The following is a 70546-nucleotide window of genomic DNA, read 5'->3' on the forward strand; positions in this document are numbered from 1 at the left end:
ATTCCACTCCAATTCTTTATTATTCATTGCTGTCAGCTGTTCTTGTAATATTTTAATGTCCTGGTAAATTTTCTTTTTCCCTGGTCTCTTCTTTAACTGTATTTCTTTGGCTTTTATTTTTTCCATAATCTCCTGTCTCTTCTCCTCTTTCTTTTTTCTGGCTCTTCCATTTAAATCCATTAGTATGCCCCTAATTACCGCCTTGTAGGTGTCCCAAACCTTGTTGGTTGGTACTTCTTTATTCATGTTGTATTGTATGAAGAATTTTGTCTCTCTTCTCAGCATCTCCATATTCTCTCCCTCTTGAAGTAAGTCCTCATTTATTCTCCATCCTTTCCTTTTGCTCCTTCTCCCCAATTTCCACATAATTGGATTATGATCCGAGCCTACCATCGGCATTATTTCCACTTCCTTAGTCCATAACGCTAAGTCTTTTGAGGCCCAGATCATATCAATTCTCGATAGTGTAAAGTGTCTTGCGGAGTAGAACGTAAATTGTCTGCTTTTCGGGTTTTGTCTTCTCCATACATCTTCTAAGGTTTCCTGTTGTATCAGTTCAAAAAACAACTTTGGTAGCAATCCTCTTTTCTTTTGTGCAGTTGATGATTTTTTGTCTAAATCCAGATTTGTCACTCCATTGAAGTCTCCAGCAAGTATTATCTGATCATATGAAAGTTCATCTAGTTGCTTCCTTAAGTCCTCAAAGAAGCTTTCTTTTGCTCCATTAGGTGCATAAATTCCAACTACCAGCACTCTCTTTAAATTCCATACGCATTCCACTGCTATAAATCTGGCTTCCACATCTTTCATTACAAACTTTGGCTGCAGCTCCTCTTTAATATAAAGCACTACTCCTCTTTTTTTCTTATTGGAGGCCGCTGCAAAATCATTGCCCATTTTTTTTTATTTTAAATACTTTACATCTTGTTTTCGAATATGGGTCTCTTGCAAACAAACAATATCACATTTTTGTTTTAATAGCCAGTGAAAGATGCTTTTTCTCTTATTCGGTGAGTTAAGTCCATTTACATTCCAAGATATAACTTTACACTCCATACTCATAATCTTGTTGCTGGTAAGTCCTTTTCATTGTCTCTTATAAATCGCTCCATCTCTCGTTCCGATCTGATGCGTCTTTTGGCCCCTCCAAATTCAAAGGACACTCCTTCTGGTAGTTCCCATCTGTACCTGATTTTCATGTCCTTCAAAATCTGAATTAGCGCCTTATATTTTTTCCGGTCCAATAACACCGATCTGGGTATTTCCTTCATAATGATAATCATCTTGCCGTCAATCTCCAATGGATCTTGAAACTGTTTAGTCACAATCTTCTCTTTCATATTTCGGGTAGTAAATTGCACAATCACATCTCTTGGTAGTTTCCTCTGGGTCGCAATTCTTGAATTTACACGATATACCACGTCCAGGATAGCCACAACTTCCTCCTCCTCCTTCCCCAGGTATTCAGCTAACACCTCCGTCATCTGTTCTTGCGCTGTTTTTCCTTCCACTTCCGGCAAACCACGAAATCTTAGCTGCTTCTCCATGTGTTTGCTTTCCGCAACCGCCATTCTCCCCCTCATCAGCCTCATCTCTGTTTGTTGCGTGTCAGCTAAATTCTCCACTGCGCCTTCTACTACTTTAACTCTCTGCTGTGTTCCTTGCAATTCATTTTGCATTATTTCCATACCTTTCTTTACTTCTGACAGCTCACTTTTCACTGTCTGTTTGACCTCTTTGATCAGCTCCGGTTTCATGTCCTTAAGTTCTTTAATCACTTCTAAGAGTTTTTTGTCTAGGTTCTCTATTGCCGATTGCCACTCTTTTTTCGACATCGTGGGGCTTGCCTTGGCTCGCTCCCACGAGTCCGCCCTCTTCCTTAACTCCGTGGCGTGAAATTAAGTGTCTTTTTAATTTTTAATTTAAATGTCCCAGTCTTTTTGCAAAGAAAAAACTTTTAGAAAATCCAAAATGTCGGGCGTCTTTTCTCTATGGTTCTTCTATGATTTTTGTAATCCAAGATGGCTTACTTCCTCTTCCGCTGAAGCCGCGGCTTTTCCCCTTTCAAAGATGGCGATTCCCTTCTTCCTGCCCTCCGGCAGGGGCCGCTTCTCTCCAGCAACTCTATTGTTATTACGTACTTCCTGTCTCCCGACTTCCCGCAGTAGCTCTCGCGATGGCAGGATTTTCTCACAGCTCCATAACCGCAAGTATTCAAAACAATAGTCCAAATTCTTTAATAACTTCTTTAAACTTAGCCTTTTTTCTGTTTCGACTCTTGCCGAGTCTTCTCCTCGTTATAATTAGCCTGTTGCAGTTTTAAAATCTACTTTTAATCTTCTTTACTTTTAACAATCTGTCCCGTATCAGAAGATAGTGATCTTTACCTTCCCATTCACTTTCCGTGGGTTGTAATCACTGTTTCAATCTTCGTTTCCCTCCACTCCTCTTTCCCCTATTGAAGCTTGGGTACGTAGGTCTTATGCCAACCGCATTGGCCCCGAAACTGCCGCAGAGATCTTTGCCGACCTGTCACAGGGTGGGACCTCAAGGGTCGTAAGGGGGCCCGTCGCATAGAGCCCCCCTTCGCCCGAGATCAACGCGCCCTGAGGTCTTGAGCGTTCTTTGCCTGCTCTCCGCCTGAGAGCAGTCGGCCGCGGGCTATTTTGCCCCCGCCGGCCGGTTAAAATGGCAGTCCGGTCAGCTCCGCAGTTGGAGCTGCGTCAGACCTCCATGAATCCCAAACCGGAAGTCGGAAGCTTTATTTTGTTGTTGATTGTTCAGGAGGATAAGATGTAGCATGAGGAAGTCAGCTTAAACTTGACGGCACATCACATACACACATTTATTACACAGACATTTAACTGATCCCCTGTTGTCAGTATGCAATTTTCATTGCAGGATATTAACTCAGATTTACCAGCACATCCTGGCCTTGGCATTCGCTGTTCAAGAGATCAATGAAAATCCCCAGATCTTACCCAACATCACTCTGGGATTTCAAATTTTGAATAGCCGTTTCAGTGCAAGATGGACATATGTTGCCTCAATGGAACTTCTTTCTACATGGGGCCAATTCATCCCTAACTACAGATGTGGCATCCAGAGCAATCCAGTAGCAGTGATAGGGGGACCAAACTCAAATGTCTGTCTCAACATGGCAACCATTCTGAGCATCTACAAGATTCCACAGGTAAGGTGGAACATGGAAAGGTGACAAGCCTCTTGCATCTCTCCAGCCTTTTAGAAGTGTGTCACTGAACAGCCTTCTTGCTAAGAACATCATAAGTCAAGTCCAAAGAATGAGAGAATTTCATGGTGTGCACAAACATTTAGCCTGCCATACCTTGGCCGTTTCCACACGGCTTACCTTTGCTCGGAACGACCTGGAACATTGCGCAAAAAACACGGAAGATCACATTTTCTCATGTGAGAAAATGCGATCTTCCGCATTTTTTGTGCCATGTTCCGGGTCGTTTCGAGCAAAGGTAAGCCATGTGGAAACGGCCCTTGTCAAGCACAGGTACAAAGAATGCAACCATGATGAACTTTATACATATGAAAATAATCATATCAAAATTTTATCTTGTCTATAAATAATGTGTATTGTATATAATCTTTCCTGGACGTATCGTATGTTTTGTTGTCTGAAGGAGCAATTGTGACTTTCTTATAATACATTTATGAATATATAAGATTTTTGTATCCATAATGATTTATATAGGATATCGTGACACATTATTTATAGACAAGTTTTGATATGATTTTTTCACATGTAGTAAGTTCATCATGGTTCTGTTCTTTGAACCTGAGGTTCTTTTACCATGATTATACCTATAATATGATTTACCTCATATTATACCTTGTCAAGCATCGAATAGTAGTGTATAAATCAATATATTTTCCCATGTCTTACACTGCAACCCCAGGCAAAGTTACACCCTTCTAAGTCTATTGATGTCAACAGGCTTAGAATGGAGTAACTCAGCTTAGGTTTCCAATGTAAGACTTGGAAATTCCATCATATTCACAGGAACAGAGAAAAAGATTTAACCTTTCATGCTTGTGCAAATGAGTGGAAGGCACAAATTATGCAGCATAGATCTTAGACGCCATTCATTGACAAGCATCACCCTCTGGCAAAGAGAACACTACTCACATACACACATCTGTTCTCCTCTTATTTTATAATTTTATTTAGTTCATGTATGGCTCGGCTCCAGTAATAAACCAGGAAACCCAAGGAGTTTTCTTTCACCGGATGCTCCCTGGAGGGTCCTATCAGAGTATGGCAATTCTCCGGTTACTGCTGCATTTTGGGTGGATGTGGATTGGGGTGATTTCTCAGGATGAAGACAATGCGGAGAACTATATAGACAATATGTTTTTCACACTTTCCCAAAATGGTATCTGCTTTGGCTTCATAGCGACATTCCCCAGGTCATCCTTTTCCAATGACATATCTGAAATGTGGACTGGGGGACTTGAAATGTTCAAAGTTGCCATGAAAAGTTCCGTTAATGTTTTGGTCATACACGGTGAAATCCAGACCATGATGATTTTGAGACTGTTGCTTAAGGTTTCAAAGTATGATGACAAATTAGTCAACACAAAGATATGGGTTATGACAGCGCAGATGGATTTCACATCATTTGCCTTTCAAGGAAGTTGGGATATTCACTTCATTCATGGTGCGCTATCCTTGGCAATTCACTCGAAGGACCCATTAGGATTCCAAAAATTTCTTCAGCTCAGAAACCCAGTTTCCACAAAAGAAGATGCTTTCATCCAGGGTTTCTGGGAACAGGCATTTAATTGCTTCTTTGATGAACCCACCAGAGATGAGTTTGGTAAAATCTGCACTGGACAGGAAAAGCTAGAGACTCTTTCTGGATCCATATTTGAAAAGAGCATGACTGGCCACAGTTACAGCATCTACAATGCCATTTATACTGTGGCACATGCATTACAAGCCATGCAGTCTTCCAAATTCCAAAATGGAGCAACAGAGCATAGAGGAAGACCAACATTTCTGAATCAGGAACTGTGGCAGGTAATGTCTTCAGGACACTAAGACAAGCGAGCTGCCATTTTCTGTGACTATAAGATGGACTGCTTAGAAAGGATCTTAGTAGCAAGATTATAATTCTAGCTTCTAAATGCTAGATCTGTTATTCCTTCTTGTGACAGGTAGAACTAAGAAAGGTGTCCCAGAGACAAAACAGCCAATGAGAGCATTTCTCTGGATGCACCAATGGGATATCCTGGGTGAAATAGGAGCTGAAGTGAGATGGGGAAGACAAAGATAGTTTAGGTTTTACAGACTAACAGTGCAATCCTATGGAGAGTTACTCCAGTCTAAGCCCATTGGGTTTAGACTGGAGTAACTCTCCATAGGATTGTACTGTGAGACTATGTAAGAGTTGAGGGGCTAGGCTTACAGGACAGAATGTAAAGCAAAGATCTGAGAGCCTTGCTACAAGTGACATTTTACATGTGAAGGACACGTGATCATTTTCGCAAGTCTTTCTGGGAACTGAAGTCCCTCTCCCCCACCCCTTTCCCTTCTGTTCCTTCCCCTCTCTGTTAGAATTGCTGCCTGAAGAGACAGAGAAAGCCTACGGCAACAGCAGCTTTTGCAAATTGTCTTGCTCAGGAGGGGGAATGCTCTGGAATGCTCTGGAGAAAGCTGACATGTCGGTGAAGTCCTAGTGTCCTTCCCCTCTCTGTTAGAATCGCTGCCTGAAAAGCCAGAGAAAGCCTGCGGCAAAAGCAGCTTTTGCAAATCGTTCCTCCAGTCACAAGCATGCTCTCAACGATCTTTGGGGGTGGGCATCTGCAACTTTCTCCCTTCCCTGGGTGTCCTGCTCAGCTTCACCGACATGTCAGCTTTCTCCAGAGCATTCCCCCCCCCCCACCCAGAGCAAGACGATTTGCAAAAGCTGCTGTTGCCGTAAGCTTTCTCTGGCTCTTCAGGCAGCGATTCTAACAGAGAGGGGAAGGAACAGAAGGAAAAGGGGTGGGGGAGAGGGACTTCAGTTCCCAGAAAGACTTGTGAAAATGATCAAGTGTCCTTCACGTGTAAAATGTCACTTGTAGCAAGGCTTTGAGGCAATATCAGATCTGTGGTTAAGTTTCCTTGTAACTGCACTAAATTTTACAGTAGGTCAGTGGATTTTTACATTTTCAACGGTCTCAGGCTAGATTAACTCCACATAATAATGCATTGTTGCACATGCCCTGGTTACATCAAGTTTAAATTACTGCAATGCATGGTAGTCGGGGATGCCCCTCAAAAAATGTTTGGAAACTTCAGTTGGCGCAGAATGTTGCAGCCAGGACATTGACTGGAGTGAGTCAGCGGGATCATCAGATCATGTTGGACTAGGATCAAATCTTCACTCTTTTGTGGAACTTAGGCCAGCAATACTCTCTCAGCCTAACCCACCTTACAGAGTTGTTGTGAGGATAAAAGGGAAGAGAAGAGAATGAAGTAATCCACTATGGGTCCCCACTAGGCAGAAGTAAAATAAATAAAATAAAAATGTACTGGGTTCCAGTCTATTTCTGGGCTCAGTTCTAGGTGATGGTACCTTTAAAGTTGCCATCTTCCTCCAGCGGGTGAAGACTTTTGGGTTTTGTCTGGCAATCCCAAAGTGTCCCCTCCTTCTCACCCTTTGTTTTAATTGTCATTTTTATGACTGAGTTGGCTTGCTGGCCCTAAATGAAGGCAGAAAGTCCAGGTATAATTTTGGTCAATAAATAATAAAATAAAATTGTTAAGCAGCAATCACATACTAGCCATGAATGAAGATGTGTTTTGTATTTCCTCTTTTTTCTTTTAACTCTGGATTTTCATATTCATTAATAATTCATTATATACTGCTCTTCTAGACAGATTAGTGCCCTACCCCGAGTGGTGAAGAAGTTAGTGTTATTATTATCCCCACAATACAGCTGGGGAGCTGGGGCTGAGAGGAGTGGCTTACCAAAGGCCACCTACTGAGCTCATGGCAGTATTGAGATTCAAAACAGAAGAGTGCTGATTCACAACCTAACCGCTTAACCACTGTGCTACAGCAGCTAGTATGCCTCTGGTCAAGGTCTTCATTTGCAGTGATCTGTTAAGTCTGGTGTTGCTATTCTGGAAAGTATGGGATGGATCCAAAGTTTAGGTTCTTTTAATGCTGCTGCCTTCCTTTGGAGTTAAGAAGCCTTCACCTTTAAGATCATACCTCATCTACTGTAGTAACAATCACTATTAGTGGAGTGGAATCTTACTATATACCTATTACTATATGCCTATTACTATATACCTATTACTATAAACCTATTACTATATAGGTTTGTCACTCCCTCAGTTGGAGTAGGATATCACTTACCCCCAGGTTTCAATACCCAGCACTGCTCCAAGCAGCTGGAATTGAGCCTGGATGTTTTTTTTTAAAGTGACATTGGATTAATCACTATGGCACTTCCACGGGAAAAAAGAATGTGACATAGGGTAGCTCTAGGAATCACCAGAAACTCTATGGTAGTTCCTGGTGATTCCTAGAGTTATTCTATGTTACTTCTGTGGTTTTCCTAGAAGTGATGTAGGGGCACAGTCAATGCCTCGCACACTCCCATTCACCTACCCCATCCTCCTACCAGTTACCAGGCAAACTCTGGCAACCCTATTATTATTCTTTATTAATATTAATAATACATAGTGTTTAAAGAAGCACCAAGTAAAGTCCTCAAATTATAATTTTGTGTGTGTGTGTGTGTAAAGAGACAGCAGCAGAGAAAGGGGGATACAGGGATACATCCTAATGGGTTTTTTTTATTTAGCTCCACCACTTTCTAAGAAATATCACATTTAACAATGGCGCTGCAGAAGAAGTTTCTTTTGATCAAAATGGAGACATAACAGCTGGATTTGATATCATAAACTGGATCACATTCCCAAACCAGTCCTTTCTTAGGGTAAAAATTGGAAGGATAGACCCGAAGGTTCCTCCAGATAAAATGTTCACCATCTATGAAGATGCCATTGCTTGGCCCAGCTGGTTTAACCAGGTACGATCTGTGCGAATTTTAGAATGCATCAGACCATTTCATCAGTCTTTAAAATGCAGTTCACTTTTGAGAAACTGACAGGGCAATTCTAGCCAGTGCTTCACTGGCAGAGTTGCAGCAGTATTGTGGGTTCTATGGAATCCGCACTGCTGAGATCCCTTCCCTTGCCTCCCCAAGCCCTGCCTTCCCTTGGCTCCACCTCCAAACCTTCAGGAACTTCCCAAACAAGAATTGGCCATCTAAGTAAATCCCTAGCTACCTTGTGCCACCATTTGAACATCTGCATTGTACTCTGTGGGGCTGTTGTTGATAGGCAATGTATCACTGCACATGTTTGGTGTGGGCAAGAAAAATTAAGGTATGACTTATGCTTCTCTTCATCTTGCAGTCAAGGTGGGATTGAGCAAATGTTAGCAAAAGGGCAGCTTTTTAGGGAACCTACACAATGTGTGTGTAGTAGTAGTAGTAGTAGTAGTAGTAGTAGTAGTAGTAGTAGTAGTAGTAGTAGTAAAGTAATAATATTCCATTTATGTACCATCCTTCAGGACAACCTAACACCCTCTCAGAGTATTTTACAAAGTGTGTTATTATAATCCTCCCAACAATCACCCTGTGAGGTGGGTGAGGCTGAGAGAGCTCTGAGAGAGCTGTGACTGACCCAAGGTCACCCTGCTGGCTTCAAGCAGAGGAGTGGGGAATTAAACCCAATTCTCCAGATTTGAGTCCTGCCACTCTTAACCACTGCACCATATATGATATACTGCTCAGAATTTCAACAAACCCTTGTTTAAACCATTTTTAGTTCTCATTTCTAGCTCAAGCTATCTCACTCTCAACATGTATTTTTGAATATTAAAACATTCTTCCCTCTCATTTGTGGACAGACACAACCACTTTCTCTATGCAATGCCAATTGGCATTCAGGTTATAGAAGAACAAGGAAGGAAGGAAAGCCATTTTGTTGCTATGATTGCCTCCCATGCCCACCAGGGAAGATATCACACCAAGAAGGTAAGCAGTATTTGTGATCCAGCATTTTGATTAGAGACATTCATTTCATTAATGTTTTAAAAAATATGATGGCTTATCAGAATATATTCTAATAGAAGCACTTACGTTGATGTACTCTTCTTATTACAAGATCTCTAGTTAAAATGGAGATAGTATGGTGACAAGGTTTTGAAATCAAGGGAGAGGAAACCACATAAGAAGAGTGGTCCATCTAGTCCAACATCCTGTCTCACACAATGGCAAGCAGTCACTCTAGAGAGTCATCAACAGGCCATAGAGGGTGAGGCCTTCACTTGAAGTTGCCTCTTGATACTGATATTCAGAGGTTCATGGTCCCTAAGTTTAGTCATCTGTGGTGGAACTGATAATCCTTGGTTCCTATAAAGCTTAAGTTGTGTCATTCCTAGGAATGATTTCTTGACAATATGATTGTTTCAGGTAGAAAGCCATGTTGGTCTGCAGTAGAAAAGCAGCATTTGAGGGCCGAGCTACACATGACGAATGACACTTGAATGGTAAGTGGATTGAGTGGAGGGCAAGTGAACAGGGAGAAATACACTTGCCGTTCAAGTGTCATTCATCATGTGTAGCTTGGCCTTGAGTCCAACGGCACCTTAGAGCCCAACGAGTGCAATGCTTTGCAGAAATATTCCGTCTTAAATCCATTGAAGTGCATGGACCTAGACTGGAGTAATTCTGCATAGGATTGCACTGTTATTGCAGAAGCTTTTGGAGGCAAAGGTCCCTTTTTATCTGAAGAAGAAGGTGCCACTGGACTTAAATCCTTGCCAATATGGTTGTATAAGAAAGCTGCTAAATTATCTTTTAAATTTTAACCAAGCAACTCTTTTTCAGACTTTTGTAACACTGAGGCTTGAGGAGTGCAACACCCTATACTTAGAACTGCAATTTACTGAATAACGTGGTTTCTTTTTTAGACATGAATGAGTGTATTCAATGCCCAGAAGGTCAGTATACAAATGAAGACCAGAATTCATGCCTTCCAAAACATGTAAGCTTCTTGTCCTATGAAGAGCCTTTGGGGGCCAGTTTGGCTATTTGTGCTCTTTCTCTTTCTTTTGTCACAGTTTGGGTACTTGGAACGTTCATTAAGCACAAGGACACTCCCATAGTCAAAGCCAACAATGAAAATCTCACCTTCATTCTTCTTCTCTCCCTCCTGTTCTCCTTTCTTTGTGTGTTCCTTTTCATTGGGCAACCTCATAAAGTGACATGTCTCTTGCGTCAAATAGCTTTTGGCATCATCTTTTCGGTGGCTGTTTCTTCCGTGCTGGCCAAAACCATCATTGTGGTTCTAGCATTCATGGCCACAAAGCCGGGATCCAGAATGAGAAAATGGGTGGGGAAAAGGCTGGCCAGCTCCATCATGATTGCCTGCGTCCTCATTCAAGCCACGATTTGTATTGTGTGGTTAGCAACCTCTCCTCCATTCCCAGATTTTGATATGCACTTGCTGACCAAAGAAATCATATTGGAATGCAATGAAGGCTCTCTCACAATGTTGTACTGCATCTTGAGCTTTCTAGGCTTCCTGGCCATGCTTAGCTTCCTTGTGGCTTTCTTAGCCAGGAGGTTACCCGGCAGCTTCAATGAAGCCAAGTTCATCACCTTCAGCATGCTGGTCTTTTGCAGTGTTTGGGCGTCCTTTATTCCAACCTATTTCAGCACAAGAGGAAAGTACCTGGTGGCTGTGGAAATATTTTCTATCTTGGCTTCCAGTGCTGGGATTCTGTGTTGCATCTTTTCTCCCAAATGCTACATTATTGTGCTCAGGCCTGATCTGAACAAAAGAGAGCAGCTAATAAAGAGGAAAAAATAAAATTAAAAATGTGTCTTGTGCTGTTGGCTGTGAATGAAACATTTTATCATGAAGTCCAATTTTGGCATTTAGGGACTTGCTGATAAAAACAGGGTACTAGTGTTCTTATGGCAATGGTGGCGTTACCCTAATAGGGGATCTCCTTGTGAGATGGGGGAATTAACATTAAAGGAGATGCAACAAGAGCGGGCAACCGGGAAATCTCCACCAAGATTGTTTTCTTAGAGAAATCTCAAATTAAAAGGCAGATGTTTTACAGGAAAGGTGGACAGCCCAACTATAGTGCAAAATGTACCCTGGAGCAAAACTGACATCTTTCCCCCCAAAACAGTGGCTTAATGGAGGTAAGACAATAAATTAGGAAAAGTATGATATGACCACCTGGGCTGGACTATAGGTAAAAATATAGCTTGATGACCTGGTAAGTATTGGATAGGAAGGATATAAGATGTGCTGAAAAGCCTGAATAGGTAAGTGGGAAAGGAAAGGTGAAGGAAGGCATTAATGAGATTAGGTGGGGAGGTGTCCTCCAGGAAACCTCATCATCTCTTCTGCTCTCCAGGGTGTGGGGGCTGTCAGTCATTCCTCTATGACTCGGGCTTGGCCACTTTCTACTTTCCTGGCCAGCTGGTATCCGCTCTGCCTGGGGACAGGCAGTGTCTGGGACTTCTGGCAAGAGGTTTATGATAGTTCATATCCATAAACTGTCCTTCTAGGGTGAGGGAGAGGTCTGACTGCTAACAGTGGTACTGAAGTGTCAGACATTGCAGGAGGTCATATTGTTCAGTGAAGCGATCTTTATCCAGTTCTTCAATAGAATCACCAGTCTGGAGAGCCCATCATTCATTGCTACTCAGATCCATGTGTTTTCAAAGCAATACCCTTTAAAAAAGTATTCCTCATTCCACTGAGGAAGATTTCCATATTTAATTGACTGGCTGTTCAGCAGGAAGATTCAGATAAAATGAGAAGTGTGTCTATATCACTTCTTTCTGGGGTTTGTGTGTGTGTTTCTATTGGGCTAATTTAGGAACAGAACTTGTAACACAACTAAGTTACATCTCTTTGTCAAAACCGTCCAATATTCAGACAATAAACAAGATTTGTTCCACTAAACACACCAGTGCGACATAACATGAACTTATAGCAGATAACGTCTTTGAATTCAGATGGTTGTTGCTTAACAGAACTTTGTGGGGATCTAAGTCCAACTTTTATGCTCCAGCTCTACCAAGTGCCATGTCTTTCAATGCAGTCCAAATAGGCACCAGAGAATCCACTCTTCAGCTGAGGCTTACAGAACACATTTGCTGAACTGCAGTAAACATGTTTTCTTCTGAAATGTCACGGAGAACTCATCAGTCTGAATTTCTGATCATCCCCTCTGCAATTATCTCTTTCGCCATGATTAATTCTGTAACTTCTCCAATTCCCTGGGAAGTTCCAGCAGCCCAAAACCATGTGATAGATGCTACTAATATTCATTGTGGCCCTCCGTACTGAGGCTGGTGGCTGATGAGTCTCTGTATGTCTGAATGCTGGCCACTGCTTGACTTTAAACCAACGGTCATTTATGTAAGCCTGTGCTTTCAATGGATACTCAAATAACAATGTGGCAGCAGGTGAACTGGTGTCCAGAAGAAAGATTGTCAAGCAAGATATTGGTATTTGTGGTGTTAGGATTAACGCTTCTTCCCCAGACAGTGTGTGGTGTCCCTATTCATCAGTGCACCACCCATGATCCTCTACCAATCCTTCACAAATATTATCAGCCGGGGGACTTCATCATAGCTGGCATTATTTCTCAGATCTACATCTCTTTTGATCAGTTAATGTTCAAGAATGATCCTTCTCTGAAAGCAGCTGGTGAGAACTTGTAAGTAGTAGGGTTTTAGGGTTGAATGAATGTCTGTCGTTGAGATCTGTTTTTTTTTCCCCATCGTTTTATTTCTCGTTCTTTTCACAACTCATTGTGAACTTTTGGTTACATGCATTTTAGATACACTTTATGCATATTTTGCATATGTTACTTTGTGCACAAACAAAATAGTTTGCCTTATAAACATCCAGTAAATAAATAGACAAACAATAACATATAGCAAATTTAATAAATAAAGTTTGTCAGAAGATGAGCATTCCTTCCTTTCCAACCCAAGATGACCAATGTTTAACAGATCAAATAGGCTTGTAAGCACTTGGCTGAGAGGGATGCCAGGATACAATCCAACATTTCTTCAATGCATTTATACAACACATAAAGACAAGAGAGATAAGTCCATCAAACAAAGCCAAGTCAAGCGAAAGAAATAAAACAATGCCTGTGTTGTGCATAATTCATGGGTGGTAGCTGATAGCTGGTACTAGACTAGTTTGGGGTGGAGGAATTTTAAAAATCTGGATGTGCTTTTCAGTGAAATTATCCACTTCTCTTTACTGGGGTAAAGGTATTATTATTTATTTAATTTATTAGAGTGCAATGTTGCATGCAGGCATACATTAAACAGAAAAGTAGCTATATTTTGAAGCTCATGTGTAATACATACAAATTGTGACACAATATATTACGTCCTTGCAGCGTAATGACTCAGAATTATCAACACATCCTAGCTTTGGTATTTGCTGTTCAGGAGATCAATGAAAACCCCCAGCTCTTACCCAACATCACCCTTGGCTTCAACATCTATAACAGCTATTTTAGTGCCAGCAGGACCTATCAAACATCAATGGAAGTTCTCTCCACACGGGGGAGATTCATCCCAAACTACAAGTGTGACACTCACAACAATCTGCTAGCTGTCATTGGGGGACCTAGTGAGAGTGTCTTTCACCACATGGCAACCATTCTGCTAACCTACAAGATTCCCCAGGTAGGATTTTTACATAGAGCTTGGGGTACTATTTCCCCTTCCTCTTGACTTTCAGACTAGACATAGCAATAGCAATAGATTTATATACTGCCCTTCAGGACAACTTAATGCCCACTCAGAGCAGCTTACAAAGTGTGTTATTATTATCCTCATGACGATCACCCTGTGAGCTGGGTGAGGTTGAGAGAGTTCTGAGAAGCTGGGAAGCTGTGACTGACCCAAGATTGCTCAGCCAGCTTCTCCAGTTCTCCAGATTGAAGTCCTGCCGCTCTTAACCACAACACCAAACTGGCTTCATGGCCTCTATGCCTTTTAGAGTTGGCTTTCCAAGTAGAAAGCAGCAAAATGTAAACAGAGGCATGCCTTTCATCTATTTAAAGGCCAACTGTAATTCTAGGAAAAGATTCCTTTTGAGCCATTTGAGACTATGAAATAAAACAATTAATATAATTGTTTAAATGCATGTAGCTTCCACAGAAGAATGAAAAACATGCAAGAAGCTTCTTTATACTGAGCATTGGCCTGTCAAGGTCAATATTGTCTACTTTGACTGGCAGTGGCTCTACAGTGTCCCTGTTCTTTTACTATCTGTTCCTTTTTAAGCAGAGATGCCAACTGTTAAACCTGGGAACTTCTACATTCAAGCAACTGTGCCATGAGTCCACTCCTACCATGTCCATATTCCTCTCAAGTCACCTTGATTTAAGGAATATTTCTATTAGTGATGCTGATGACATTCTAATTGGCTTCATGCCAATCAGTTGTGAGGCTCTGGATGACTGTAACGGGATTTCCCCACCATTGCTCTTTTTCTGCCACCTTTCTTCCAGAATAAACTGGCAGCTGGGCATCGGAAATGGCAGCAGAAAGGCCATCACACCCTGATGCTGTCTGGTGGAATACTTAGATAATGTTTTCATGCCCCTCAACAGAGCTTCAACAGAGAGCCAGTTTGGTGTGGTGGTTAAAAGTGGCAGGACTGTAATCCGGAGAGCCAGGTTTGATTCCCCACTCTGCAGCCAGCTGGGTGACAAGCTGTTAAACTAAAGCAGTCAGCTGATAATCAAGACAGTCCCAGCTGTGATGCTCTGAACTACACCCAGGTGGCTACATCTATATTTCTAGAAGAATACTGGAAGGGTGGTGTTTAATGCACCTCTGCCAAGGCTTCTAAAAGTTGGTCCATGGCATCACACTAAAAGATAAACCCATACTAGAAAAACAGGAATGAGATACACTACAAAAAATCACAATTGTTGTTTCACATTTGACTGGTATGCTTATCTCACGTTTTGCAAACTAACAGTGTAATCCTAAAATGAGTTACTCCAACCTAAGCCCATTGATTTTAATTTCAGTCTCAGAGCTCTCTCAGCCCCACCTGCCTCACAGGGTGATTGTCATGTCAGTTTACACACTTTGTAAACTGCTCCAAGTGGACAATAAGTTGTTCTGAATGCTATTATTAGATTCAAAGGAGGGAGCTAGGAAAGCTGTGCTGTCTCAGTAAGGTAATGAACAACTTGTTCATGGCTATGTGTGTGTGTGTGATGCCCTCAAGTCACAGCTGACTTATGGCAACCCCTGGTGGGGTTTTCATGGCAAGAGGCTAGCAGAGGTGGTTTGCCATTGCCTGCCTCTGCAGCCCTGGTCTTTGTTGAAGGTCTCCCATCCAATTACTAACCAAGGCCGACCCTGCTTAGTTTCTGAGATCAGGGCATTCACAGCCATAAGGGAGAACCATGTATTGGGTCCTCTGGCTTAGTTCTGTAGCATTGTGTTATGACATGGGAGTTATTAACCAGTCCTCTCTCAATACCAATGATCTTACATTTAGTTCAATAGGACTTGTAGCAAAGCCTTAAGACCTATGCAGGAGCTGGTGAATTTTTGTCCTTTCCAAGGCACAGATATTCTTCTTGGATTCACACCTACACGTCAAACATTTCATGCAAAGGGATCTTAGGAATAACATAATATATCTAAGTTTTCTAGATGGCCATTTGACAGCAATGTTTATTCTGTGAACCTAGGCAGATCATGAGAGGGAGGGCAGGAAGGGTTACACTAGTGCTTAGTTCTATGGCCCCTTCTTACACACCCAGGGTAAAGTTGATCACCACTTTGGGGACAGGAAGCAATTTTCTCCAGGCCAGTTTGGCCAAAGATCCTTTAGGTTTGTTGCCATCTTCTAGGCATGGAACAGAAGTCATTGGAGGTGTAGGAGGGGAGGTAGTTGTTAATTTCCAGCATTGTGCAGGGGGTTGGACTAGATGACCCCAGAAGTACCTTCCAACTCTATGATTCTATGATTCTATTCTATTAATATTCATTGTCCATGGTTTTCAGTTGTCCTGCAGTTAAATATTATCTATCAGGTTTAACAGAATTAATAATAATAATAAAGTATGAATCCCAACTTCTGTATAATTACTGATTGATGTCACAAACTTAAACCATAATTAGGCATTAAATACAATGAGCTGTTCTTTTGGGGAGAAAGAATGAAGAGTTCTCTTGTGTTACCAAAAAAAGTCTATTCTGAGGCAGGGTCATGTAAATTTGCATTTACAAAAGTTATATGGAATGGGGCTATAGTAAGGATGGAGTGAAATTAGGGGATATTGAGTGAAAAGGATGTTTGGATGATTCAACCCAGAGTCTGGAAACAACGTGTGAAATTTAGGAACTGTATCATAACTCTGTCTCTGTCTCTGTCTCTGTCTCTGTCTCTGTCTCTGTCTCTCTCTCTCTCTCTCTCACACACACACACACACTTTTAATTCAGTCATGATTATTTGAATCTCCTTTCTCCCTTTTTATTTTCTTAGGTTACATATGCTTGTGCTCCAGTTAAGAATGACCAAGCCCATGCTGTCTTCTTTCATCAGATGTTTCCAAATGGGGCTTATCAATATATGGGGATTCTCCAATTACTGCTCCATTTCAGGTGGACATGGATCGGGGTGATTTATGCTGATGATGACAATGGAGAGAGTTTTGTTCATGATGTACTTCCAATATTTTCCCAGAGAGATCTTTGTTTTGACTTCATAGAACGATTCCCCAGAATAACTTTTTTCAATGAGATTGATGAAATGCTGTCAGAAGGCTTAAAAATAACCAGTACTGCAACAAAAAGCTCTGCAGATGTGATACTCATACATGGTGGAAGTCATACCATGATGGTGATGAGAACTTTGCTGCACTTCTCAGCATTTGAGGATATACCTGTAAAGACAAAGGTTTGGATTATGACAGCCCAGATGGAGTTCACATCACTTGATTTTCAAAGAGGGTGGGACATAAACTTCATACATGGTGCAATCTCTTTCTCTGTTCCTTCCAAGAAATTACTAGGATTTCAGAAATTTATTCAGATGCGAAACCCTACACTGGAGAATGAAGACCACTTCATCAAGGACTTCTGGGAAAATGCATTTGCCTGTTCTTTTCCCAAATCCATAACAGATAAGAATAGTGTGCAATGTTGTACTGGAAAAGAGAAATTAGAGAATCTTCCCAAGTCTGTTTTTGAAATGAGCATGACCGGACACAGCAACAGTGTCTATAATGCTGCCTACGCCATAGCATATGCTTTACAGGCCATGCATTTAGTAAGATTCAAGCACCCATTAATGGGGAGCACACAGAGAGAGAAGCTTAGGAATCAAAAGCCATGGCAGGTAACATCTGAGTACACCAATGCCAGAAAGCACATCATAAATGCGGATGTATTAGCATGCCCATAGACTGCAGAGAAAGATGCATCTTGGAGAAGGCTGGAGTTTTGATTAGGTCTGCCTTAGTTTCAGTTTGACAGTTATCTGGTGCTCCTGAAAAAATGCATACTGTATGAGATTAGTTTGATCATAGTTGATGACTCCAACTTAGTATACCCAGTCATCTTGTTTTATATGCACCTTGGTAAGGGAGAATGAGCATTTATTTATTTAACGATGAATATGTCATTTTTTCCCCTCCAACATATATCCCAATGCAAAATACAATGCCTACTTGGTATTCATTTCTATACTTTCTATCTAAGAGCCCTGTAGCACAGAGTGGTAAGCTGCAGTACTGTAGCCCAAGCTCTGCTCATCATCTGAGTTTGATCCTGGTAGAAGCCAGGTTCAGGAAGCCAGCTCAAGACTGACTCAGCCTTCCATCCTTCCGAGGTCGGTAAAATGAGTACCCAGTTTCCTGGCCGTAAAGTGTAGATGACTGGGGAAGGCAATGGCAAACCATCCTGTAACAAAAAGTCTGCCAAGAAAACATTGTGATGCGACGTCCCCCCATGGGTCAGTAATGACCCAGGGTTTGCACAGGGAACTACCTTGACCTACCTTGACCTATCTTCTATCTATCTCTGTTTTTGCCCTGTTTTGTATGTACACCCTTTTCTACAGCCTTATGCTTGTTTTTTCTCTCCCTTATTTAGCTCCACAAGTTTGTCAAGAGTGTCTCATTTAATAACAGTGCTGGAGAAAAGATCACCTTCAACCAAGATGGGGAGTTAATAGCTGGATTTGATGTTATCAATTGGGTCACATTCCCAAACCAGTCCTTTCTTAGAGTCAAGGTTGGAAATATAGATCCCAAAGCTCCCTTAGACAAAGTGCTCACAATCAACGAAGTGGCTATCATATGGCCCAGCAGGTTCAACCAGGTGAGGCCCATGTTTTGAAGAAGTTTCCAAAGTTTTTTTCACTATTCAAAAAAGTGGTCCAATGTTCATATGCTGAACACATACATTCCTATGTATTGTTAATGATTTTAGTCCATGAAAGAGCCCAAAATCTTTATCTGACAAAACATTTTTGGATTTAGGGATGCTTTTGAATTCCTCACTTGTCTGTCAGTCCATCATCATCCCTCCCTTCCACCTGCCCACCCACCCGCCCGCCAGCTATAAAATCATAGAATATATGTACATAATACAGTCCTACCTACAAAAAAACCCCCAGACAGTTAAATTTGGTTAGAAATGAACATCATAAGTTTGTCATTCCGATTCATCATGATTCTGATCTCACAGATGAACCATTTAAAGAGAAATCTATTAAGAAACTGCCAAAGCCAAAGACCGGAATTGATAACATAGGGAAATTATATATTGCTTTAGACATATAGGGTATGGGCAAAAGACACCAGGAGTGGAAGTTCTGATTTATTTATTTATTTGCAATCAAGTCACTGCACCTAACGGAGACCTCTGCTGAGATTGTAAAGGCAAGATAGATTCAGAGATGGTTTGCCATTGCTCTGGCCTTCCTTGGAGGTCTCCCATCCAAATTCTGACCAGGGTTGAAACTGCTTAGCTTCTGACATCTGATGATCTGGCTACCTGGATATTTCAAGGCAAAAGTCCCAATATTCCAGTGATGAATATTAAGTACTAGATATATTCACCATTATACTACAGCAGAAGCAATACAACTCTAAAAATTGGAATGGCCGTTGAAATACAAACCTCAATGCATCTGAAAAAGAACACTTTGATTCTCAAAAGCTTATACCCTGGAAATCTTGTTGATCACTAAGGAGCCACTGGACTCAAATTCTGCTGTTCTACTGCACATCAAAATGGCTACCCACCTGAAGATCTCAATGCATATGTTTTGAACAATAAAATACTCTTCTCTTTCCTTTGTGGACAGATGCTGCCCCTTTCTGTGTGTAACGACCCTTGCCTTTTGGGTTATAGCAGGGCAAAGAAAGAAGGGAAGCCATTTTGCTGCTATGATTGTGTTCTTTGTCCAGAAGGGAAGATTTCAGACCAGATAGGTAAGAGATATTACATACAGAATGTATGGAAACTGTAACCTGGATCATGAACATTAAGGCATATAGACACTCATGTCCTTAATGTTTAAAAATGTTGTTCACAGTTCAATTATGATGGCAGTTGCTAATAAGAAGATAAACAGTGCAATCCTAAGAAGAGTTACTCCAATCTAAGCCCATGGAAATCAATGGACTTAGACTGGAGTAACCCTTCTTAGAATTGCACTGAAAGGCTGAATCCACACACCTGTGAAGCGTCCCGGCGTTGCACTAAATGTTTGCTAAACACCCAGAAGTGTAGCGTCTTTCTAGCGCTACACTTTCTAGCGTGATTCAGAAATCGCTACACTTTGGGGTGTTTAGTGAAAAGTTAGCACAACACCGGGACGCTCCGCGGGTGTGTGGATTCAGCCAAAGTTTGACATGGGCACTGAAGTAAGTGCAATGTGGTGCACAGCATTTCCTGTGATGGAAACAAATGAGCAGATTGGCCATTAAGGCTCACTGGGAAGTCCTGGAGTGGTGATGGATGACCCGAGGCAGCACCCCCCACATTGGATCCAGCTGAATCCCCAGGGGCCACCACACACCAGAGCCACTTAATCCAAAAGAGTCACTTTCACTGATTTAATTGAGATTCCCTGGTCAAACTGGCTAACTAGATTGCTTCTGCACACACATCGAGTGTGACTTTCTCCAAATATAATTGTATGAATAGACTGCAAATCCCCCCTTCAGATTTCAAACCTTCAGCCCCCATTCAAAGCTAAGGTTTAATTATTGAGCTGCACGTAACTCTGTCTTACCCAGCAACCTACATTTCATTTTCAGACATGGATTACTGTTTTCAGTGTCCAGAAGATCATTATCCAAACAATGACCAGAATGCATGCCTTCCAAAAGGCATAAGTTTCCTGTCCTACGAAGAGCCTTTAGGGGTCAGTTTGGCTATTTTTGCTCTTTCCTTTTCTTTCGTCACAGCTTTGGTGTTAGGAAATTTTGTGAAGTACCAGAACACACCTATAGTCAAGGCCAACAACCGGAGCCTCTCCTACATTCTCCTTGTTTCTCTCTTCCTATGCTTTCTTTGTGCTTTGATCTTCCTTGGGCGACCTGAGAAGGTGACGTGCCTCATCCGTCAAACTGCATTTGGCATCATTTTCTCCATGGCTGTTTCTTGTGTGTTGGCCAAAACCACCACTGTGATTCTAGCTTTCATGACAACCAATCCAGGATCCAAGATAAGGAAATGGATTAGGAGAAGACTGGCAAACTTTATCATCATTTCCTGCTCCCTCATTCAAGCTACTCTTTGTACTGTGTGGCTTGCAACTTTTCCTCCATTCCCAGATTTTGATATGGATTCAGTAACCAGAGAAATCATTGTGGAATGCAATGAAGGGTCGGTCGTCATGTTTTATTGTGTCCTGGGCTTTATGGGGTTCCTGGCAGTTGTGAGCTTCACTGTGGCTTTCCTAGCCAGGAAGTTACCAGATAGTTTCCATGAAACTAAACCAATCACTTTCAGCATGTTGGTTTTCTGCAGTGTTTGGATGACCTTTGTTCCAACCTATGTGAGTGCCAAGGGGAAATACACAGTGGCTGTAGAAGTCTTCTCCATCTTGGCTTCCAGCGCTGGCTTATTGGGATGTATCTTTTTCCCCAAATGCTACATCATTGTGCTGAGGCCTGATATGAACAAGAGGGAGCAACTAATAAGGAGGAAAAAATGAAGAATATGTTTGTTTACTGCTGCAGGAACACACATGCCAAGAACTGTTAAGGCCATAACTTAGAAACAACCAGAAATAAAGTGGAGCCAAAAGACTACTACCCCAACTTCCAGTCTTAAAATGTCTAAAAAATATTGCTCAGCCCCTTAAAAGACAACTAGTTAATGACATATTTTTCTATAGGGAGGGTTGGCAGGAAAACGTGCAGAAAAGCCTGCTGAGGGGAGTCCATACCTGCTTACATAGCTGTGCAAAGCACCCTCAACCACCAGGTGCCCTGCCACACAAGGCAAAATAATGGACCTATATCGATCCAGAATTTTTTGTCTCACAACTTGGTCAGGATGTTCTTTTTATTTTGGACACAAGATCCAGGTAGTAGGATGGGAGAAGGACCCACAAAAAAGGTATAAAAGAGCAAGAGGGCTGAGGGAAAAGCAGAGAAAGGTTCTAAGCTTCTCCCTCACTTGGTCTTTTTCAGATATACCCTCCTTCTGAAGGAATCAAGCTTGTTGGTGTGAGGTTTCCCAACTTGATTGACTTTAAGCAGAACTTGTTTATCTTGTTTTCTTCTTGGACTGGTGGAGTAACTGCTTGATGCTTTTAAATGTTTTAAATAGGAGTATGATGCTTTTAAATGTTTTAATATGGAATGTTTTAAATGTTCTTAATGTTGTTATCTGCCCTGAGCCTGCTCGTGGGGAGGGCAGAATACAAATACGATATAAATAAATTAAAAAAATGTACATAGAAGTATTTCCTAGTACCTTCGTGAAATATTTTTAAGACTCGTTTCCTTGAGAATCGGAAGAATCTTTGTTGGAATCTGGGATTTTCATATCAGACCAGTATTGCCACACATCACTGTAATATCTCTATTCAGAAAATATTTTCTTTCACATCTTGCTGACCCCAATGTCATAAAGAACATAATACCTTAGGGAAGTGTTTGTGTACCTGGCAATCATGCCTAATTACTGTGATCCAGGTTTCTTGCCAGAGTCCAGACTGATATTTTAAAAAATGTGTTCCTTACCTGAAGTATTTCCATCCTGTTTGGAGCAGATGTGAGGGACTTTTTGCAAGACAGGACTGTACCAGTCTGCTCTTTCTTCACGCTCTCTTCAAATTTAGAGATCAATACCCAGCAGCAGGACTGGTTATCTTTGAAGACCGGATGATCAAAAGGCAAGAACTGGATGGTAAATGATCCAAACACAAAGAAAAGATTTCATCTCAATACAAGATACTTTTGCATTCCAGATGACAGGATTCAGCGTTTTACTACAACTCCTGTTATTGTGGCTGCTGTTGCCACAAACTGAGTCTGAGATGAATCCTGCTGTATGTACCACGGATGATCCCCTCCAGACACCATACCAGTATTCTCAGCCAGGAGACCTCATCATTGGAGGGATCACTTCTCAGTTCTCCCTCGTTTCTGACCAAGTTGCTTTCATGGAACACCCCAAAGGAAATCTTGTTCATGAACCTTTGTATTAAAATTCTCTCTATATTTTTATCCATAGCATGAATTAAGTTATTTCATAACAATTACAAACAGATAATACAAGCAATAACATATTCTGAAAATAGGGTTGCCAGGTGCCCCGGGGCTCAAACCGGGGGATGGAAGATCTCGTGCACACAGTGCCTGTGCACACTCTAGAAGTCTTTCACATTGTGCCAGGCATGGCATGATTTCCGGAGCAAAATAGAAGTAATGGGTCATGCCAGGGGTCAATTTAGTAAAGATCACCCCCCAATCTAGTGTCAGCCCCCAATTAGCCCCTCTCCCATTGAAGCCCATACCATCAGCAAATTATTGCTTGCTTTTGTGCCACTCGGTGGGGGTGCTCTCCTTTGAGAAGTACTATCCTGTTTGAGTTCCTTTAGGAGGAAGGAACATAGGACATTTGATAGAGTTTTTTTAAGGTAGAATAAAGGGAAAGCAAGTCATTTCTATGAGGCAGAAGATTCAGAGAGAGAAATCTCCTGTATACCTTAATATTCCACCAATCCAGTCACCTCTACTACCTTTCTCTCTCTCTTTTCCCAGCTCAGATTTTTTTACAGTACACACACCTACCCCCTCCAAGGATCACATTTTCCATGTTCCTGGAGTAGTGGTGGGGAGACACAAATAAAGGGAATGTTATAACAGGAAAGTGTGGCTTTGAATCCTCCTGAGCTATTTTGATTTTCATCCCAAGCACAGAGAAATATGCAAACAAATAAATAGACAAACATACAACAAAGATCTTGAAAGTATAGTGGTCTTGTATGATATCTTTTTCTTTCACCTCATTTCCCTTCTTCTTCTCTTCCTTCTATTGTCAGCTGTGTCTTCTTTCTTATTTTTCACAATGAGTGGGTGCCATCCAACTTTTGAAATTCAATCTCATCCAATTAGCCTCCTTACTATACCCCCCATAGCATATGTCTTTTGTCTGAGGGCCAAGCTACACATGACGAATGACACTTGAACAGCAAGTGGATTGAGTGGAGGGCAAGTGAACAGGGAGAAATACACTTGCTGTTCAAGTGTCATTCGTCATGTGTAGCTTGGCCCTAAGTTGGTCCCATGATCCCCACCCAGCATAGCTTTTGTGGTGAAACCCTCCTCCCCTTCCTTTTTTTGAGAGCAGAAAAGCTGTTTGGATTCCACCCCATGTCTTATTGCTTGCTCTAGTAGCCTGTTGGTCCCCACAATATTTGATCAGCTAGGGGGGGGGGAATTACCCTCTCTTATGTGATTCAATTATATTGATATTAATATATTAATTATATTAATAATCCTCTAATTTTAAATTAGAGGGAAAATATTCTGAATATTCAGTGATGGTGGAAAGACATAATGAATACAAGTAGATGGATGTCACACATCCAGTCTTTCAGGAAGATTTCCTTATGGTTTAAAGTCTTTGTACTCTTCAAAACCACAGTTATAAGTACTTGTCTTTATGCCTCCTGTCATGTGTCTCTCACTTTAGTGCAATGCCCAAGAATTACCAGCATGTCTTGTCCTTGGTCTTTGCCATGAAAGAGATTAATGAGAATCCCAAGATCTTACCAAACTTAACACTGGGGTTCCACATCTATGACAGCTTCTTTAATGCAAGGATGACTTTTCAAAATACCTTAAACCTTCTCTTCAGTCAGAATAGGACTATCCCCAACTACAATTGTGATGTCTGGAAGAACCTCATAGCTGTCATTGGAGGATTGGACTCTGAAACCTCTCTTCATGTGGCCTCTGTCTTAGGAATTTATAAGATCCCACAGGTATTATGACAATGGATTGGATCCAACCAGAATTTCCATTGATGAAAAAGTGAAGAAGAGATACCCTTTGACTGCTAAATTGACCTACATGGAAAAAATTCATGTGAGATGGGGTCTGTAATAAACAAGGAATTGAGTGAAACTGGTGGGAACAAATTCTTGATTCAACCCAATATTATGCAACTATTTATATTTATGTTGGTGATCCCTATAATCTCTTTTGCACTGTTGCTATTTTCCTTTCTAACTATTGGAGACAAATGTCATTATTTCCATTATAAAATCTGACTCATTTTTGCACATCTACAATAAAATGTTTCTCTTTTATATCACCTGTGCACAGCTAGGTATGTGACTTGGCTTTTCCTGTTTTTTCAAAGAAAATGTCCACACAGTTAAAGAAAGGAGTTTAGCATTAACCAAAGAAAAGTAAGAAATCTTTGAAGATGACACTCACATTTCTCAATCCTATCAAACACAGCCACTCACAAGAGCCCAAAAGGTTTTTCAGAGGTTTTCAAAATATGTATTTTGTTGCTAAAATGATGCTGGGATGACGACTATACCACTGTGTAACTACAAAGTAGTGTCTGCAATGTTTAATATGTTAAACAGCTTATTCTTTGTTTCAGCACTGTCTTCAGTTCTGTATCAGATTTTGCTTGTATTCAGATTTCTGCAATCCATACTCTAGAATCATAGAATCATAGGGTTGGAAAGGACCTCCAGGGTCATCTAGTCCAACCCCCTGCACAATGAAGGAAATTCATAACTACCTCTCCCCACACACACACACACATTCCCAGTGACCATGCTCAGAAGACGGCAAAACATTGTCAGGATCCCTAGCCGAACTGGCCTGGGGAACATTGCTACCTGACCCCAAAGTGGCAATCGGCATTACCCTGGGCATTTCCCTATTGCAGTGTTTTTGAACATTTGATCATATTCACTTAAACTATGTAACCAGCCTTGAGTCTCAATGAGAAAAGGGTACTATAAAATAAATGAATGAATGAATAAGATCACGGGGTGGCCTCTGATTGCTCATCATTTATACCCTTTCTGAATTCATTTTACTTTTTTGAGCTTAAACAGGAGAGAATGTTAGTCACCCGGAATCCCCCAGACAGTGTCTATGGCTGTTTCCACATGTTGTTAAAGCAACGGGCTACTTACTGAACACTGGCGGGGGATTTTACAGATTCCAGATGCCTCCGATTTCAGAGCGGAAGCAGGCAGTTTGTCTTTTGTCTGATCGGTGTCCTTGACCCGGCACAGGAAAGAGTGGGAAATCCCACTCTCAGAAAATACGCTGATTAGACGAAAAACAAACTGCCTGCTTCCGCTTTGAAATCGGAGGCATCTGGAATCTGTGAAAAAAGAGGCCAGCATTCAGTAAGTAGCCTGTCTCTTTAACAGCATGTGGAAATGGCCTATGAGTGATTCTGCACACGTTGGATAATGCACTTCCAATCCTCTTTATAGATCATTTGGAATGGATTTTTTTGTGTGTGGAACAAAAAATCCACCTCAAACAACTGATAAAGTGCATTGAAAGTGCATTATCCAACGTGTGCGGAATCAGCCATAGTTAGAAATGGTGATGCAAAAAGGAGGGAGGTGAATCCCACAGGGAACAAAAGAATCAATTTCATGCCATTTATAATACAATGAGTCAATTTATAAGTGCAATTGAAAGTGCAAAGTGCTGACAATTCATAAATATTCCCACAATATAACAAATTCATAAATATCCATTCACAAATGTCCATACAAGTCCATACAAGGCAACATTTCATATATGAGCATTCTCCAAATAGTCCATAACTTCCGGGTAAATCCTTGATGAAACAGTTTTTTTTACTTTCTTTCCAGATCTTCTTTCTTATACATTCATAAATATAAAGTAGAAAGGCTTTCCTGCCATGAGGTGAGTTATAAAAACTGCAGTCAACCTCACCCCTGCAAAACTCTCATGGGGTGAGTTGTAAAGGCAGCAGTAAATCTCATTTCTGCTTAACCTTCTCCTGTATAACAATAATGAGGTCAGTTGTAAAAGCAGCAGTAAACCTCATTCCTGCATATCCCTCAATCTGTGGCCGGCTGCAAGCAGATTTCGCGCTTGCTTCTTCAGGAGTCTATTTCGAAGCCCCCATGGGGAACACCCCTAAGCACTTAAATCACTCAACCCAGACAAGGCGGCGATGTTTCTTCACGCCTTGTTAGAAATGGGTTTGTCCATATAATCTCAAACTCAATTATGTAAAGCTTCTTTCTGTTTGTGCTTAGGTCACATATTGCTTATTTGCTCCTGTGATGAGTGATACCGTCCAGCTATCTCCTTTATACCGGGTTGTCCCCAATGAAGAGCATCAGTACAATGGCCTTGTCCAGCTTCTTCTGCATTTCCAGTGGAAGTGGGTTGGCACCATTGCAGTGAGTGATGATAAAGGAGAACGGTTTGTGCAGATGTTGGCACACAAGTTTTCCCAGAATGGCATCTGTATAGCCTTTATGGAAAGAATACCAACGTACAGAAATACATTTGAGGTGTATGGACTGTTAGACCTATTGCTGAATATGACAGTTTTCTTAACCAAGACTAGCGTCAACATCTGTATCGTAAGTGCAGACTCTAACAGTATGAATGCATTGCAGTTGATGCTGAATCAATTTGATCCGCAGTCTATGGCCCCCATTCGCAAGGTGTGGGTTATGACGGCCCATTTTGATTTCTCATCAGCGATATATTATAGAGATCAAGGCATACAAGTCTTCAGTGGCGCCTTATCATTTGCCATTCATTTCACTCAAGTTCAAGGGTTCCAACATTTCCTGCAGAGACTGAATCCTCTTACAGAGGAAGATGGTTTCATCAGGATATTCTGGCAGCAGGCATTTGACTGTGTCTTTCCAGATATTGATGTGGGCAACAAACCTGTGAATAGCTGCACTGGGGAGGAAAAGCTGGAGAATCTTCCTGGGACTTTTTTCGAAATGACCATGACAGGCCAAAGTTACAGTATCTACAATGCTGTCTATGCCCTGGCACGTGCTTTACATGCCATGTATTCACCCAGAACCAAGTATGGCATCATGAGAGATGGAGGTAGGCTGAAGCCTCCAAAGCCACAGCAATTTCAGGTAAAATTTCGTATAGAAGGAAACTAATGTGACAGACTATGCTGTTCAAAAAGCCCAGAATAAACAATAACCCTCTTTTCAGCCTTCCCTCTTGGTCAGGATGTACCTTTAATTTTAGAATAGAAACTTCCTTTCAGTATCTAGTGTTCCCCTTTCCAAAGGGAAGTGTGCCCATCTAACAGTTTTCATGCAAAAGCTGGGGAGCCCTCTAATTTTGATATTAGGGATCTGGATTGTGTGTGTGAGGACTGTGTGTGTCATTTAAAACGTTAGTTTTTACCTCAGAGTTATCTATAATGAGTTACCACAGAAATTTTCAACCCTGATTTTACCTGACCTTTCCCATGTATTTAAATAAAATATTTTTGTTATTTTGAATTTAAAAATGCCTCTAGTGCCATTTAATCTGTTTAAATAAAAAAGACAGTTATTTGACTTAAAAACTTGACAGTTTCTCACTTGTCATTCTCTAGTAGCTCCCAAACTTTTTAGTATGGTGACCCACAAGTGCAAAAGTACTTTATATTGTTTTAAGAGCCTGCACAAATCAATAACATGTTTCATGGTCCATTTTTGGGACAGGGTCCTTAGTTTTGGAAACACTGCCCTAGTGCATTCACTGGGTAAATATAACCCTATTATCCGGTCATTTTCTGCTAGCCATCTTTGTGGGCTTATATTGAACTGGGCTTTCCAGTTCAATATAAACATAAGGTCATGTGATGACATAGATAACGTCTGCATGTTTCCATTTTAAAAGAAAACTGGAGCATGTGTGTGAAGATGTGTGTGAGAATCACTCTCTCTCCACAGTTCTCTCCAAATTCCACTTTAGGAAGCATAGTTTCTTTCATCCAATTTCCAGTGCTTAGATGAGTTGGGTAAAAATGCTCAAAGAAATGGTATGGCAGAGGAGGTGTAAGCAGAGTCCAGTTCTTCTTCCCTGCACATTCCAAAAGAGGGGGGAAAATCCCTCTCTGTCCCCATTGAGGATAGAGTTGTGAAGATGCCTGAAGAAAGAATATAACAGAGGTGTCATGGGTTGTTATTGACTGGGTGATGTTATTGACTTCCATGTCATGAAAAGCTTCACTTGCATGCATTAAGCCTCAGTTAAAGTGCCAGGACAGTTTTTTTCAGGACTGTTGGCAATGCTATTTGAGAGTCACAGGACAAATGAGAGAACTAGATTAGTGCATGCCTCTCTGTGCATTTAACTAACACAGCCTAATATCAGCCGAATGTATGGGATAGTGCATCCCTTGGATATGGAGGTCAGTTCCTGATCATTCCATTGCAGCTGAATTGGAAGGGCAAGGAGAAACATTAAGAAATGTTTCTAATTGAATTTAGTGTCAACTTCAATGAGATTTATTTCCAGAGGCAACTACTTTAATCTTCTTGACATTAAAGAAGCACTGGGTTGTTTTTGTTTGCTTGTTTGTTTGTTTTTGGTAAATGGGAAAAGAAAGTTCTAGACCTGGATTTAATCCCGGCATCAATATTTTCTATTGCCTTCATTTCTTTCCTGCTAGCTTCACCATTTTCTGAGGATGCTCTCCTTTAACAACACTGCTGGTGAAAAAGTTGGTTTTGATGAGAATGGTGAATTAGTAGGTGGCTTTGATATTGTAAACTGGGTTACTTTCCCAAATCGATCCTTCTTAAGAGTGAAAATAGGGAGAATGGATCCCCAAGCACCAGCCGATAGACAGTTCTCCATGAATAATGCAACCATTACATGGCACAGCAGATTTAATCAGGTAAGACCCAACTGGTGGGACCAGACTACAAAGACAATGGGGGTACCTCGATAATCCTTCACACTAAGGGCCAAGCTACACATGACGAATGACACTTGAATGGCAAGTGTATTTCTCCCTGTTCACTTGCCCTCCACTCAATCCAATTGCCGTTCAAGTGTCATTCGTCATGTGTAGCTTGGCCCTCAGCAGACTTATAGATGCCAGATTCTTCTGTTCCATGAGCCTTCAGACCTTGGGAAAGACTCATTTCGAAGTTTGGCGAAATAAACTTCTCAGTGTTGGTTTCCTTAATCGTTTGGCTTCTAATGCTATTCCATGCCAAACCTTTCTCATTTTGACACCCAACTCCTCAGCTTTAAATGCTGCTCCAAGCAAGAGATGTCCATACCAAGGGCAGAGAAGACTTTGTTTGAAGAAGGGATTGGGTTTGACCCCAAATCTCTCTAGTCTACATTACCAAGACCTTCCCAGACTCAGTCAAGATAATTCTAGGTCCTACACTCTCAGGTGTAAGGCATATAATTAAGATCTTGTTTGTGTTTCAGGAAGAGATGGTACAAAACTAAAGGGAAATTCCTCTAATTTTGCCTCTGGTGCAGCTAACAGGACAGTATTGACTAAACTTGCACAAAATAAGTTATCAGTTTCAAATTGTCCGATGAGCAGCGTGTGATACTTTCAAGAAACAGTTCTCAAGGCAACAAAAGTGTGTGTCCATGTTGTTTAAAAGGTGTTCTCTGCTATTTTTCCTCTCCTTCCTATAGCTCACCCCGTTCCCCCCCCCCCAATTAAGCCTTTCTATTCAATATAGTGGGACTGTCATGGCTGTGGGGAGGGAAAGGATCAGTAGTGGAGGCAGCAATGGTTGCGAGAACTATGTTTATTGGAACACACCACACAAAGGCTACTAAGCCTCCACCAGTATAACCCCTCCTCCAGCTATGGTCACAAAACCAGGGTATCTCCTTTCTGGAGAATTATTCTTCAAACAATAGTATCAACTAGTGTTGCCATGTCCCAGGCACTTACCCTCCCAATGGGAGGGGGGAGCTTGACATTAACCTTGTCTTTGCCTCTTGTGTGTACACTCCCATGCCTGTGTGATGGTGTCACTTCCAGGAAGTGATGTAATCACGCGGGCATGGGAGTGTGTGTGCTTCACAGTGGGCTGGTTTGAAAGTGGGAGTGCTCTCAGGGTGGCACAATGACATCACTGCTGGGAAGTTACGTTGCCACATTACCCCGGGAGCATGCCCAGGAGGCCTGTTTCCATGCCTTTTCTGCCCACTGGCCAGGTGAGTGGTGGTGGGGGGTCCCACTGGGGAACCTGGGATCCCTAGTACCAATATATCACATGGACCATAGACTCCACAAGAAAGCTGAAATATGGATGATAGTAACCATTCAGAGTTCTTTAGGTCCAGTATGAGGGGAGTGCTTTGCAAAAACTTTCACAGCCAGTCACAGAAGTTGCTGAAAGAGGAGCAGAGAGGGGAGTGTGCGGTCTGATTCTTCTGAAAATGTTTGTAAAAATGCTTCCCTCTCAGGGCTTTTTTTCTGGGGGAAAAGGTGGTGGAACTCTCTAGAGGGAAATGAGGGAGAAACACATGAGATTCTTTGAAATAATATTATTTTCATGCACTATGGACTTATATCAACTGTAAGACCGAACCCCCCTACCTTATGGGGGGTATTAAATGACATAGGAACTACCCAGTAGGATCATACTTATCACAATAGTCTTGAACTCTTGCCCTGGGTATAGAATTCTGATGGGTGCAACATTTCTCCAGCCCCACTCCATACCCTCCCCAGGGCAGCTGAGGCGAGTCCCTCACATCTTTTGGGGAGACCTATTCCTCACAACGATCCAGCCTCCACTCCTTGAGCAGCCACTCACAACTGTAAGACCGAACCCCCCTACCTTATGGGGGGTATTAAATGACATAGGAACTACCCAGTAGGATCATACTTATCACAATAGTCTTGAACTCTTGCCCTGGGTATAGAATTCTGATGGGTGCAACATTTCTCCAGCCCCACTCCATACCCTCCCCAGGGCAGCTGAGGCGAGTCCCTCACATCTTTTGGGGAGACCTATTCCTCACAACGATCCAGCCTCCACTCCTTGAGCAGCCACTCACAACTGTAAGACCGAACCCCCCTACCTTATGGGGGGTATTAAATGACATAGGAACTACCCAGTAGGATCATACTTATCACAATAGTCTTGAACTCTTGCCCTGGGTATAGAATTCTGATGGGTGCAACATTTCTCCAGCCCCACTCCATACCCTCCCCAGGGCAGCTGAGGCGAGTCCCTCACATCTTTTGGGGAGACCTATTCCTCACAACGATCCAGCCTCCACTCCTTGAGCAGCCACTCACAACGGATCTCCACGCAGCACTAAACAGCATCTCAGAATTTTGCACCTGGGGCAAGAGGTGCCAGAACTCCATTCCACTGCATTCTGGCTGAAAAAGAGCCCTGCCCCCCTCCTTTTTAGTACAACAACTTGGATCCAAAGTAGTGTTGTGGCCTTATGAAAGCTTTCAGTTCAGTTCAGTGCCTTTGTGACTGCAACACAAAGATTTCATGGCTGCGCCTATCTTTTGATCTATAGGTCGTGCCCCTTGCAGTATGTAATGACAACTGCCGTCCAGGTTACAGCAGAAAAAGGAAAGAAGGGGAGCCTTTTTGCTGCTACGATTGTGTTCTGTGTCCAGAAGGCAAGATTTCAAACCTGAAGGGTAGGAGAACTCAAATGATGTACATTATATGTTGGATAAAGCCTAGCATTTCCATGGGGGTAAATATTTCTGCTTGTGGAATATACTTTTCCCCACTCTCCTCCCCAACCAATCTCAAATGTCCTAATGACAATTTTGTTCCTGCATGTCCCTTGTTCTTTTCCTATCTCCCAGGAACAGGATTTGGGAGGGGGAGCATTTTAGGTTGTTGTGGGACCAGCCAAGAAAGTCACTCCATGAGCAGAAATCCTTAACACCTGTACAAATAGTAATCTGAAGTCAAGGCAGAGTTTCATCTTACATGTAGAAGGACCCCTGAGCTACCAGAAGAATGTATGTATAAGTGGTAGAGTCTACAATATTCAGCACTATAATGTTTTAAGCAATGAAATAACCTCCTATAATGAAATGTCACCCCGCCAAGTTCAAAATATAACATAGAATGAAATATGTATTTATTTATTATTTATTATAGTATTATTTAGTATTTATAGTATAGCATTTTTTTTTCTTTTAAAGATATGGATGACTGTTCCAAATGCCCAGAAGATAGCTATCCAAATAGAGATCAAAATGGATGCCTTCCAAAGCATCTGAACTTCCTGTCTTATGGAGAAACTTTGGGCATCAGTTTGGCTCTTTTGTCTCTGTCTTTTTCTTTGGCCACAACTGCGGTGCTTGGAATCTTCATCACGCATCGGAACACTCCTATCGTCAAAGCCAACAACAGAGAACTCTCCTTTTCTCTCCTCATCTCCCTCCTGCTCTGTTTCCTCTGCTCCTTGCTGTTCATTGGCCGGCCTGAGACAGTGACCTGCCAGTTACGCCAGACTGCTTTCGGCATCATCTTCACAGTGGCCATTTCTTCTGTGTTGGCAAAAACAATCATTGTAGTTTGGGCTTTCATGGCCTCTAAACCAGGATCAAAGATGAAGATATGGGCAGGGAAGGGCCTTGCAAGCTCTATTGTTGCCTGTTGTTCCTTCATTCAAATGTGTCTTTGCATGGTTTGCCTGTGCACTGATCCTCCATTTCCAGAGGTTGACATGCACTCTCTGGCTGAAGAAATCATAGTGGAATGCAATGAAGGATCCGCGAACATGCTTCACTATATCCTGGGCTATATGGGATTTCTGGCTCTTACCAGCTTCACTGTAGCTTTCTTTGCACGGAAGCTGCCTGACTCTTTTAATGAAGCCAAGTTTATCACTTTCAGCATGTTGGTCTTTTGCAGCGTTTGGGTGTCTTTTGTTCCTACTTACTTAAGTACCAAAGGGAAATACATGGTAGCTGTGGAGATCTTCTCCATCTTGGCCTCTGGGGCTGGGTTATTGGGGTGCATATTTTCTCCCAAATGTTATGTAATTGTCCTGAGGCCTGAATTAAATAGTAGAGAGCATCTAATCAGGAGACATAAGTAAGAACCCAATAACCCTTGCTATGTATGTTCAGACTTTATACCAATGCCTTTTAATGGAAACTACTCCAAAGTAACTGTTGGTTCCCAATAATAAAAAGTCTAACTCATTTCCATGTCTATGGTTGTTAGGTCCCTAGGGGGCCAAATGGGGAATGGAGGGCATGGGGGGAGTTGCACAGGGGGATTCTTACTTCACATTCACACACTCCAGAGCACTCTGCATAGCACAAGGAATAACATCATTCCTGGCATGATGTGGTTGCATGCTGGGGCATACTGGAGCATGTGGGAGCATACTTCACCCCTAGCACCATATTCCCGCACCTTTCTTCCCCCTACTGGCCATGTGAGAAGTGGCAGAGGGTGGAAGTTGGAGAATGGCAAACCTATCCATGTCAAATGTCTTCTGAGAGTGCAGAAACAAAGTGTGCATGATTTGACTGCGGCAAGGCCAGATCAATTGTAGGGCAAAATGGGTCCTGGGCAAGAAGGTGACTTCAGTCTGGAAAAAAAATGACTTTAATGGTTGTCTCCTGGGATATACAAAGAGATTGAGATGCCTTGATAGGCATTATGAGATGTGACAATAGGAGGCGGAGAGGCTTAGATTAATCATTTCCAGTGTTAGACAACAAAACTATAGTTTTGATTAACTATAGTTTAAATTAAGTTTTCCTAAGAAGAGCTGAAACATATCAGAGATGATTGATGGCCCTCGATTGCTGGATAGGATTAAGTTGGGGTTTTGATCAATTCAGGAATGTCCAAGGGAGGAGGGAATGTCCAAGGAGTCTGTTAAGGAAAATCCCTCAATCCCTCAATCTTTTGTCAGGAGTGCTGCACGTCCCAGGGCAAGGAGGGCAGGAGCCCATCACTCCTAATCACTCTGTATTCCATTAGGATTCAATTTGAATTCTCATCTCCCGGTTGAGAGCCAGCAACATTTTGCTAGTTGAACAGCTTTCTACTGAGACTTGAAGCACATTAGTGAGAGAGCATATGATTTTTATAATCATAAGTGCATATTATATCACAGAGAGCTGTGCTGACTGCTTACACCACAATGAAAGGGCAGAATCTTTAGGTGAATTATTCTCCTAACAGAAAATAATAAGGGCTTGATGTCAGCCTCTTAAAGCAGTGCATCCCTTTTGGGATGCAGATTTTAAGGAATTAACATGGACTAAGGAACCAGAGCTTCTTTCAGGATATGATGGTCAGGCTGCCTGTCAAAGTTCAGCTCTCCTCCTCATTTAAGTTAAAATGTCTATGAATCTTCTCACAACACTCTGGTGATGTTTTGACATCAACTTGGGAAGCTGTCTCAGTGAGAAGAGTGGACTATAAATGACATAAATAAATAAATAAATAAATATATAAATAAATAAATGTAATAAGCATGATTAGGTCTCATGTGAGAAGCAGCTTGGCTTCCAAGAAGATTCAGTGTCTTCACTCAGAAATTTAGGCAAAATCTTAGCTGAATGAGGCTGTCAAGTTTAGAGTATAAAACTTTTAAGGCCTATAAAAGGTGTTTAACTTGCATCATGGCTGCCTCAGGACTGAAGGAGGAAAGACTGTGTCAGACTGGTTGAATATTTCCCCTCTTCCATCTAGAGGCCAAGTCTTGGATCACTTTAGCAGCAGGCTCCAGAGTAACACAAGTTGCTTGCTGTAATGGGTGGATATTTATTGTAGTAGAAAGTGAGGATTCCATGCCGAAGCAAAAATGTTTAGCAACATCTCACGGCAGGTCCTGGTGTTGCTGCTGACCCTTCAGATGGAGTGCTGGATCATTCCTGCCTTGTCCTACCCCAAAATCAGCATTCAGAAGGGAGGGGGGAGAAATCTCCTCAAAACCTGGATTTTAAAAGGTGATGATATTTTTCTTCTTCTTATGGCACTCAGAAGCTAAGCAGAATCAGCCTTAGTTAATAATTGGATGGGAGACCTCCAACGTAGGCCAGTGTTGCAGAGGCAGGCAGGCAATGGCAAACCACTTCTGTTAGTCTCTTGCCAGGAAACCCCCACCAAGTGTTGCCATAAGTCAGCTATGACTTGATGGTACTTTCCTCTACCACACCCCTAATGTATGTGTTGCCTCTCCAGAGACCAATTTGCTCTTTCCTCCTATTGGCTTTTCTACGTTTTCATCTCATGACTTGCAACCATACATTGTTCCAGGCAACTTTCTCAGTAGTTCTATCTCTGGGCCTGCTTCATCCAGTGCTATGTTACTGCGATGTTTTGCACAAACACCTGCTGCCCTGAACAAGACCAATTCAGGGATTATGAAAAGAGAAGGCAAGCATATTTTCTTCACTGCTTCTTTTGCACACATTGCAGGTCTCCTGGGAATCAATGGGAACCCATAATTTTGTCATAGCTCTGGGAGTAAGCCTCCATCTTGACAAGGTTTTCATAACCTACAAGCACCAATTAAACTCTGAAGTATATATAAAATACCTAAAAACCTTTCAGTCCTGGCAAGAGGGATTGTGGACCTGCAGGACCCAGTAGTCTGAGCTTTAGCAATTATCTTTGTGTGTTTCTCTGTCTAAAGGCAGAGCTGAAGGCAATGGGGTGATAACTTTGGCTGGCATTCCCTGACACTGAGACGGACAGAAACAAAGGATCCTGTGGCATAAGAAACAGCATATCCACACAAGATGGATGCATTTATCATGCTTCTGCTACTCCTGATCTTCCCTCAAGCTGAAGTCCGATTGGGTCTTGTTACCTGTGGCATGAATGATCCCTTTCTCATCCAGCACCAGTTTCACCTGCCTGGGGACATCATCATTAGTGGGATTGTTTCTCAGCTCTTTGCCCCTACCTACGCTTCATTTCGCTTCACTGAGAAACCCCAGGGAAAGCATTTAAATGAATATACGTAAGGAAATAATATTTCTTATCATTTGTATAACAGAGCTGCTGTAGCATAGTGGTTAACTGGCTGGGATGCAAATCATCACTCTGCCGGTTTGACTCCCACTATTACCATGGAGTCATGCAGGCAGCCTTGGGTAAGGCTCTCCTCTCAGCACCAGTTTACTACTCTATGAGGACACTAATATGTCCAGAAGGACAGTATATAAGCACAGGTTGTTGTTGTTGTTGTTGTTGTTAGTGAAATCAACATCCCACACTCTAAAAAAAAAAGATGGATGAAGCTAGGCACCTCTCAGAACTGTTAATGGCGAAGAAAGGATAAACAAAGCTAGTGGAATTCAGGCTAAGTCTGCAACGAGTGTGGAGTTGCACAGACAGAAAATAGCTTGTTTTGGAGATATCTATTAGTACAGGAAAGTTAGACAGTCAGGAAAACACGGTATCATGCACAGCAAACACTCTTGAGGCCAGTATATTGTCAAAAAGGTAAAGTCAACTTTTATTGAGGTAGAGGAACACCGATTTTGTAGTAGAAAGGATATAGAAGCCAGAAGTGAAGAATACTTTCTATTATCTCAAAAGACTAGCTAAGACACTTTGACAGCATGCTGGCTATGGTGTTGAAGGCAGCTGCTTGTTAAAGAAAGCGCTGAGGGCCAAGCTACAAGTGACGAATGACACTTGAATGGCAAGTGGATCAAGTGGAGGGCAAGCGAACAGGGAGAAATACACTTGCCGTTCAAGTGTCATTCGTCACTTGTAGCTTGGCCCTCAGTTATGAAGCAGATTGTTCATTTAATTAACAAAGCCAATGTAACCCAGAGATATATCTTTTGCATTTATTTGGTGGAAAGGGTGCTGGTACAATTTGATTTCACAGCTTCCCAGAGAACATTGGACACTCATCATGTACTTCTGCTCTTCTGGTACTCACATGGCAGATGGAAACATTGGCCGATTCCAGACAGCCCAGCCCTCCCCAGACAGCCCTCCCCAGCCCTCCCCATCCCGATGTCACGCAAAACTCGCACGAGAAAATGTGATATTTCGCATTTTCCGCACGACGACGCGTGACGTTTCAGGATGGGGAGGGCTGTCTGGAATTGGCCATTAATTGCAGGAAAGAAAGAAATATTAGCCTTTCATGAATCCCAAACGGCCCTCTAAACGTCCTCTGAAAGTCCAGTTTATAACACTGGATCCATTGCAAAGAAGAACCTAGACCTTGCTAAGCAGGTCTTTATCTAATGATTGGAGGAGATTGATAGAAGAAACTGCTGCAATGACCTAAGACGGAGCACGGGTGCATACAGCAAACACCACTGCCAAGATGCACAGTGTCAATTTAAAAGGCTAAGCAGACAGTTCTGTTGCAGAGAGATGGTTTTATTTACGTTTTAACAATTTTATACTTAGAATTATAGGTTGGTCTGCCTGACACAGTCACAGCTATGATAAAGCGAACATTAACTCAAAGAGATGTTTTAGCAGGAGTGTTAGTTTTCTGAAGGGTAGAACATCCATGTTATACAACACTTGTCTCTTGTTGTAGCATGGTGCCAAAGAACTACCAGCATGTTCTTTCCTTGGTGTTTGCTGTGAAAGAGGTAAATGAGAAGAGCAAGATTTTATCCAATGTCACCTTGGGTTTCCACATATATGAAAGCTATTTCAGTGCAATGATGACTTACCAGAACACACTGAACCTTCTCTTTACTCAGGATAAAACTGTTCTTAATTACAAATGTGACTTCCAGAAGAATCTGATAGCTGTTCTTGGAGGTCTTGACTGGGAAACTTCTCTTTACATGGCAACCATCTTAAGCATCTACAAGATCCCTCAGGTAAAACGAGGGAAGCAATGCGGCTATCATAAGCTCTTACCATGCTTTCCTAGGGAATGTGTGTGTGTGTGCTTGTGGAAGAGAGGAATGGAATATAAACAGTGAGAAAAGATAATCTTAGATGTAAACTAGATAGGGCTTGGTACTACTTCAAAAACAATATCCCATCTGAAGAATGCACAACTTAGCATAAGACAGTGGGAAGTAATAAAAGCTTGAGTATCTCAGCTGCCCTTATCCATCAAAAATAACAAGAACAACAATGCACAGCATCACATATCTATTTTTTTTTACACAGAGGACTTGGTCACCTGTTCCAATATTTACAAGCACAACAGAAGGATTTGAGTCTAGTGGCACTTGAGAGACCAACAAGCTTTTCAGAATGTAAGCTTTCAAAAGTCAGAGCTTCCTTCTTCAGATGGGAGTTCTAGCTCTGACTCTTGAAAGCTTACGCTCTAAAAATCTTGTTGGTTTCTCAGGAGCCACTGGACTTGAACCCTGTTTTACTCCCCACCTAAAACTATCACAAGCAAGAGTAATGTTTGGAAGAATACTACAGATCCTATCTGCTACCTGAGATTCTTCCCTCCAACAGAAGGAATTTTCCCCTGATCGAAGAGGGTTTTTTGTCAATGAAATTCCATCTTGGATAAAGGAAAGATCCTTTCGTTAGATAAAAGTGTTTCCACTAACAGAATGGGTCTGTAGAACCCAGCCCTTTCTTTCCAGAAGAGCGACCAACTGTGAAAGGGGAACTAATGGTGAGTTTGGTGTGGCGATAATTATTTATTGTAAAACGCTCCTCCACATCAAAGTTTCTTCATCATTTTTCACAGAATAGGAAAAAAAGTGAGGCCTGCAGTTCCTTTGGGTTTATCTCTCCCACAACGACAATGGATATCTTACCAGATGCAGTTCATTGGCTGTTCTGGGGCCGGTTACCATCTCTCAACATAACCTACTATACAGGCACCTTGTGAGGTTTAAACGGGGATTCTTGAAGGATGGTTGGAATACAGACTTATTATGGTTGGAATACAAATACATTAAAAAGATTATCAAATGAAATGAGTAAAAGCTTGGCTAGACAAATAATCTCATTTTTCATGCAATAATAAAAATGTACCTGTTCTTCCTTAGATCTCCTATTGCTTATTTCCTGCAGAGATGATGGCTAAAACACAGCTCACTTCCATGTATAGGATGGTCCCCAGTGAAGCACATCAGTTTAATGGGATCATCCTGCTTCTCCTGCATTTCCAATGGAAATGGGTTGGAATCATTGCGTCAGAGGATGATAAAGGGGAAAAGTTTGCGCAATCTTTAGCCCAATTGTTTTCCGGGAGTGCTATTTGTGCTGCCTTCAATAAAAAGATACAAGTCCAGTCAAATGGGTTAGGTGATAAGATCATAGACTACATTGTGGGCTTGGCCAAGTTCCTAACAGAAACAGATGTCAATGTAATTGTTGTAAATGCAGACACTAGGACTATGTTAATTTTACAGTGGGCATTAACAGTGGTTGAATGGAATGCTCTTGCACCTCTGTGCAAAGTGTGGGTCATGACAGCCCACTGGGACTTCTCATCAGAGACATTTCACAGGTTTCTGGATACACAAGTCTTCCACGGGGCTTTATCCTTGGCAATTCACTCTAGTCAGGTGCAAGGGTTCAAATCTTTCCTTCGAACCTTGAATCCCTACTCTGAGGAAGATGGTTTTATCCGGATCTTTTGGGAGCAGGCATTTGACTGTGCGTTTCCAGATACTGATGTGGGTGAAGCGACTGGGAATCGCTGCACTGGGGAAGAGAAACTGGAGGGCATTCCTGGGCCTTTTTTTGAAATGAGCATGACTGGACAAAGCTACAGCATCTACAATGCTGTCTATGCCATGGCACATGCTTTGCATGCCATGATTTCATCCAGAACCAAACACAGAATAATAGCATGTGACCGTGGATGGGAGCCTCTGAAGCTACAACAGTTTCAGGTAATGTTTGAAGATTGAAAGCAGACCTATTATTTGAGAACAGACTAATGTGTGAGGCTGCCCTGGCTATTTCTGGCTTTGAAGTCCTACCCCCTCAAGTTTCCTCTATATGTTGCTTTACCATTTTTCTCGATGTGTGAATGATGTGGAACTGACCATTTTATACTGCCCTTTGGAGCCAGTCATGGCACAAGGAGCGTTCCATTGACATGAGATTCTTTTCAGTGAAGAACTGTTTGCATCAATGGACATGCTCCTTGAGCAGGTGGAAATCACCACTGTTAGCAGAATGGATAGGAGGAAGTATTCACGTAGTGGATAATTGTTAATAAGACCTTGTGGACTACTATAATAAAAGCCAATGCATTAGACAAACAGTGGCTGATTACTCCCAGTGTTTCAAATCTCTTGTTCCAACTTCTCTTTAGACCCCCTAAATACTGATTTCAGCCTTCTGCACTCCATAGAAACCAAATCTACAAATCACCTCACTGCCATGCACTGCCGTGCCTGATGTTTCCTCATCTTCCTTTAACATGCTGATTAGGTCTGTCATTAAAATTCTGCACTGTGAAAATAATTGCTTTCTTCTAACTATACAAAGGCTATGTCTCCTGTAAGTTTAATCAAGAAGCTCAACTGCTGGCTAGGAAATTATTTTAGCTCAATTCCCCCCCCCCCCGCCCCGCGCTTCTCTTGCTAGTAGCTGTTTGAGAGAAGCCTATCTCCAAAGTCTCCGCTTGTTCTGACCTTGGAGATAAGACAACGTGTTCTGATGCTAGAGAGAATGAGCTTCCAGGTACAGCAAACAGGTGGTCGCCTGCACTTCCATCCAGTCTGAGTCACAAATGAGACCTCTCACAGGTCGCACAAACAAGATTTAAGGTCTAGGTCTCTGCTCCAAAGACTAGACCAAACTAAGCTGGAGTCCATGTTGGATAATTGTTTTTTATGCCATTTTGGTGCCTCAGTAGCACGGCCCCTACAACCAATCAGGCAGCAAAATGCAGACTACCTGCAAAAAGGGGATGAAACTGAGGCTGCAGTCCTTGGCAATAGCCATCAATCTTGCAGGTGCAAATTAATCGAGAATGTTAATTGGCTCAAGACTATACATGGAGCACCCTACTCCTTGATATAGTGGTAACACTTTCAACTCCTTGATATGGGAGGAGTGTTGGGGCTGGCACCATATCAAGGAGTAGGGGAGTTGCTGGCACTGGTGGAGCTGCTACATCAGAGAGTATCAGAGCCCCGTAGAGCAATTCACCTACTTTACTAAACTGACAAGCAAGGGAAAGTCCCCCAGTTGCCCTATAAAGCTGCCACCAGCCCCTTGGTGTTTTCCAAAGCAAAAGAGTAAAGGGACACACCCTCAGCCTGTACGGGAATTAAGCAAGGCAAGGGCAACTCTACAAGAATGGTTTTGCAAGATAGTCTTTACAGCAAGATCATTTTCTGGTAGGTGATGCTTGAGGGTTTACAAAAAGGAGGGTTCGATCGACTGGTTTAAAGCTTTGAGACTTCAGAGTTATCAAACCACCCAAGAAATCTAATAGCTCTAGTTTATTTAAGGTGCAAGGTCATGATAAAGGCATGAGACAAAATGTGAGGATAAAACAAAAAATACCTATAGCTTTGTAAGCTCTAACTACCAACAAGTCCGCAGAAATCGGCACCCCCCCCGGGGGCGCGCTCGCACGCTTACCTGGGTGCTGTGCTTTGCCCTCACGCAAGGAGAAAGGGGGCGGACCTCCCTGTGCATCCGGGGCTAAGGGGAGGCGTGGCCGGCTGTTTCAAGCCGGCCCCTGCCTCTCCTGTGGCGCAGTTGCTTCTCCAAGCTCGTCCCTCCCTCCACTCCCTTGTTCAGCAGTACAGGTTTTCCCGGTCGCCGGTTATGGGGCCAGGTAGGAATTTTTTCGTCCCTCGCCTGTTTGGCTGTTGGCGTGGGGTGTTTTTCGCCTACCTTGTACTGCTGGGATTTAGGTATATGCAGTTATAGTTGGCAGGTTAGTTGGGGTAGGCAGAGCGGGCCGGTGGGCACCCGGGTGGCATTTTCCCATTGGTGGGGAATGGGGGCCTGTTTCGGATCAGCGGCGGGCTTTATGGCTGCCAGCAGAGAGGGCAGGCTGCCCTGGGACCCCCTGGAAAAGGCCTTCCCTCGGGCTTTACGGCTGGGGTGCATGGTGCTTTAAAGGGGGGAACCATTCGCCTGGCTGGCCGGGTTACAGCCATGCATGCATGGCTCACACCTGGGGCAGGGGGTGCTCGCCCATGCAGTTCGAGGAGCAGGTCTGGTTGACCCCTCGCTCTAACTGTACCGCTAGTTTACCCTTGCCGTTATTATGCTGTTAGGTTATTTAATTATAAATAAATCGGTCAGAAATGGCCCTGTTTCACCCAAGCTTTGTGTCCGTCTCTTTGTTCCTAATGGGAGGGCAAACAAATCCAAAGGTTGTCATAAAGGCAGAAGGCACAGTCTCTAATCAAGAGGCAAAATGGCTAGGCTTCTAAGCAAAGCAAACAGGTGGTCACCTGAACTTCATCCAGTCTGAGTCACAAATGAGACCTCTCACAGGCTGCACAAATGAGATCTGAATAGGGATGTGCGTTTCGGCATTCAGAATGCCGAAAGAATGCCGAAACAAAAGTGTTTCGGCTTCTTTCGGGGAATGCCGAAACGTTTCGGGGAATGCCGAAACGTTTCGGGTAGCCGAAAGAAAAAAGCCGAAACGTTTCGGGATTCTTTCGGCTTTCTTTCGGCTTTTCTATGGGAAAATGCCTCCGTCTTCCAGGACGCCTGGAGGAGGCATTTTCCCACCGAATAAGCCCAAAATTGGTGGGGACCTTCCTCTAACCCTTCTCTAACAACCACCCAAGGTTCAGACAGATTGGACTTTGGGGGGCCATGTTATGGCCCCCCAAAGCAGGTCCCCCCATCCTCCCATAAGAAAGCGAAGGAGCAGCATATTGTTAGCATGCTGCTGCTGATCTTTCTTCATTATTTCCTATGGGGAAAAAATGAAGAGGCAGGCTTCCTTTGCCAGGGGTGGCATTTTGCATGCAAAATGCCCCCCAGCCCTCAGGGGCCCTTCTCCCACCCCTCCTCCCACCCCCCACCAAGGCTCAGCCTGCTCCCACTTGGGGGGGCCATTTCATGGCCTCCCCAAGTAGGTGCTCTAATCTCTACCACTGACAGCTGGGGGAGGCTTGTGTTGCCAGGGGTGGCATTTTGCATGCAAAATGCCCCCCAACCCTCTGGTGCCCTTCTCCCACCCCTCCTCCCACCCCCCACCAAGGCTCAGCCTGCTCCCACTTGGGGGGGCATTTCATGGCCTCCCCAAGTAGGTGCTCTGCTCTCATCTCTACCACTGACAGCTGGGGGAGGCTTGTGTTGCCAGGGGTGGCATTTTGCATGCAAAATGCCCCCCAGCCCTCTGGGGCCCTTCTCCCACCCTTCCTCCCACCCCCCACCAAGGCTCAGACTGCTCCCACTTGGGGGGGCATTTCATGGCCTCCCCAAGTAGGTCCTCTCAGCCCCTAAAGTCCACCCCTTACAGCCCCACACAAACCCAATTCCCCCCCAGCTGCCACACACAGACCCAAATCCCCACATTAGCCCCTCACAGACCCAAATCCACCCCCACCTGCCCCACACCCATAACCCCAGGAACAGGCTGGCAAAGGCCAGCCCTCTCCCTTTGTTCCCTATGCTGGGAACTTCTAAACTCTCTTTCCCTGGGCAATTCTGCACAGCCCAGGGGTGCCACAATGGTGGGCACACTTCTGAGTGCCAGCTGGTCCCTGTGAAAGAGCATCTGAACCACAGACACCCTCCCTCAAATTCCCCCACCACCTACAGAGATGGCTGGCCAGCCAGCCCCATTGTTCCCTATGATGGGAACCAACTGCACAACAAAGAATAAAACAAGAACAACACAAAATAAAGTTTTAAAAAAATTATATTCTCCCTTCCAAAGTACAAGTAGGCAAAGCATTATGACACATTACACCAGCAGTCCCCCACACAGAAAAATTAAAACAAAACTCACTTAACATCAGAGAATCACAAAGCATGATTCCTGTCAAAAACACTTTATTTCTTGAACAGCTTTAGGTTACACAGCAGGGGGGAACACCAAAGGGCATGGCAGCACTATCTTACACAAAAATAACACAACTCACTTCACATTAAAGAATCACCCCAAAAAATTGCTGTCAAAAGCACTTTATTTCTGTAACTGCTTTAGGTTACACAGTAGGAAGGCACCACAGAGCAGGAAAGCAGTGTACTACACAAAAATAACACAACTCACTTCACATCAGAGAATCACACAAACACAATTGCTGTCAAAAACGGTGAAGTGGGTTGTATTATTTTTTGTAGTACATTGCTATCATGCCCTGTTGTGCCCTCCTACTGTGTAACCTAAAGCTGTTCAAGAAATAAAGTGTTTTTGCCAGGAATTGTGTTTTTGTGATTCTCTGATGTGAAGTGAGTTGTGTTATTTTTGTGTAAGATAGTGCTGCCATGCCCTTTGGTGTTCCCCCCTGCTGTGTAACCTAAAGCTGTTCAAGAAATAAAGTGTTTTTGACAGGAATCATGCTTTGTGATTCTCTGATGTTAAGTGAGTTTTGTTTTAATTTTTCTGTGTGGGGGACTGCTGGTGTAATGTGTCATAATGCTTTGCCTACTTGTACTTTGGAAGGGAGAATATAATTTTTTTAAAACTTTATTTTGTGTTGTTCTTGTTTTATTCTTTGTTGTGCAGTTGGTTCCCATCATAGGGAACAATGGGGCTGGCTGGCCAGCCATCTCTGTAGGTGGTGGGGGAATTTGAGGGAGGGTGTCTGTGGTTCAGATGCTCTTTCACAGGGACCAGCTGGCACTCAGAAGTGTGCCCACCATTGTGGCACCCCTGGGCTGTGCAGAATTGCCCAGGGAAAGAGAGTTTAGAAGTTCCCAGCATAGGGAACAAAGGGAGAGGGCTGGCCTTTGCCAGCCTGTTCCTGGGGTTATGGGTGTGGGGCAGGTGGGGGTGGATTTGGGTCTGTGAGGGGCTAATGTGGGGATTTGGGTCTGTGTGTGGCAGCTGGGGGGGAATTGGGTTTGTGTGGGGCTGTAAGGGGTGGACTTTAGGGGCTGAGAGGACCTACTTGGGGAGGCCATGAAATGCCCCCCCCAAGTGGGAGCAGTCTGAGCCTTGGTGGGGGGTGGGAGGAAGGGTGGGAGAAGGGCCCCAGAGGGCTGGGGGGCATTTTGCATGCAAAATGCCACCCCTGGCAACACAAGCCTCCCCCAGCTGTCAGTGGTAGAGATGAGAGCAGAGCACCTACTTGGGGAGGCCATGAAATGCCCCCCCAAGTGGGAGCAGGCTGAGCCTTGGTGGGGGGTGGGAGGAGGGGTGGGAGAAGGGCACCAGAGGGTTGGGGGGCATTTTGCATGCAAAATGCCACCCCTGGCAACACAAGCCTCCCCCAGCTGTCAGTGGTAGAGATTAGAGCACCTACTTGGGGAGGCCATGAAATGGCCCCCCCAAGTGGGAGCAGGCTGAGCCTTGGTGGGGGGTGGGAGGAGGGGTGGGAGAAGGGCCCCTGAGGGTAAGGGGGCATTTTGCATGCAAAATGCCACCCCTGGCAAAGGAAGCCTGCCTCTTCATTTTTTCCCCATAGGAAATAATGAAGAAAGATCAGCAGCAGCATGCTAACAATATGCTGCTCCTTCGCTTTCTTATGGGAGGATGGGGGGACCTGCTTTGGGGGGCCATAACATGGCCCCCCAAAGTCCAATCTGTCTGAATCTTGGGTGGTTGTTAGAGAAGGGTTAGAGGAAGGTCCCCACCAATTTTGGGCTTATTCGGTGGGAAAATGCCTCCTCCAGGCGTCCTGGAAGACGGAGGCATTTTCCCTTAGAAAAAAGCCGAAAGAATGCCGAAATAATGCCGAAAGAATCCCGAAAGCCGAAAGCCGAAAGAGATTCTTGTTTCGGCTTTCGGCTTTAACGATAGAGAATCTTCTTTCGGCTTTCTACTTTCGGCTATAGCCGAAAATTTTTGGCTTGCACACCCCTAGATCTGAAGGTCTGGCTCTCTGCCTCCAAAGAGACGAGACTAGACTTGACCAAACTAAGCTGGAGTCCATGTTGGATAATTGGTTTTTATACCTTCTTCCTTTTGCTAAAGCATTTGACTTTTAATGGGGAGGGGCAGTGAAGAGAAAGGGGCATAGAAGAGAGAGACTGTGACTCAGTGGTCAGTAGAGCATCTCCTTGGCATGCAGAAGGTCCCAGGTGCACTTTCAGCATCTCCCATGAGAAGGACCAGGCAGCAGGGGATGTGAAAGACTTCTACATGAGACTCTGGAGTGCCATGGCCAATCTGAGTAGACAATACAGGACTTCGTTGCAGGTGGATAGCCATGTTGGTCTGCAGTAGAAGTGCAGTATGCATGCAAAATGTTAGAAGTCTTCCTGATGCTGCCGCCGCACAATACAAAATGTCGCTGTTTAAATGATGTTTTAATATTGAATATTTATATAGATGTAATGTTTTAAATTTGGTTTTAAATGTTAGCTGCCCTGAGACCACTTGTGGAGAGGGCGGGATATAAATATGAAATAATAAATAAATAATAATGATTTGAGTCCAGCAGCACCTTAAAAACCAGCAGTATTATTTTCCAGGGTATAATCTTTCAAGGGTCAAGCTACCTTTGTTGTATCTGGACTCAAATCTTGCTCTAATACTGAACTTGATCAATGGGCTGATTCAATATAAGGTAAATTTATGGGTTCAACTCACTCCTGGAACAACTTTGTAGTTCCACGTCTCTCATGTTTTTCAGAATTTTCCTTGGAATCCATTTTCTCTGAGATCTCTTAGACACAAACCTGTTAGTCTCTGTCCTCTACAGAAACTAGGAATCTATAATTTACATTAATGGATCAAATTAATTCTTGCACTATTGATCCCCATATTCACCTCCCTCCTTTTCCTCTGCTCCTCTAAACATAGTGTCAAGTTGTATGTTATAAGCTCCTTGGGACTGGGGATCATATTATGTGCCATATACATTGTGCCAAGAACATTAATGTAAAATGATAATAACAAAACTAATCATCAGTCTTTGATTCCTTTAATGTAGCTTCACCATTTTCTGAAGAGCATCAACTTTAACAACAGTGCTGGGGACAAGGTGTCTTTTGATGAGAAGGGTGAACTAGTTTCTGGGTTTGATATAATCAACTGGATCACATTCCCAAATAAATCATTCTTCCGGGTGAAAGTAGGAGAAATGGACCCCCAAGCTCCATGGGACAGAGATCTCACTATTGATGAGAAGATAATTACATGGCACAATAGATTTAACCAGGTAGGAATATTTGAGCATCTATAGATCACTAAAATGGCACTGGTATTTAATTAATTCCACATTTGGTACATGACATGCAGTAACAGTGAGCCTTATGGTCAGGGTATCCACACTCCACTGAAGTGAGCTAGGCTTCTAATATTTTGAACATGGCATCACTGCGTTATTCGTTTATTTAAATGCAAGTAGCCCATCAATGGGGAGTGAAGACAGCATGTTGTAGCCTGATCTCATCAGATCACAGAAGCTAAGTAGGGTCAGTTCTTGGATGGGGATCAATACCAAACCACATCTGCTTCTCACTTGTCTTGAAAGACCCTTTCAATGATTTAGAACAGAGATCCCCAATGTGGTGCCCGTAGGTGCCATGACACCCATCAACACATTTCCTAGCACTTGCTAAGTGTTTTTAGAAAGTGAACAGGGTTTGTGGGGCGGGGGGGAGCTTTTACCGAAGAAGGCTTCCAATCCACCAATACGGATTAGATTGGCTGTGCATATTATTAAAAATGTTGTTTTAGAATTAGCAGCTGCCACCACTGCACAAGAATCTTCACTGTATGACTGAAGGTAAGCTACAACAGCCATTTTGTGGTTGGCTCCACCTTCTGTGGCAGCCATTTTGTGGCTGTGCCCACCACGCTGTGTCAGAATTCCAAAAGTTCCCCCAGGCTCAAAAAGGGTGGGGACACATTTTTTGGTTAAGAATGCATCTGGCCTTCTTGGAAGCCAACCAAAGCCAAACAGGACAACTTACTTGAAGCACAAGTTGAAGATAAATGTGGTGGGACCTCTTTTCTTTTACTGAAATTTGTTTTCAGTGAGTACTTTTTTCCTGACCCTATTTCCCTAAAGAACCTCAGCTCAGTAGATAGGCATTTTGATACCCCATTATGTTTTTAAAATGGCCCACAGATGATGGTGCAAACGCTGGCATTGTGTCAGTCCATTTTCTTCCATTCTCAAGTAGAATTTCTTGAATATTCAAATATTTAGAACAGCCAGGTAAATCAAAAGAAATATGAGGATTCTTCCCCCTTACCAGAGTCAGCTCTTTCTTTTCCTTTGCATGGACAGGTTATGCCTCTTTCTCTGTGCAATGACAACTGCCCTGCAGGTTACAGCATGAAAAGTAAGGAGGGGACGCCGTTTTGTTGTTATGATTGTGTCCGGTGTCCTGAAGGGAAGATTTCTACCCATAAAGGTAAGAGTTACAAAAGTTTGGAAGCTCCATTGCAGCTCATCAGCTACTTGTGTGGTGGGTTGCAGGTAGGGTTGCTAGGTTACTGCTGGAAAATGGCCAGATTTGGGGGAGTGCATGGGGGGGCATATGAGAGATATGAACATGGTGTACTTTTAGGGTTTTGTGAAGGTGCAAAGGGTTTCTGGTAGCCTTTTAGGTGTTACATCTTAGGGACTTATGTAACTAATCTAGCTGGTAAAGTAGAGTTTTCGTCTGCTAAATATTTACCAAAGTACCTTTCTCATACCTAAGACAGTGTGTGTAGGGGGTTACGTTGGCTGATTTATTGATTTATTAGTCTGCTCTCCCTGCAAATGGGCTCAGAACAGTGAACATTAATTTACATTAAAAATCTTTACATTAAGTGCCTTCCCCCCCACCAGACATTCATGGGCCACACTTCAATTCCCACCCCACTGCCTGAAGTTACATTGAGGGGAGGAAGAGGATAGGGAGGCTGTATGGGGTGCCACTTGATGCATTTGCGGGGATTTGTGAGTGGACATGTGTGACGGAGTTGAGAGAGGGGCTAATGGCAATGTCAGTCAGGCATGCAAACACAGAGGTTTGTTGTTTTTCAACACGTTTTATTAAACTAGAAAAAGTGAGGGAGCTGAGGCATTTTGTGCAGCCCTTATTCTGTGCTCCCAGGGGCAAGGCTGAGATGCTGATTGCCTTGAGATATTGCTTCCTGGGCTGGATCTGAATGGCACAGGCAAAGGATTAGGAGGGGGGGCTGAAGCAGACATGCTCGGTCATCTCCCAGATGGGTCACGACATGCCTGCAAGGAAGAGACACACATGTGTTGCAAGTAACCCTGCCCAGTCCATAGCTGAGCCAAAGCCCACACTCCAACATCTAAGAAGATGCACATAGTAGAGAGCAGGAGCAGCAGCTCCACAGGTGCAGCAAGCGACCAGCTGATGCAAGACCCTCTGGCAAGGAAGCACCCTGCCTTGGGGTGATTTTACCTTTAAGGGAGAAAGTTAACAGATAGTTACAAACACCTGGTCAAGAGTAGTTTTCTGGGCAATTGCCTCTGGGGCAGGCAGGGGCTGCCGCCGCTGTCCTCTCCCCTGCCAAGGCTGGTGGTTGCCCGTTGTGCTATTTTGATAGACTCTTGGGGACGTGAAACCACTCGGTCACAGTACAGAATTCTGTGTATCTCAATCATCTTTAGTAATGTAGTTCAGCAGACTTTCAAGTGTGTTATGTCTGATAGGCTGATATATTACTTTTCTTTAAAAAAAAAAGATACAGATGATTGTTTCAAATGCCCAGAAGATCAGTATCCAAACAAGGATAAAAATGGATGTCTTCCGAAGAGACTAAATTACCTGGCTTATGATGAATTCTTGGGCATTACTTTGGCTGTTCTGGCTCTGTCTCTTTCTTTCACCACAGCTTTCATGCTGGCCGTCTTCATAAAGCATTGGAAGACCCCCATTGTCAAAGCCAACAATCGACAACTCACCTACTGTCTGCTACTTGCCCTCTTGTTCTGTTTCTTCTGCTCCCTGATGTTCATTGGCAAGCCACAGAAACTGAGCTGCCTTCTACAACAAACTGCTTTTGGTGTCATCTTTGTGGTGGCTGTTTCTTCTGTATTGGCTAAAACTATCACAGTGGTTCTGGCTTTTATGGCAACTAAACCAGGATCCAGGATGAGGAAATGGATGGGGAAAGGATTAGCTAATGCTGTTGTTCTTTGCTGCTCATTTATTCAAGCAAGTATTTGCTTGATATGGCTATGTACTGACCCCCCATTCCCAGAAGTTGACATGCACTCTCTGGCAGAAGAAGTCATACTTAAATGTAATGAAGGGTCAGTCCTCATGTTCTCCTGTGTCCTTGCTTATATGGGATTTCTGGCTCTTATCAGCTTCTTTGTGGCTTTCTTTGCAAGGAAGCTTCCTGATACTTTCAATGAAGCCAAGTTTATTACTTTCAGTATGTTGGTGTTTTGCAGTGTTTGGCTTTCCTTTGTTCCAACCTACCTGAGCACCAAAGGGAAATATATGGTGGCTGTGGAGGTCTTCTCTATCTTGGCCTCCAGTGCTGGATTACTGGGTTGCATTTTTTCTCCAAAACTTTATATAATTATGCTGAGACCTGAACTGAACAGCAAGGAACTCCTCATAAGGAGTAAGAACTGATTTTTTTAAAAAAAGTAAGTTCTGTGTCTCTTTAAAGCAGTAGTTATCTTGGAAGGGAAACTTAAGAAAGAACATGCATATCCCTCTGCCTTCAGTAGGACGTTTCTCTTTTATTGTCTGCCTTTGTTTGTTCGTTTGCTCTCACATTATTTGAATGTCTCATTGAGAGAGAGAGATTTAAAGTCAGGTGTCTATCCATGTTAGAAGTACCCTTGGAGCACCTCACAACAAGCGGGTCTGGGATGATAAGGCTTTATCCAAAGGTCAAATTCTAAGCATAGGTACAATCAAACAGCTTCTAGCCCGAAGGCAAAAGTTGGCAAGAATGGTACATTCTGGAAAATCACTTTGTTAAAAGGGAATGATTACTCTTTCCCTCCTCCCTTATAGTAAACTATTTTAGCATTCACAGTTTTTATGAGAACCAACTCAGTGCAGATAAGTGGGAAGAACCTAAGATTATACAGGGACAGGCAAGTCTTTCTACTGAAGGTCATTTCGCATACTAGAGATAACAGCAAAACCAGCATCTGGCATCTGAGCTGAAAGTTGAGCAATGGTGTACAAATCATACAGAACACTTAACATATTTATCAATTGATGGCAAGACTGGAGGGTCCAGTCATGACAATGGCCCCCTCATTGAAAACCAAACTTTGCCATATGGAATGGAGCCTGTAGAACAGGAGGTAATGCTAACCAATTCACGTATGCCAAGTTTCACAAACAAGACTAACATATACAGTTCTAGGAAGAATATGCTTTTTTTAAAAAAACGCAAACATAAAAGATACCCTTTAATTAACATCTTTTCAAATACTGAAAAACCTTGAAAGTATTAGAGGTCTCAGAAAGAGTAGGAATGAAGATGAAACGTTTGGGGAAATTAATAGAAGAATCCTACCTCTATCCTACCACTTTACTGAGCAAAATATATTCATTTATTAAAATATTTATTTCCCCCTTTCCATTGGACTCAAGTTTGAAACCAATCTTGAGTCTATGGAGTCATTCACCAAATTAAGTGGCCCTTCTGTTGGAGGAAGGGCCACTTAAGTTGGAGGAAGATTACTTAGAAGATGGCTAGATCCAGCCCAATTAAGTCGAGATGGTATCTGAAATTTAAACAATATTCATAATTCAGATGCAGTAGAATGTTAGCAATTCCAATGCTGACAACGCATATAGTTTGATATTGCCTATTAATCACACCTTTTTGCAAAAAGGATTTATATAATCCTTTGGGGAAATGAATTAGCAATGAATCCCAAAGTACTTTATTTATTTTACTCCCTTCTTTCATAACCTCCCTGTTTCCCCAATGGGAGCCCAAAGTAGTTTACACCATTCTCCTATCCTCCATTTTATCCTCACAACATCAATGTGAAATAAGTTAGGCTGAGGTTGTACAACTGGCCCAAGGTCACCCAGTGAGCTTCTATGGCAGAGTGGGATTCCTAGTCTGACACAATGCATCACCCTGACTGTCTACTTTTGTTTGGGTTTCTTAAAGAGGATGTTGGAACTAATGATGTAGAACTGGTCATTGCCATGGCAACGACAGTAAGGACATGTATTGTGATGGCATGGACGTCGAAGACACTTCCCAATAATGGAAGGGTGTAAGGGGATATTGGCTGCAGCAGTTATGAATCATGCCCAGGGTCTTTAAAATCAAACTGGCCTCTGATTCACCATTTCATAATAAAGCTCTGAGTTTGCCAGGAGAGTTGGGAAGAGCAGGGCAATTGAGATGCCACTTGTTCCACTTGACACCTCTCCTTCATCTGATGATTGGGGAAACTGACAACTTGTGATAAATAATTGTGTGCTGTTCTAGTCTTCTCGTTCCACATTAAACTAGAGATATTTGAGCTGCAAATGGGAGAAAAGTTCATACAAGCAGTTAAAGGAATTTATAAAGACCAGTGTGCAGCGATTGTAGTTAATGATGATTTGACTAAAAAATTGAAAATAAGCAAAGGTACAAGACAAGGTTGCCCATTGTCTCCATTGTTGTTTATTTTGATCTTGGAAATTTTGTTGATCCAAATACGAGAGGACAATACAATTCGTGGCATAAAAATAAAGGAATATTCCTACAAAGTCAGAGCATTTGCGGATGATGTAATGTTGATAGTGGAAGATCCAATATATAATATGCCAAACATAATAGATAAAATAAAGGAATTTGGAGATTTGGCTGGATTTTATGTGAACAAAAAGAAGTCAAACATATTGTGTAAGAATATGACGAAGCAAAAACAGCAGGAATTAATGTAGATAACAGATTGTGAGGTAACTAACAAAGTGAAATATTTAGGAATTGAGCTGACTGCGAAAAACATAGATTTATTTAAAAATAATTATGAGAAACTGGCAACAAATAGAAAGAGATTTGATAAAATGGAATAAATTAAATTTGTCATGGTTGGGAAGAATAGCAGCAGTGAAGATGAATGTGTTACCACGTGTGATGTTTTTGCTGCAAACTATTCCAATTATCTGAGACTTCAAACAATTTGACAAATGGCAAAGAAAAATTTCAGACTTCGTGTGGGCAGGCAGGAAACCCCGTGTGAAAATGAAAGTATTACAAGATTCGAAAGAAAGAGGTGGACTGCAACTGCCAAACATAAGATTATATTATGAAGCAATTTGTCTGGCTTGGTTAGAAGACTGGATAACGCTAAAAGACCGTAAATTGCTGGCCTTGGAGGGACACAAAAAATTGTTTGGATGGCATGCCTACTTGTGGTATGATAAAGTTAAAGCGGACTCTATGTTTTTGCATCACTATATCAGAAGAAGCCTTTTCACAATCTGGAAGAAATATAAGAATTACATGGAAAGTGGCATCCCCTCATGGGTGGTACCATATGAAGTAATAGATCCGAGAGCTGTCTATAATGAACAACAATGTTTAACTTATAAAGAGATAATGTCGATGGAACATAGAATACTAAAAATAAAGACACAAGAAGAGTTATCTCCTCACTATGAATGGTTTCAATATAGGCAAATCAGGGATTAATACAACTCGGACTGTTTAAAGGGAGGAATAAGATTGAAAAACTCGGAGTTAGAAGAAGTGATTTTACAAGAAGGTAAAAAAGACATTTCGAAAATATACAAAATACTCTTAAAATGGTATACGGAAGATGAGACAGTCAAAGTCCAGATGGTGAAATGGGCAATAAACTTTCATAAAGAAATAACAATGGAATCATGGGAACACTTGTGGAAAAACACTTTGAAGATTTCAACTTGTACCAATATTAAAGAGAATGTATACAAAATGATGTATAGGTGGTATTTAACACCTAAGAAGATTGCACTTGGAAATGCAAGTATGTCAGACAAATGCTGGAAATGTAAAAAGCATGAAGGATCACTGTATCATATGTGGTGGACTTGTGAGGTAGCTAAGCAATACTGGGGAGATATAATCGAAATAATTAATGAGGTTTTGCAAACCCAAATAAATAAGAACCCAGAATTGCTGCTACTAAACTTGGGAATGGAAGATGTTCCAATGCAGTATAGAACATTGCTATTTTACATGACTGCAGCAGCAAGACTTTTGTACGCGCAGAAATGGAAAGTGCAAGAAATACCAACAACAGAAGATTGGATTTACAAATTGTTGTACATGGTAGAAATGGACAAAATGACAAGAAAACTGAAAGATCTGGATCCAGGAGAATATTTTGCAGACTGGGGAAAACTGAAACAATATTTAGAAAAAAAAATGGGATGTGAAAGGAGGACTGTGGCAGTTTGAGAATTATTAATTTGTGATTTTATAAAGGGGAGAGAGAAGTAACTTTACCATTAATGGGGAAATTTAGTTATTAATTAATCTAAGCTAATATTATTATTAAGAAGATTGTATTAAAAATAGATAGGTCAAACAGTTAGGAATAGAATTGATATATTAGAGAATCTGAGATATAGAAGAATTTGAACATGCTTAGAATAAGGGATACAATATATATAAGATTTAGAAGAATATAGTTAAAAATAATTTAAATGATAAGAGGGGTTAAGGGTTGGAAAGCTGTTGGAAGTCTATAAGGAGGGGGGAAGGGGGGTCGTTATAATTTAGGTAATATGGGGAATTTATGTAAAATTTATGTACTCACCGGTAATTTTTTTTAAAAAAAAACTAGAGATACGTGAGATGAGAGATACATGCCAGAGGAACCAGGAGGCCATGGCCAGATAGGAAGTAGCCTGGGTTTTAGGTGAGCACTCTTCCCCCTGCTTGAGAAAGATTGGATACAAAAAGAGCCTGCAGCAGTTAAACTGCTCTCCTCCAGTGAGTTCATAGGATGGTGGGGACACATGGTCATGGATTCCAAGCTTGTTTCCCCCCTTTTTGACACTGGACAGACGATAGCAACTGTTTTTATTTTCTTTTGTGTAGCTGAAAATCTTTTGTGCAAGATCTGTTTTCCCTAACTTGTGTGCTCTTTATATTCTGTAGTCTTCAGTAGTTCAATCAAGACTAGAGATGGGCACGAACAGAAATACGAACCAAAAAAAGCCATGAACATTGTGATCAGCTGTTCGTGAGCAAGCTGCTTGTGAGGGCCCCATTCTAAATGAACAGGTGGTCATTGCAAGCCTAGTTCGTTGCGTTCGGCAGCCGTTCATCAAGACAGACAGTCTGGCACCTGCTGCAATCAATTCCCTTGGCAATAGAGGCAGGGACTGCCTGAACTCTGTCTGAACTCCTGCAGTTGCCCTGGAAACCCCAATCTAAGCCCAATTTAGCTTGATAAACAGGTCTTCCATGGAGCTTCAAATTTGTTACAAGGAAGCAAAGATCAAGGGGGAGCTTTGCAGACAGTGCAAATGGAGCAAAGACCCAGCTTTGCATACAGTACAAGGGGGAGCTTTGCAAATAGTGCAAAGGGAGCAAAGACCCAGTACAAACGCGGTTGTTTTTTGTAGAGTTCATTTATAAGGAAATGAAGTTGGACAGGGCAGTTCCTAATTATCTGGACTGGTTGTTAATTCATTCACAAATTCAATTCAGTATGATGCTATTTGTTAGTGAAATTTTAGGAATAAGACATCTTTGGTTAGGCAAACTATCGTCTCTCCTTTCTCCCATTGCAAAGGCTTACGGGTGAGCTGAGATTGGCTCCTCTGACTTTTTCACATACCTGAATATTTCATTCCCAATTGACCTTGCATTTACAACAGGAAATGGTTTCTTTAGCTGGAGACATTCTCCTTATACAACAGGAGATATCCTTTTTCTGTTCATCCTTACCTCTTTCGATATGAATGATGGTGGCAGCTTGACACATCCTCATGAGAAAAGGATTGATAACAAATGAAGGGAAGTCATAATTTATGGCTTTATGGCTCCATCAATAAGGGGCCCATCGTTCTTTGGTGCCTTGATACAATGTATAAAAATATAGAACTTTGCATTTGTTTCTTTATGCACGTTTGTTTGTCTGATTTGCCTCTGATAAAAGCACTACCTATTTTCTAAACTAACAACCTTGGTTGATTTCTCATTCTCTCAGACAGACCCTAGCTGGGGATTTCTAAATTGGGTTTCTAAGAAATCCTCTAACACTAATCTTTAAAACACTCATCATAAAGTCCTTCCAGCCCTCAATAGGTCTGCTTATTTGCAGAGGTTCTGCTCTGTTTAGTTCTTAAAATGCAGAAATGCAGAAACGACCTTTTCTGTGGTGGCATTTAAACTCTAGAGCAGAGTAGCCTGCCATACAAAGTTTGCTGAGGATTGTCATAATGCTTTATATGTTATTCTCTTTTCATTGATTCCCAGTGTAAACCATTTTTTAGCCTTGATTATGTTGTTTAGTGTTGGGTTACAAGGATAGCTAGATCAGTCAATGGCCTGTCTAACTGCAGCGGGCATGTTTGGTCAGATGTTGGCGATTCCCAGAATGATCATTAGGGAGACTTCATAATTCATTTAGGGTGACTTCATAATCCAATGAGGAAATTGAAATCATTCAAGATTTTGGCTCAATCATCAACCAAAGGGAAGACTGCAATGAAGAAATCAGAAGAAGATTGGGACTTGGAAGAGTAGCTGTGAGGGAGCTAGAAAATCTCCTTAAAGATGTCTCTCTGTGGACCAAGTTCAAGATAATCCAAACTGTGGTATCCCCCATTACTATTTATGAATGTGAAGGTTGGATGGTGAAGAAAGCTGACAAGAAGAAAATTGATTCATTTGAAATATGGTGCTGGAGCAGAGTTCTGCAGATGTGAAGGATAGCCAAAAAGACCAATAAGTGGGTTCTAGATCAGATCGTGCCTGAATTCTCCCTAGAAGCTAAAATGACAAAACTGAGGCTATCGTACTTTGGTCACATCATGAGAAGATAAGAGTCTCTGGAAAAGTCAATAATGTGAGAAAAAGTGGAAGGAGGTAGGAAAAGCAGAATACCTAAAACGAGATGGCTGGACTCAATAAAAGAAGCCACGTCTTCTAGTGTGAATTGGTAAACCATTGCTAATTTGATGAAGTAGTGAGAGCATCAGAACAGGATCTGGAAAACCCAGGTTTTAATCTCGTTTGGCAAACGAGCTAGCTGGGTGAGCTCGGGGTAGTCACATCTTCTCAGCCTAACCTAACTCACAGGGTAGTTGTGTGGATAAAATGCAGGAGAGAATTTCTAAGCTACCCCAGATGTTAAAATGTTAAAAACTTTTGCTTTGTCTAGATCCATTAAGTTAACCAAGAGCTTCAGAGCTCTGTGCTTGGAGCCAGATGGTTCCTTCTTCCAACACTTTCCTTTTTTTTTTCTCTAGCATTTGCAGCTGGATTCCTGAACGCACAGAGACTACAATCACAATGATTGAATCTTGGGGTAAACTATTGGATGGAGACCATTTCCCCACAGCACCAGGCTCCCTTCCCTCTTAGACATGAATTTCTGAGCTTTTGGAGAGGCAAGCCTGAAAGGCACAGGCAGAAGAGAGTTATTGATGAAGTTGGGCTGGCAGCTCCAGTTGATCCTGTAAAGCAGAAATCAAGCCTACCTTTTAGACACAGCTTTCAGTGCTGATAAAGACTTGCCAAAGTGTTTGCATGATGTATTCACTACATGTCAAAAAGCCCTGCAGCCTACTACCACAGGCTTCAGGACCTACTTTTGGGTGGTGGAGATCCACAGGTTGGGAAATGCTGGGTTAGGCCATCAACTCAATCTGGTTGGAAGAGAGCAGGTTGAGGAGATATAGATATGAATGTCTGGCAGGCAGACTGGGACATTTAAGAATGGAAAGCTTCCAGTTAGGGATCCCAGACCCCCAGTGGGGGCAGAAGATCCCCCGCCCCTGCTCCCCACACCCTGCTCCCACTTAACAGAGCAGCAGGGAGTGCGCACCTTCGTTGCATGCTCCCCTGTGGGGCAGCGCGCTCCTGTGCACGGCAGTCACTGGGATCGGGCCTGTTTTGGCCTGGATCGGGGCCGCTGTGAACTGCGAGAGTGCTCCTGCACTCTGCAGCACCCAAAACAAGCCCAATCCATTGCAAACCGGGCCTGTTTTCAGCAGCTGCAGAGTGCAGGAGTGCTCCTGCACTCTGCAGTGCCCCAAAACAGGCCCATTTTGGCACATATTGGGCCCGTTTTGAGGCGCTGCAGAGAGCAGGAATGCTCCTGCACTCAGCAGCACCCAAAGTGGGCCTGTTCTGCCATGGATCGGGCCCATTTTGAGTCACTGTGGAGCACAGGAATGCAGTAGTATTATATAATTAAGTTTTTCACGGTTTGCAGAAAGCCAGGAGAGTGGGAGCTTTCCTGACCCCATCAGGCAGGCCATTTCATATGAATGAGGCCACAACAGAAAAATTACATTGTAGCTATCACTTTGATCTTCACATTCTCAAAAATGAAATATTTAGATGTAAAATTACTTCATTATATTGTTTAAGGGTGTGTGTGTGTGACAAATAGAAAATAAATTATAATTTTGGATCTGGACAACGGGGAGGCCGTTTTATACCATGATTGCTTATTTCTGGGTAGGATGTTACTGGTTTGAGATTCAAATCCATGTTGTCTGGCATTTGGTACCATTTTTTTAATGGGGAACGTACATGGTGGTCTGTGGCAGCTGTTCATAAAGAAAACAGCACCAAATTAGCACAGAACACAGTCCTCCCTCTAATCTAAAGACCCATGAAATTTCTAGCAGATTGAACAAAGTGATTAAATTTTACATACCCTCAAAGATGGTCCCTCTCTTCACTAGACATGGGCACAAATTGAAATATGACTCAAATTTTGTAACAAATTGGGCTGTTTCATGCTTCATGAAAATGTGATTCGTGGGGCCGTATTTTTCACAATATCCATGACTTTTTTTGGCCAATTCATAAGCTTCATGGTTAATTCATAATGCCAGACAGGTTGGTACCAATCTATAGATTCCCTAGGCAATGGAGGCTAGGAAAGTCTGCAGTCCTTTCATTGCCCTGTAAATCCTAATCTTAGCCCTCAAAACCCTGATAAACAGCTCTCCCTGCCAACTGGAGATCTCCCAGTTTGCCCTATACAGCAAGGTGCAGGGGATTAAGGGGATGAGCCTTCTGTAGCCATGGGAATACCAATCTCATCCCTCCCAACCCTGATGGCCAGGTTTGTCTACCAACCACCAGAGAGCTTCTGTTCTGTTCTATGAGCATTTTTTATTTAAGGCCCAGCTCTCTGCCTTGTGGTTCAGTTCCAGTAGACAGAGGGAGAGGGAGGAATTGTTGCTGGAATTGGGAGAGTAAGTTTAGGAGCTTTTGGGAAGAGAGGAGTGGTGAGTTTTTGGGAAGAGAGGGAGAGTGGATTTGGGAGCTTGCTGGGACGGTCTTTTGGGTGAGGGTGCCTTTTTTCCTCCAGGTTCCAACCCAACCCCCCTGTCCTCAGGCCTGTGCCTGGCCTTGGGGCCTAGGTTGACTGAGTCCTCCCTTATTTATTCTTTGCTTGTCTTTATCTAGCATCTCTGGGTGAAGGCGGCCATTGAAATGTTCCTGGTTCTGACGAGTCATGAAACTAATGAATCATTTTGTGAAACGGGTCCAATTTGTGAAAATTCATGGTTCATGATTTGTGAAACGGGACGAAACACGAACTTCTTGTATGGTTTTTTCCCTGTTTCATGCCCATGTCTAGTCTTCACAACTGCAATTCTCTCTACTGACTTCTAAAATGGTGGTCAAGTGGCAACCTAGCAAGACACCTCTGGTCCCTGCCAGCATTTAAAAAAAGAACCCTGCGCACTTCCATTTCATTTTTTTTTTACTCTTACAATGCTGATTGACAATTGATTTTTTAAAAAAATTCCACTGAAAACTCTGCATTTGCCATTCTTCCTTGCTGAGATCTGTGGTTTATTTCCTTTCAAAAAATGAAGGAAGCTTCCTTTGCACAATCCCCTGCCCGAGTCAGTCTGCCATTATTTCCAATAAAGGATATTTTTCATGGGCCTGGGGCAACAGTTTTTTCAAAAAAAGACACCAAAACTGTGGTGATAGTAGTGCTGCCCATCCACTAAAGAACCTCCAATTTTCAGGGTTCAAATTCTACAGTTCACAGAACAAGGCACACCAGCTCCTACTTGCACATTTAAAAAGGACTACACCCCACAGATGAGGTAGCAAAGGAAAATGGCAGCTCTCTGCAGCTCTATGCTCCTCCCTTGCTAAGACCTCAAAGGAAGGGAAAATTGCCATTATCCTGGTAATCAGTAGAATGAAAGAAAAACATAAGCTCTTTTGCCCCCCCCCCCCCCCGTCAAAATAAAAGGCAGAAACCAAGTTGGGATATAAACAAGGGCCACTTTGGTTGTTGGGGGTTTTCCGGGCTGTATTGCCGTGGTCTTGGCATTGTAGTTCCTGACGTTTCGCCAGCAGCTGTGGCTGGCATCTTCAGAGGTGTAGCACCAAGAGACAGAGATCTCTCAGTGTCACAGTGTGGAAAAGATGTAGGTCATTTGTATCTACTCAGGAGGGGTGGGGTTGAGCTGAGTCATTCTGTAAGAGTTTCCCAGGGTGTGGAATGCTAATGGCGGGAGGCTTCACTGTATCCTGAGGAGGTTCTTTTGCATATGGATTGGTGCTTGATGTGCTAATCTTCTCTGCAGGGCTATTGTCGGGTGTGGAGTGTTTTGTTGGCCTGGTGTTTTTCAGAACTGGAGCCCATGCTCTGTTCAATTTGTTCTGAAAAACACCAGGCCAACAAAACACTCCACACCCGACAATAGCCCTGCAGAGAAGATTAGCACATCAAGCACCAATCCATATGCAAAAGAACCTCCTCAGGATACAGTGAAGCCTCCCGCCATTAGCATTCCACACCCTGGGAAACTCTTACAGAATGACTCAGCTCAACCCCACCCCTCCTGAGTAGATACACATGACCTACATCTTTTCCACACTGTGACACTGAGAGATCTCTGTCTCTTGGTGCTACACCTCTGAAGATGCCAGCCACAGCTGCTGGCGAAACGTCAGGAACTACAATGCCAAGACCACGGCAATACAGCCCGGAAAACCCCCAACAACCATCGTTCTCCGGCCGTGAAAGCCTTCGACAATACAAGGGCCACTTTATTAAATACAACATAACATAACCTGTCGTTGCAGCAAGGACTCTAACTATGGTACAGGTCAAGCCCTGGGGTCACCCTGGACCTCCACCTTGACCTGTCTGGGTGAGCCTCTGCTGCCTCGGGGGTGTTCCATCCATAGGATGGCTGGGACGAGGCAGCCAGGCAAGCGGTTCCCCTTTGAAGCTCCGTCCCCCACAGGTGTGGTGCCTGGGGGTGGCCTTGTCCAGGGTTCCCCACCAGGCAGTCTGCCCTTGCAGCTGGCAGCTGTACAGCCTCACCAGCCGCTCCTCCAATTCCCTACTAATGGGAATATGCCAAGGGGGTCACCAGCCCGCTCATTTTATCCTATCCTGCCAGTGGCCAACTATTTACAACCTCCACACCATCCTCATTAACAACTCCCACACTGCAAGGTAGGCAAAAAACAACTCCCCTATTGTGCCAATTAGGGAAGAAGAAAAAAATCCTACCTGGCCCTGATAAACAGCAACCGGTGAATCCTGCACTGCATAAAGGGAGAGGTGGGTGGGCCAAGCACAAGGCGATGACTGAAGGCGAGGAAGGGCAGAGCAGGCTTATAAGCCTTCAGCTCTGCCCCCCCCCCAGGCAATGCCTGGATGGCCAGGAAAGCAACTGCCTTTTCCCCATCCAGTGAGGCCAACCCGGCCCCTGCTCTAAGTAGCTTTTGCTGCCAACCGGGAAGGGGCCATAATGTCATGGCTGGTCAGCTCTGAACTTAAAAAGAGAAAGATTATATGGGAAGGGGCTTTCCTGGATTTGTGTTACCATTCTTGAAAATCACAGTAATGACTTGAGATAGTGGTTTCCATTTGTTTCTTTGTATTGGAAATTAAGCAATGCAGTTAAGAAAAGAAGAAACAAGAATATTATGTAGAGGCTCAAAACTTTACATATGAACTTTGCCAGGCCACAAGGGACAAAAAACTTCTTTAAATGTTTTTTAAAAGAAAAAAATCAAGGGGAAAACATGATCCTCTGACTGAAGAATGGCCTTTTATTAGTCATTAACATACATCTAAGTTAACTAAGAGGCTCCAATTAGTACAAAATGCTGCAGCTCGATTGTTATCAGGAGCGAGCAGGAGCATGAACATCACTCCCATCCTACAGTCACTCCACTGGCTACCCATCGTTTATCATTCTCAGTTCAAAGTATTAGTTATTACATACAAAGTTCTTCACGGCTTTAGTCTAGCATACCTATGGGACCGCCTCCCTCCCTATGTTCCTCCATGGCAGCTTCACTCATCTGAACAGGGTCTCCTGTAGATACCAGGCTGCACACAGGTGAAGTCAGCAGCAGCCTGTACACAGGCTTTCTCTGTGGTGGCCCCTGTTCTGTGTAATGACCTGCCTGAGGAAGTCAGAAGAGCCCCCACTCTCCTGGCTTTCCATAAATGATCCAAAACTGAACTATTCAAAAAGGCTTTTTACTCAAATGGGAGGGCTGCATCGTGGGGATGGGGTCTCAGGTGCTTCACTAACAAGCTGGGGATCATAGACTTCATCACCATTTTTGCCTCATATATTATCTGCTGCTTTAAATATGTGCTCCTATGTACAACCATCGCTCCATGTTGTCTAATGTTAGTCCTAGAATTGATTATGTTTTGCTTCAGTATCTCTACTATGTCTTGGATCCTTGCTAATGCTTTGTCTTTAAACATGTATATGTTTACCTTATGGTATTGTATTGAATTGTACTTACTTGATACTGATTGTATTAAACTCATACTGTGTAATCCGCCTTGAGTCTCAGTGAGAAAGACGGACTATAAATGATGTAAATAAATAAAAAATAAATAAATAAACATTCTGGGTAAAACACGTATTTGCATTACTGACTTGGAACGTTTTTTGACAATAACAGATCTTTCAGCATCTTTTTCTTTATAAGCTGTTCTCTTTTGTTCAGCTCAGGCCTCAATATTATAATATAGCATTTAGGGGAAAATATGCAACACAGTAACCCACCACTGGAGGCCAAGATGGAGAAAATCTCTACAGCTACCATGTCTTTTCCACTTGTGCTTTGATAAGTGGGAATGAAGGACAGCCAAACACTGCAAAAGACCAACATGCTGAAGGTGATGAATTTGGCTTCATTGAAACTGTCAGGTAGCTTCCTGGCTAGAAAAGCCACAATGAAACTGACGGTGGCAAGAATGCCCATGTAGCCAAAGACACAGTAAAAGAAGTCTAATGACCCTTCATTACACTGCAGTATGATTTCTGCACTCAGTGAGCGCATGTCCAAATCTGGAAAAGGAGGGAAAGTACCCAGCCAAATGGCACAAATGAAGGCTTGAACAAGGGAGCAGGAAAAGACAATGGGATACGCCAATCTTTTCCTAACCCATTTTTGGAAAACATTTCCTGGCTTGGAGGCCATGAAAGCCACCACCACTGTAATGGTTTTGGCCAACACAGAAGAAATAGCCACTGAGAAGATAATTCCAAAAGCTGTTTGTCGAAGGAGGCAGGTCACTTGGTTAGGCTGTCCGATGAAGAGCAAAGCACAGAGGAAGCACAGGAGGAGAGACACGAGGAGAACATAGGTGAGGCTCCGGTTGTTGGCTTTGACGATGGGAGTGTCTCGGTGCCAAATGAAGGTTAAGAGCACTAGAGTTGTCACCAGGGACAAGAAAAGAATCAGAGAAGCTAAAACTGTACCCAAAGTTTCAGCAAAATGTAGGAAGGTTGTAATCTTGGGGATGCATTGATCTCGATTCTTGTTCGGATAATGATCTTCCGAGCACCTGATACAATTATCCATGTCTGAAACATGAAAAAAATTGGAATTACAATAATAATCACTACTTGAATAATCTACCAAGCACACTATTGGCAAATTCAAGTGCCAGGAGATATGCATTCCCCTCTAAACAAATAATGTTTCTTTTTAAATCAAATGGAAGACTTCTCCATCTGCTAGGGTCCTTGCAGCAGTAGAAGTATAAAAAAAGGCTGGTCTATTGCACTAAATTAAATATAGCATAAATAAAAATATTATTTTGATTGCTAAGAGAAATTTGCTTAATTTCTCCATGAAATATAAAAAAGGCTGGTCTATTGCACTAAATTAAATATAGCATAAATAAAAATATTATTTTGATTGCTAAAAGAAATTTGCTTAATTTCTCCATGAAATCCAGCAATCCATTACATTCCATCTTTTTAGGAATTAGGAGTCTCTTTCATACCTATTTTATTTTAATCAAAAGGGGAAACCAAAGAGAGAATAGGAAGGAATGGGGTTCTCCAAAATTTCAGAATCTACTGAGTCAGGAAGTATTCCTATTCTTTTGATAACATGTATAATATTAGATTACAAAGAACAATTAAAGAGAGAACCTTTTTTTGAAAGAGAGTAAGAGAACAAAAATGATTTTAAACGTGTATTTTTTAAAGTATATTTTTAAGAACAAATTCCACTCCCCATAATAATACGCTTGTAAGTTTTGTCTCTTTAAGCAGACATGGAAACAAGCCAGTGAATGTCACAATGTCTATCATGTTGTCAGAGCCAGGTTTGTTCCACTTTCTCACGCCAATCATTTCTTCCCCTTGACTTCTCTACTAAGTAATGTTTTGCTGTTATCCTCCAGACAATGCTATCTATATTTGAATGTATCTGTTAAGGAAAGAGTGTATGGGGAGGTCTTTGCAGAAATTTGCCAAGGATGAGGTAGCCCCTCTAAGTAACTTTCTGGCCTCCACTCGCTCACTCCTCTACCTGCTTCCACCACCATGGAACAGTCAATGACCTCCTCTTCTGCTTGCCGGTGCTCTGGTCTTGGGGACCAAGCAGGTTCATCTGAGATCACCCTGCTCCCACCCGCCTACTGGTGAGGCATTGCGAGGTGTAAAATCAAGCTTGAAGCTTGACGGACCACATAAGATAAAGCAAACTGGAACCCCCTTATTGACTTTCTGCATGAAACAGGAAAAGATGAACTGATGATTTGTAGATTTGATTTCTAAGAAGATACATTTGGGAAAATTAAATAAAAGGGAGGTAATATAGAAAAGGTAACTTTTTGAGGTATTAGGAGTACAAGTATAATGTTTGTACGGATATTACAGTATTATGTACTGCTCTTCTAGACAGATTAATGCCCGACCCAGAGCAGTGAACAAGCTAGTGTTATTCCAAATGAGGATTATCATTATCCCCACAATACAGCTGGGAAGAGGAGTGGCTTAACCAAGGCCATTTACTGAGTTTATGGCAGTAGTGGGATTCAAACCAGTAGAGTGCTGATTCACAGCTGAACCACTTAACCAGTGTCCACAGTAATGGAATCATTGCTGTGCTACAGCAGCAGTAATGGAATCAAACCGAAAGGGGAGAACAATGTTGCCCGACAGCTCAATTTGATCTTTGACCAGAAAAGTACCAGTGGTACCATGCTCAGTGGTGCCCTAGGCAGAGTGGAGATTCAAACATGGATCTCACAGATCCTTTTCTGACACTGTAACCACTACACCAAGCTGACATTACTTCCATTGATTTACGAAAAAAATGTTTTAAAGAGTATACATCTTACCCTCATCATTTGCAATCATTTCGTTGGGACATGGAGCACAATCATAGCAGCAAAATTTTGCACCTTCCTTTTTTTTCTTACTGAAACCAGGATGACAGCTGGCATTGCACAAGGAAAAGGGAGGCATCTATCAAACAAAGGAGAGATATAACATTGTGGCAATGGTTGAGGATTTTGCTTTCTTTCTGCAAATAAACAAATCGAATTAAGACATGGAAGATGTTTCTCAGTGGTGGCTCCTTACCGATGGAATGCCCATGAGGCTTTCCTTTGCCAGCTAGTTTTTCCAACCTTCAGGGTGGAGTCTGGAGATCTTCTGAAAAGACAACACATCTCCAGACTACAGAGATCAGCTCCTATCTAGCAAATGGCTGCCTTGGAAGGTGGACTTTATGGCATTAAACTCTGCGGAGGTCCTTTCCCTCCCCAAACCAACTGTTTGGAGGTTCTACTCCTCAAAATTCCCCAGAAATTTCTCAAACTAGAGCTGACAATCCTACTGCAAATATTACTTTCTCCTAGGTACCAGGCCCATTTTTTTTCTTTTCTTTTTTAACCAGGCTTTTAAGTAAGGTTATCATGACTTCTTCTGAACAAGACATGAGCTTTCCACAGAACAGAGTACCACCTTAAAAGCAGTAATTATGCTACATGACATTATGCAATACCCTGGCCAATGAATTTCATGGGTTAAACAGATGATATAAGATACCTGTTTTTTTATTCTGTAATCAACTGCCCACCTAGAGGCTGTTAGTGACCATGTATGTAGTTCCCCACCTGAGTCAGTTCCATGTGCCACTCTATTCTGTCCTCATCAATGCTCAACTCCTTCCCTGGAGGAGCCCGAGGATCCAGCCTGCCCACTTTCACTCTGATGTAGGAGTTATTGGGGAAAGTGACCAAGTTCGTCACATCAAACCCAGCTGCCAGTTCTCCATGTTCAGTAAACATGATTTGATCTCCAGCATTGTTGTTGAAGGAAATCCTTTGAATAAATGAGTGGAGCTATGGGGAAGCAGGAAGGAAACACAAAGAAATTATAAAGCAATATTTTTAGAGATTTTTCAAGCAACATCTCTAGCAGGGTTTCTCTTGGAGACAGCCTGCTCCTGACTAGATATGGAGCTTTTCGTGCTCTGCAAGATATGGTCACGGACAGCAATATGAACAAAAAAAGCCACAAACATCGTGATCAGCTGTTCGCGAGCAAGCTGTTCATGCGGCGCCATTTTAAACAAACAAGTTATCATTGCAAGCCTCGTTCATGTGTTCGTCTGCTGTTCAGGATGCCAGACATTCAGGGGCCTTCCATCAATTCCCTTGGCAATGGAGGCAGGCACTGCCTGAACACTGTCTGCACTCCTTCTGTTGCCCTGGAAACCCTAATCTAAGACCAACTTAGCTTGATGGGCAGGTCTTCCTTCCAAGTGTAGAGTTCCAAATTGGTTACATGGCTGCAAAGACCAGGGGGGAGGAAGGGGGGAGGGGTGTTTTGTAGCCATGAGAACTCCAATCTCATCCCTGCAAACCCTGTTAGGCAATTCTGACTGCCAAACACAGACCTCCTGCTTTGCTCAATGTGACCTCTGATTATAAAAGGGAGCGTGCTCCAAGCTCTCACTTTAAGTTTTAGCAGGCAATGGCTGGGAGAGAACTGTTGATAGCGTTTTGAGAGAGAGAGAGGGAGAGTGCATTGGAGTCTGTGAATATGGGCTCTCTAAGTCCAAACAGGGCTGTTCTGGCCCCGATGAACAACGAACACCGAACATGTTCATTAACGGGGACATGTTCGTTTCTGTTTGTTTGTTTGTGTTCATCGACGGCAATGAACAACAAACAGCCAGTTCATTTTTTCCCGTTCTTGCCTATGTCTACTCCTGACTGCTGATATTTTATAATGAGCATTTAACAGATTCTCAACTTAGTCTTCCTATATAGAAAGAGAACATGAGAATATAAGAAGAACATGAGAACATGAGAATTCTGCTGCATCACTCCAGAGGTCCATCAAATCCAGCTTCGTTCCTCACATAATGGCCAGTTGGTTCCCCTGAAGATCTCACGAACAAGACACAGGAGGCTATGGCTTTGTGTGATGCTGCCTCCTCCTCCTCCTAGTATTCAGAGATTTACAGTGCAATCCTAAGAAGAGTTCCTCAAGTCTAAATCCATTGATTCACCTGAATGTTTTAGGTGGGAAACAATATTGCTCTGCTGTAGAACAGAAGGAATTGAGTCCAGTGGGACCTTAGAGACCAACAAGATTTTCAGCATGAAAGCTTTAAAAAGTCACCCTGAAAATATTGTCACTTTTCATGAGAACATAAGGGTAATAGAAGTCATAGAAGGTATTTCATGAGACCATAAGGGTAACAGAAGACATAGGAAACCAAGGGTTTATATTCTTAATAAATTCATGGAAGCCAGGGATTATATTGGAGTGGATTGTGAAGGATAGAGCACCATGGAACATCTGTATATCCAAGCTTTTTTGAAAAATAGTTAATGTGAAATCCATCTGGGCTGTTGTAATCCAGACTTTTCCCACAGAAATATTTCCCCGATATTGAGGAATCAGTACAGGAAACACTACTGTTGTAAGCCATATTAAGTTTTGCAGCCATCTAATAGTAAGAGTGTCCCCATATATAATAATTGCATTGGCATTGCTCTTGATGAAATATGGAATATTATATTTTATTTGGCTAATAAATTCTTTAATGTTAAAAGATCTTGCAATTTTGCCAACTCTTTGTGTGAAAGCTGAACAGATGCCATTCTGGGAAAGCAACGGCTCCAAAGCTTGCAAAAACTGGTCTCCAGTTTCCTCTTCCATAGCAATCAACCCAACCCATTTCCACTTGAAATGAAGAAGTAACTGGACCACTCCAATGTACTGAAGGGCTTCATTGGGGACCATGCGGTAAAAGGAAGAAAAATGAGTTGCATCATGCATTTCAGGTTGAAATGAGCCATATGAAAACTAAGAGAAGAGAAACAGTTGGACATTTCAAAGCTGATATAGGAAGAATATCTCATTCTTCCAGCTGATTTACTTACTTACTTAAGAAGGAAGTTAATTTCCTTGCCTTTATCATGCCTTTTCATCCTGAATGCTTATGAAAACACATTATATATAATTGTAAAATGAAAGTAAATTTTCCAAAATATTAACATAATTTCCATTCAAGCACAGATTGTAACATTGTATGAGTATGTGAGTGTGTGTTTGTGTTTGTGTGTGGGTGCGTGCATGTGCATGTGTGCTTGTTTATCAGAGGCAGGCATCTAAATATAGTTTTTGAAGAGGAAATCTGTGTCACACTTACTGAAACTTCTCAAACATCTCTAATTAATGTTCTCAATGCCCTCAATCTCTGTCTCTTTATATTGGAATATCACTAATGTGTGTTATTGGGTACACATACATATGCACACATAGAGGGTGGGGTAAATAGTGATGATCTGGGTAAGATTTACATCTGATGAACATGTTTGGCAACTTCATTTCCTTTCTCATTAGATCCAACCCTAAGCATAAAAATCCTTCATTTGAATTCAGATTAAAATTGGGAACAGTGGGGGTTTAACATTTTGTAGCTGTTCTGTAGAAATCCAACAGAATATAAGAAATATTTTACACCTGGGAGGTAAAGGTATGTGAACCTTTTCCTGCTGAATCTCTCTTAATTAGGTTTTATAGATTCAGGAAACCTGCTCAAAGATATATAGAAATGGGTTTATCTGAGACTTTCCCCCTCCACTTCTGTTTCCTTCTGTCATCTGTTTTAGCTCTCTCTCCCTAGTCCCACATATAGAATGGATTAACAGATAGTGACAAGGTAGCTCTGTGGAAATGGGCCCCAATACACTTTGTTCTCTTACAATGGAGGTGGAATTGACTCAGATGACCACATCCCAAGCTCCTAGATCCTCAAGAATTGTTTTATTCAAGAATCCTGAATCACAAATAGTATTTATTCCTTTTATCAGCTTTGATTGGAATATCCATGCTATATATCAGTGTCTAGGTACGCAGCTTGTAAACAGATAGCTGATTTTTCTATAAGTGTACCCATTTGTGGCTATTCAACAAGAGCTGCCTGCATATTTCCTCTGATACCTCTGCAAAGGAAGAGCCTACAGCCTTAAACAAGAAAAAAAAAGCTGGCACTTCAGTGATCCCAGCAATAGAACATT

At 42.4% G+C, this 70546-nt stretch overlaps 5 protein-coding genes across 5 annotated transcripts in view; 4 read left to right on the forward strand and 1 right to left on the reverse strand.

The window, feature by feature from the left end:
* LOC129339702 (vomeronasal type-2 receptor 26-like) overlaps positions 1-10912 on the forward strand; it is a 16120-nt gene extending 5208 nt beyond the window's left edge. Inside the window, exons 2-6 of the mRNA XM_054994281.1 lie at positions 3016-3193; positions 4202-5053; positions 7834-8061; positions 8946-9072; positions 10011-10912. Of these exons, the coding sequence (XP_054850256.1) occupies positions 3016-3193; positions 4202-5053; positions 7834-8061; positions 8946-9072; positions 10011-10912 (2287 nt within the window). The remainder of the gene's footprint in view (positions 1-3015; positions 3194-4201; positions 5054-7833; positions 8062-8945; positions 9073-10010) is intronic.
* A 1748-nt stretch (positions 10913-12660) lies between these two features.
* Positions 12661-21299, forward strand: LOC129339703 (vomeronasal type-2 receptor 26-like). The gene is made up of 6 exons (XM_054994283.1): positions 12661-12788; positions 13602-13779; positions 16611-17465; positions 18221-18448; positions 19440-19566; positions 20398-21299. The coding sequence occupies exons 1-6, from the start codon at positions 12745-12747 to the stop codon at positions 21297-21299; spliced, it is 2334 nt and encodes a 777-aa protein (XP_054850258.1). The 5' UTR covers positions 12661-12744.
* Positions 21300-24296: 2997 nt separating this feature from the next.
* LOC129339704 (vomeronasal type-2 receptor 26-like) lies at positions 24297-33669 on the forward strand. Its single transcript, XM_054994284.1, has 4 exons — positions 24297-24584; positions 29267-29494; positions 32122-32248; positions 32768-33669. Exons 1-4 carry the CDS (start codon positions 24297-24299, stop codon positions 33667-33669), a joined length of 1545 nt encoding a protein of 514 aa, XP_054850259.1.
* A 2668-nt stretch (positions 33670-36337) lies between these two features.
* On the forward strand, positions 36338-51170 carry LOC129339705 (vomeronasal type-2 receptor 26-like). The gene is made up of 7 exons (XM_054994285.1): positions 36338-36561; positions 38113-38404; positions 39103-39168; positions 39548-40399; positions 47543-47770; positions 48848-48974; positions 50269-51170. Exons 1-7 carry the CDS (start codon positions 36338-36340, stop codon positions 51168-51170), a joined length of 2691 nt encoding a protein of 896 aa, XP_054850260.1.
* A 12460-nt stretch (positions 51171-63630) lies between these two features.
* The window catches only part of LOC129339706 (vomeronasal type-2 receptor 26-like), an 8233-nt gene continuing 1317 nt past the window's right edge, over positions 63631-70546 (reverse strand). The window contains exons 2-4 of the mRNA XM_054994286.1: positions 67124-67351; positions 66344-66470; positions 63631-64571 (exon numbers count right to left, since the gene is read on the reverse strand). Coding sequence (XP_054850261.1) covers positions 63631-64571; positions 66344-66470; positions 67124-67351 — 1296 coding nt within the window. The remainder of the gene's footprint in view (positions 64572-66343; positions 66471-67123; positions 67352-70546) is intronic.

This window comes from Eublepharis macularius, chromosome 12, assembly GCF_028583425.1.
Source record: "Eublepharis macularius isolate TG4126 chromosome 12, MPM_Emac_v1.0, whole genome shotgun sequence".
Classification (NCBI taxonomy): domain Eukaryota; kingdom Metazoa; phylum Chordata; class Lepidosauria; order Squamata; family Eublepharidae; genus Eublepharis; species Eublepharis macularius.

Excerpts from the sequence above, each read along its gene's own strand:
- LOC129339705 (XM_054994285.1), top strand. The coding sequence starts at position 36,338 with ATGGATGCATTTATCATGCTTCTGCTACTCCTGATCTTCCCTCAAGCT. Across the intron at positions 39,169-39,547 it reads CTGTGAAAGGGGAACTAATG|ATCTCCTATTGCTTATTTCC; the intron begins GTGAGTTTGGTG and ends GTTCTTCCTTAG. Across the intron at positions 48,975-50,268 it reads GAAGATTTCTACCCATAAAG|ATACAGATGATTGTTTCAAA; the intron begins GTAAGAGTTACA and ends TAAAAAAAAAAG.
- LOC129339704 (XM_054994284.1), top strand. The coding sequence starts at position 24,297 with ATGCCCAAGAATTACCAGCATGTCTTGTCCTTGGTCTTTGCCATGAAA. Across the intron at positions 29,495-32,121 it reads GGCACAGCAGATTTAATCAG|GTCGTGCCCCTTGCAGTATG; the intron begins GTAAGACCCAAC and ends TTTGATCTATAG. Across the intron at positions 32,249-32,767 it reads CAAGATTTCAAACCTGAAGG|ATATGGATGACTGTTCCAAA; the intron begins GTAGGAGAACTC and ends TTTCTTTTAAAG.
- LOC129339703 (XM_054994283.1), top strand. The coding sequence starts at position 12,745 with ATGTTCAAGAATGATCCTTCTCTGAAAGCAGCTGGTGAGAACTT. Across the intron at positions 12,789-13,601 it reads AAAGCAGCTGGTGAGAACTT|CTATTTTAGTGCCAGCAGGA; the intron begins GTAAGTAGTAGG and ends CATCTATAACAG. Across the intron at positions 17,466-18,220 it reads GGAATCAAAAGCCATGGCAG|CTCCACAAGTTTGTCAAGAG; the intron begins GTAACATCTGAG and ends TCCCTTATTTAG.